Below are 72,089 nucleotides of genomic sequence, written 5' to 3'. Positions count from 1 at the left end.
CGGAAATAAGATATCAATTATTCATTTCAATATCAGAAGTCTGTATGCCAATTTCCATAAAATGAAGGAATATCTCAGTCAGTTCAATACTCCATTCAATATAATAGCCATATCAGAAACTTGGATCAACGATGAGATGGGAGTAGATTTTGAGCTGAACGGGTATGAATTAAATTATATCAATAGAAAGAACAAAAGAGGAGGGGGAGTGGCAATATATGTTGATAATAGTTTGGAATATAAAATTAATAATAAAATGACGGTAGCTGTTGATGATTGGATGGAGTGTATTACAATAGAAATATGCTGTGAAAAAATGAAAAATATAATGGTGAGCTGTATATACAGATCTCCTGGATCAAGCATAGAAGTTTTTATAGATTGGATGGAAAGTATGTTTATAAAATCAACTCAGAAGGTCATGTACATCTGTGGTGATTTTAACATCGACCTCTTAAATCATAAGAAACATAAAATGACAGAAGAGTTCATTAATTCAATGTTAAGTATGGGACTGTACCCAACTATTACCAGACCAAGCAGGATCACTTCTCACAGCACCACTTTAATAGATAATATATTTACTAATATCCTGGAAAATAATATAGAGAGCGGTCTACTATTAACAGACATCAGTGACCATCTACCTATTTTTAATGTATATTACTGTAATTATAGCAAGAAAAAGGATAATAAAAATTATAAATATATAAGAATGAAAACTGAAGAAACCATGATTGCACTAAAAAATGACTTAATAATACAGGACTGGAATGTAGTTTATAAAGAAAAAGATGTTGATGAAGCATATGAGGAATTTTTAATAATATTCAATGAACTATATAATAAAAATTGTCCTATAAAGAAATACAGTAATATACATAAATATACAAATAGTCCGTGGGTCACCAAGGGGCTACAAAATGCCTGCAAAAAGAAAAATATATTATACAGACAATTCTTAAAGCATCGAACTATAGAGGCAGAGGAAAAATATAAAAAATATAAAAATAAATTAACTAATATTATGAGGATATGTAAGAAAGACTATTATAATAAATTAGTGGAGAAAAATAAAAACAATATTAAAGGTATATGGACTGTATTGAATGGTATTGTGAGAAATGGATCCAAAACTACAAATTACCCAGAGTACTACACTGTAAATGATAAGACCATAAATAATATGGAGGATGTGGTGAATGGTTTTAATCAATTCTTTGTAAATGTGGGACCAGATTTAGCGGCAAAAATAAAGGAACCCGAAACAACACAATGTGGGGACATAGAAGATATGGGGGACAGAAATCCAAGTACAATTTTTCTAACTGCAACTGATGAGGAAGAAATTATCCAAATTGTAAGAAAATGTAAAAACAAAACTTCTGCAGACTGGAATGATATAGACATGTCAACAGTAAAGACAGTTATTGAGGGAATTGTGAAACCACTCACCCACATCTGCAATTTATCTTTTCAATCAGGTACATTTCCAGACAAAATGAAAATTGCAAAAGTGATACCATTGTTTAAAACCGGAGATAGACACCATTTCACAAACTACAGGCCTGTTTCTTTACTCCCCCAATTCTCCAAAATACTCGAAAAACTTTTTTCAGATAGACTGGACAAATTCATTGAAAAACACAACCTCCTTACAGACAGTCAATATGGATTCAGAACGGACAGATCAACATCGATGGCACTAATGGAACTAATAGAGGAAATCACAAAATGTATAGACAATAAAAAAATAGCAATTGGAGTATTTGTGGACCTAAAAAAAGCATTCGATACTATTGATCATAGTATATTATTAAGTAAACTAGAAAAGTGTGGTGTTAGGGGAGTTGGGTGGAGCTGGCTGTCGAGCTATCTAAGAAACAGGCAACAGTTTGTGCAGATAGGTGACCATAAATCTGATTTCATGAACATTACATGCGGGGTACCACAGGGGTCAATATTAGGTCCGAAATTATTCATAATATACATCAATGACATATGTACAATTTCGCAAGAATTGAAATTTGTTTTGTTTGCAGATGACACCAATATTTTTTGTTCCGGTGAGAATTTGCAGCAGACTTTAGAGATAATCACAACTGAAATAAATAAACTAAAACTATGGTTTGACAAAAATAAATTATCATTAAATCTAAGCAAAACAAAGATTATGTTGTTTGGGAGACATAAAATAGATTGTAATGTAGAATTGATAATAGACAATACTAAGATAGAAATGGTACAGGAAATTAAATTTCTTGGTGTGATTTTGGATCCTAAAGTCTGCTGGAAACCTCATGTAGGATACGTACGAGCAAAACTGGCAAAGTGCTCGGCAATTCTGTGGAAAACAAAATATATTCTTGATTGTAAATCTTTGCATACTATATATTACTCATTATTTTTGCCATATCTGACTTATTGTGTCGAAGTCTGGGGAAACACCTACAAAACCACTCTGCAGCCGATATGTACAATACAGAAAAGAGCAATAAGGACAATAAACAAAACAGGATACAGAGATCACACAAACCCACTATTCATAAAATCACACATGTTGAAATTTATGGATCTGGTCAAATTCAGAACAGCACAAATAATGTACAAAGCAAGAAATAATCTATTGCCAAAAAATATACAAGGAATGTTTAGTGAGAGAGAGGGGGGATATAATCTAAGGGGAGACCTAAATTTTAAAAAACCAAAGGTTCGAACAAATATGAAAAGCATGTGCGTATCGAGCTGTGGGGTGACTTTATGGAACAGACTGGAGACAGAAATAAAACAAAGTGCAAATATAATTCTGTTTAAAAAAAGGTACAAAAAAATATTTTTAAACAAGTATATTGCAGAGGAAATATGTTAATGGAGGATGATGAGGGATAAATAGAATAGGGTTGATTGTTATATTAGAACTAGCTTAGTATATGGTATATATTTATTTATGGGGATAGATATCTTCATATTTACAGGGATAAGTATGTAATAGATATTTTTTTTTTTTGTAATTATATATTTATATAGATAGTTATGTGTATATGTATATATATGTATATGGATATGATATGTAGTATATATTTATTTTTGTAATTATATATTTATATGGATAATCATGAAGTGTATATGTGGTATATATTTTTATAAGTGTATTAATGTAGTTTGGATTTCGGGGTAGTTAAAAAGGGGTGGGAAATTAAAAAAAGTATTGTACTTCTTCCCACTCCTTTTTCGAACAATGTGCGGTGTATTGTAATGTATTAGCTCTTTATATTATTTTATTTATTCTTTTTTTGTCACTTTTTTCATTTTCTTTCTTTTGTATGTATAAATAGTTACATACATTTTTATACATGTTCGAAATAAATAAATTCATTCATTCATTCATTCATTCATTCATTCAAGGTTCCGAAGAAGGAAGTCTACTTGATAACCTCATGGGTAAGTGGCATTAAGACGTTTATCATAAAGAGACTATGCAGGACGTTTTATCTTAAGAATGTTCAAAATCTAAACTCAGTTCCAGATAATGACAGGGTTGTAAATATGTATGTTTTTGTCTGAAAAACAGCCGCGCACGCCTGCGTGGAAGCTGCGCAAATGTGCGCAGCTTTCTAACCAACTGCCTTCTTCTCATACTAATACTTCCTATGTTTCATGGACTGTAACAGCATTTGCTCATTTAGTAATTTTAATACATAATTTACTTTGATGAAATTATTCAGACACTCCAACTTATTCATAGACTAGGCCAGGGTAGTAGGGCTAGGCATAGCCATTTTAAACGTTAGAGACTGTCTAGTTTCTAAGTATGCAGCTATCATTCAATCCGAAAATCAACTTAACAGATGTACTAGGAGTATTGAATTAGAAGATTACACCTACCTGATATGAAGTGTTCACTACAAATTCAGCTGGTAGAACTGAGGTACCAGTTTTCTCTTCACACAGTGGACACCCATTTTGCGCGTCTCTTCTCGTCTGCAGGGAATCTATAAAATGACAGGCCCTCCTTTTGGCCCTGTCTATTGGTACAACCAAATGCTGAACAAGATATAACCATTCTCAAAAGATCTACTCCCACACACTTGATAATTAGAACGGGTTCGTCTAAGTTCTATGCGCGACCTTGCCATCCAAAATGGTGGATAAACAAATATCACGTGACCTCGTGACGTCACATGCACGCTCTCTATAGGGGATGGTGCTCATTGTCCATAATTAGCAGGAGTTTGCTGAGGGTCCTTTTCTCAACTATTGATGCTATGGGCTCTAGCTCAGCACCAACCACAGAGCCAGCTTTTCTCACCAGTCTGTCTATACATCCAGTGTCCCTTCTCTTAGCACTGCCACCCCAGCATACCACAGCATAGAAGAGAACACTGGCGATGACAGACTGGTAAAACATCAGCAGGAGTTTACTGCAGATGTTAAAAGACCCCAGCCTTCTCAGAAAATAGAGTCGACTCTGCCCCTTCTTCTAAAGTGCATCTATGTTAGCTGTCCGGTCCAGTTTATTATCCAGGTGCAGCCTCAGGTACTTGTAGGACTTAACTACTTCCACATTGACCCCCTCAATGGAGACTGGGAGTGGAGGGGAGCTGGACCTCCTATAATCCACCACCATCTCCTTGGTCTTGGAGGTATTCAGCAGCAGATGGTTTGCCCTGTACCATTCCACAAAGTCCTTCACCAGGTTCCTGTACTCCCTTTCTTGTCCATCCCTGATACATGCCACAATAGCTGTGTCATCAGAGAACTTCTGCATATGGCATAGCTCAGAGTTGTAACTAAAATCTGACGTGTAGAGGGTGAACAAAAGAGGAGAGAGGACAGTACCTTGTGGGGCACCCGTACTACTGATCACAGTCCCAGAGACACAGTCCTTCAGCCTCACAAACTGTGGTCTCATGGTAAAATAGTCTATTATCCAGGAGACTATGTGTGGGTCTACCCTCATCTGCAGTAGCTTATCTCTCAACAGGGGGGGCTGAATGGTGTTAAAGGCACTGGAGAAGTCAAAGAACATGATTCTCACAGCACCATTTCCTCTGTCTAGGTGAGAGTAAGCTCTGTGCAGCAGGTAGATGATGGCATCATCCACTCCTACTTTATCCTTGTATGTGAACTGTAGCTGATCAAGTGCATGACTGACTTGGGGTCTGAGGAGTTGCAGTAGTAGCCGCTCCATTGTCTTCATTACATGGGAGGTTAAGGCAACAGGCCTAAAATCATTCAGTTCACTGGGATGTGGCTTCTTAGGAACTGGGCTGAGGCATGATGTCTTCCACAATGTTGACACCCTCCCAAAATGTAGACTAAGGTTGAAGACATGTTGTAAAGGCTCACCTAGTTCAGCCGCACATACTTTCAGGAGTCTGGGACACACTCTATCAGGTCCAGCGGCCTTCCTAGGCTGCAGTCTCCTGAGCTCACGAGTCACCATCTCTGATGTTATGGAGACAGCAGGGGGAGGAAGCTTCCAGTGAACAGGCTGGAGGTTTTGATTGGTGTGCGTGGAACACTGAGTGAGGTAGCTGCCAGGGAGGGGGGGCATCAATGGTAGAGGAAAGCAGTGAGGGGTGAGTGTGGGGTGATGTACGGGTAGCCCCAGCCGATGGAGGAGGTTGGGGGGTGGTGCTGGGGCAAACAGCTGCATCAAAATGATTATAAAAATGATTGAGCTGATTTGCCCTCTCCACATTACCCTCCACTACACTGCTGGTCTTTTTGCAGCCTGTGATGGTTCTCAACTCATTCCAAACCTCCCTCATGCTGTTATTCTGCAACTTTTCCTCCACCTTTCTGCTATACTTCTCCTTTGCCTCTCTCAGCCTGACCTTGAGCTCCCTTTGTATGCACCTCAGCTCTATCTGGTCACCATCCTTGAATGCTCTCTTATTATTATTAAGGAGGTCCTTGACGTCACTGGTTATCTAAGGCTTATTGTTGGGAAAGCAGCGTACAGTTCTGATGGGAACAACAATGTCCATACAAAAGTTCAGATAATCAGTTATACAGTGAGTAGCCCCCTCAATATCCTTCCCATGTGATTCCTGCAGCACCCTCCAGTCAGTGCACTCAAAACAGTCCTTCAGAGCATCCTCTACCTCAGGGGACCATACCCTGAATGAACCTGTCGTGATTGGCTGTCTGCGTGCACATGGAATGTACTGTGGCTGCAGAAAAAACAAGTTATGGTCTGATTTACCCAGCGGAGGCAGTGAAATATCCTTGTAAGCTTCCCTCACATTGGCATATGTGAGGTCAATTGTATGATTTTTCCTTGTGGGGCAGTTAACAAACTGATGGAATGCAGGCAGAGTTAACTCCAATGTAACATGATTAAAGTCCCCAGAAATAAAAATGAAGGCATTAAGATGTTGAGTCTGGAGCTTAGCAACAGTGGAGTGGATGACGTCACATGCCTTATCCGGAAGTGCACGCGATGAGATGTATACACAGACAGCAATCGCATGGCTGAACTCTCTAGGCAAGTAATATGGTCTGAGGCTGACAGCTAAAAGCTCAATGTCTGGACAGCAAACCATTTCTTTCACAGTGACATGTCCTGGATTACACCACTTGATGTTGATAAAAAGTGCAAGCCCCCCACCTTTACATTTTCCACTTAACTCCGGACTTCTATCCAATCTCACTGTGGAAAAGCTGGGTAGCTCCATGTTAGTGTCAGGGATGTTGCTGTTTGGCCACGTCTCTGTGAAGCACAGTAAGCTGCACTCCCGGTATAGCTTGACATTCCTCACCAGAGCTGCCAGCTCATCAGTCTTATTGGCAAGTGAGTTGACATTCCCCATCACAACTGAAGGAACAGAGGGTTTATACCGCCATCGTTTCTCCAGTCGTCTGGCCTTCAGCTTCTTGCCCGCTCTGCAACCGTGGTAAGTTTTCCTTAACTCCCTGGGTATGACATAGATATCTGTAACATTACATCCAATTGAGCATAGTGCCAGCAGCCACTCCCATGTGTAAACAAATTTGTTGCAGCCCTTACGAGCTGTGTGAAGACTGGTATCCATAGGATAGAATAAATATCCACGGAAGTTTGACGTTCAACAGTACAAACTTTAGATGAAAAAGCGATAAAAACACTAAAAACAAACTAGACAGACAGAGCTCGAGAAAGGCAGCCACACTTGTCGGTGCCAAATTACCTGGATGCTGATAATGTGCAAACAAATGTAAACAGATGTAAACAGTCAAGGACAGTTTACAGGGAGGTAGTCCATGGTTATAGACTCCTGTCAGCTGTTCAGGAGTCTGATGGTGGTGGGAAAGAAAGAGTTCTTTAGTCTGACAGTCTTACATTTCACACTTCTGTACCTCCGGCCTGAGGGTAGAAGTGTGAACAGTCCGTGCTGGGGGTGGGTGGAGTCTTTGAGGATGGAGGCAGCTCTCCTGTGGACTCTGCAGTGGTAGATGCTCTGCAGAGAGGGCAGTGGAGGTTTGGTGATTCTCTTAGCAGTCTTCACCACCCTCTGCAGGCGTTTGTGGTCCATAGCTGTAACACTGCCACACCACACAGTGAAGCAGTTGGTCAGGATGCTCTCAATCACGCAGCTGCAGAAGTCCAGAGGATCTTGGGTGACATACCAAACTTCCTCAGCCTCCTCAGAAAGTACAGTCGCTGTTGAGCCTTCCTAACCAGCTGTGTGGTGTTAAGTGTCCATGTGAGGTCATCACTGATGTGAACACCCAGGTATTTGAAGCTGCTCACCCTCTCCACCTCAAGCTCCCGGATGAACAGTGGCCGATGAAGTCTCCTCTCCTTCCTCATGTTCACTATCATCTCCTTCGTCTTGTCCATGTTGAGGGTGAGGTTGTTGTCCTCACACCATGACACCAGACTGGCCACTTCCCTCCTGTAACCCATTTCATCACTGCCAGTGATGCATCCTATCACTGCGATGTCGTCCGCGAACTTCAGGATGATGTTGTCCTTATGGGAGGCAACACAGTCATGGGTGAACAGAGTGTAGAGGATGGGGCTGAGGAAGCATCCCCGTGGGGTGCCAATGTTTGTGATGATGCTGGATGAAGTCCTATTACCAATCCTGACAGTCTGGGGCCTGCCAGTCAGGAAGTCAAGGAGCCAGTCACAGAGGGTGGGGTGCAAACCAAGTGTGGACAGTTCATGGATGAGTTTGTGGGGAATGACCGTGTTGAAGGCAGAGCTGTAGTCAACAAAGAACATCCTGATGTAAGAGTCTTTGTTTTCCAGGTGGGAGAGGGCATAATGGAGGGCAGCAGCGATGGCATCTGAGGTGGACCTGCTGGGCCTGTAGGCATACTGCAGGGGGTCCAGGGTTTCTGGTATGCTGTTCTGAATGTGGGCCAGTACCACTCTCTCAAAGCACTTTGAGATTATTGGAGTGAGTGCTATCAGCCTGTAATCATTCAGGCAGGTGGTTGGGTTCTTCTTGGGAAGAGGGACGATGGTTGTGGTCTTGAAGCAGGAGGGAATGGTGCTCTGGCTGAGGGAAAGGTTGAAGATGGTGGTGAAAACATCAGCCAGCTCATTGGCACATACTCTGAGGGCCCGTCCAGGGATGTTGTCTGGTCCTGCTGCTTTCCTGGGGTTGATCCTCCTCAGAGCTTTGTGTAACTGGCCTGATGAGATTGTTGGTGGGGGGAGGGGGGTTGGGTGGTCCAGGTGTGTGTGCCTCCTCTCTGTGCTGTGGCTGGAGGTCTCAAAGCGGGTGTAGAAAGTGTTGAGGTCATCCGGCAGGCTGTCTGTGGAGCTGATGGTGCTGGTGGTGGTCCTGTAGTCTGTGATGTGCTGCAGGCCTTGCCACATCCTCCCAGGGTCAGAAGTAGAATAGAAGCCATCCATCTTCTCTCTGTACTGCCTCTTGGCCACTGTAATGGCTTTCCTCAGTCCCTACTTCACCGCTTTGTACTCTGTCTCATTGCCTGATCTAAATGCAAGAGAACGAGAATGCAGCATGTGTCAAACCTGACTGTTTACCCAGGGCTTTTGGTTGGGGAACTTCCTGATCTATATGGTGGGCACGATGTTGCAGACACATGTGCTGATGTGCCCAGTCACATACTCAGCATAGTCCTGTATACTGACAGAAGAGTCCTCCAAAGTGGCTGCAGCTTTAAACACATCCCAGTCTGTCTGAGCAAAACAGTCCTGAAGGGTGCTCTCAGTCTCTGGGCTCCAGAGTTTGACTTGTTTGGTGATAGGATATGTTTGTTTTAGTCTTTGTCTGTAGGCTGGATACAGGAACAAAGAGAGGTGGTCTGAGTGTCCAAAGTGGGTGCGGGGTGCGGCCCCGTATGCACCACATATGTTGCTGTAAACATGGTCCAGTGTGTTCTTATCACAGTTGGGGATGTCCACATGTTGATAATATTTAGGGAATACAGTCCATAAATTGCACTGATTAAAGTCACCGGCGATGATAAAAACAGCGTTGGGATTAGCCGTCTCTAACACGCTGATGTCACCGTGGAGTTTGCTGAGTGCTGCTGTGGAGTTAGCTCACAGGAGGATGTAAACAGTGGCCAAAAACACAGCAGTGAATTCTCTTGGTAGATAATAGGGGCGGCATTTCAGCAATAACAGCTCCACATCTGGCGAACAGTGCTTATAAACAGTCTGGATATCTCCACACCAAGAGTTGTTAATAAAAACACACACACACCTCCCCCTTTAGCCTTACCGGAGGCTGCGGTCCAGTCTCCTTGGTGTACAGAGTGAGTCTGTAGCTGAATGGCACATTCTGGGATTTTGTCTGAGAGCCAGGTCTCGGTGAAAATTAGAGCGCATCACTCTCATTTCCTGCTGAGCTGTGATTCTGGCTCTTAATTCATCGTTTGTTTTCCAGAGACTGCACGTTGGCTAGAAGGAGGCTGGGTAGCGGTGGTCGGCTAGTGCAAGCTTTTAGCCTAGCATGGAGCCCCCCCCGCCTCACTTGCATCGCCGTCTCTGGAGCACTCTCCTGGGGTCAGCATGCTCATTCGGGCCCGGTGCTTCAGGTCCTTCCTGGGGCTGGTGGTGGTGGTTGCAGGAGCAAACAATGAGTTGTTGCTCCAGTGGTATAAAGCCAGTAAATTCCAAAAGGCTCTGTGTGTTAGCGATGTCCAGCAGTGCCTGTCTCTTATATGTTAGCAGTGCATGGCATTTGTGCACTGCAAAAAGAACAGAAAATACACAAAAAAGAAGAAAAAGCCAGCATTCAAGAGCGGAGCGAGCAAACATGTTTGCCTCGAAGGGTGCCATGACGTCACACCCCTCGAGGCAGATTTGTTTGTGGTTGGATATTTAGTGGTTGAATATCAGCTTTAACATTCCTACAATATCATTCATGATTACTAAAGTATTTTGTGTTAATTTTTCCTCTCCACCAGCAGGACAAAGGAGAGACGAAGGAATCGGAAATTCAAAATAATCGACTTCCTTTGAGATCAGGAATTGTGTTGATGAAGATAGAGACAGCGTGTGGATGTGTAGTAACATGGAGGAATGGAGGAATGTTATGGAACAGATTCAGGAAATTATTGTTGCAGTATTAGGATTATGATTTCATTCACCACAATCTGGATAAAATATAAAATTCTTTATTTCTGCCTGCTCGTCATTTCTAAACTTGTTGCCATTAAGCTGAACCGAACACAGCCTACCATTTTTTTTTTTTGTCATTTCTGTCTCTACTTCTTTTAATATCAGATCTATTTGTTGACTCTCTCCCGGTCTGGGTCACCGGATCCAATTACATCGCGACCCTTTAAGCCCTTTAGTTCTTGCCGACCGAAGTCTCGCAGCCTCCCGGAGCTGTAAGCCGTCTATCAGATAATGGAACACTGCCTCCACCTTTCCGCCTCCTCGGGGGAAATCTGCAAAAAGCAGCTGCCCTTTATCACACAGGTTTTCCACAGCTTCTCCCACCTCCCACCTCCGGAGTCGACCCACCCTGAAGACAGAGAGAGCTTCGAGCACGTCATGCACCTGGACTCCAACAAAAAAACACCACACACACACACACAGAGGGCTGGCAGGACCGCTCTGCTCATGGGGCATTTACAGGAGTATCACTGACGTAAAGACGTCAGGGACAAAGTGCTGTGTGTGTATGTGTGTGTGGGTGTGTGTGTGTGTGTGTGGGGGGGGGGGGGGGGGGGGGAGTTCAGACATGCTCATTATTAGCAATATGACATAACTGTGGAAAAAAAATAATAAACTCTAACATCAGCTTAATCACAGCAGAAGAACAGAGTGGAGTTTATTCAAATAAAACAGGTTTTTGTTTGTGAAGAATTAAAGCACAGATAAACAGTGGGACGGCAAACAGACGTCTCCGAGATCTCATGAGAGAGAGAGAGAGAGAGAGAGAGAAAGAAAGAAAGAAAGAAAGAAAGAAAGAAAGAAAGAAAGATGTTGGAATCTCAACTGCCCCGATGATGTCACTGGGTCTTCAGAATTCACTGGGAATTCACTGATGATGTCACTGGGTCTTCAGCATTCCATTGATCACCTTAACGGGCAATCCATTGATCACCCTAACGACTCTCGAGGCCGTTCACATCCAGCCCCCATTGACCCACACCAACAGGATGACTCAACAACACCTTAGATGAGCTTTTCATCCATGAGAGGATAAATACCTGATACTCCCTACTAGTCAGACAGAACTGAAGAAGCCTTTCGGATGAGAGGTGAAACGTCTTCAAGAATCTTTAAGCACGTCCAGTTGCTCTCTTTTACCACCCACAGTTACTATGACCTGGATGACTGAGAATCTTCCCAGACATGTTGGAATGTCAGAGAGAAAAAAAGCAGAAAAAAACGGAAGGAGTATGAAAGAAAATCATGAGGAAAAAGAGAAAGAACAACAAAAGAAGCAATAAAAAGTAAAAATAGGAGAGAGAACAGGAATAACTAGAAAAAATGGAGAGAGAGAGGGAGGGAGGGAGAGAGAGAAAATAAAGAGAAGGAGAGTGAAGGTGAAGCAGAGCTGCTGACTGGACGATTCTGAAGACCCAGTGACATCATCAGGGGCAGCTGAGATTCAAACTGACTTTCAGTCAAATCTCAGTAGAGTGGAGATCTCTCTCTTCTTCTTCTTCTTCTTCTTCTTCTTCCTCTTCTTCTTAACAGAAAGATGAACTTACTGCACTTTAAATTACTTTTTAGTGAGATTTGAAGAATCTGAAAATATTTATTTCACCGCAGATTCTCTCTTCACTTCCTGCTGAGCAACTCAAATTCATTTAAAACAATATCAGAACTTTCTTTGGATAGTTTTAGTCTTGTGTCAGCACTGTCTCAGTGTCTCTCTGAACTGGGAACTGTCTCGATGTCTCACTCTGAGCCGGGAAATCTCTCGGTGTCTCACTCTTACCAGGAACTGTCTCAGTGTCTCTCTGAGCCGGGAACTGTCTCAGTGTCTCTCTGAGCCGGGAACTGTCTCAGTGTCTCTCTGAGCCGGGAACTGTCTCAGTGTCTCTCTGAGCCGGGAACTGTCTCAGTGTCTCTCTGAGCCGGGAACTGTCTCAGTGTCTCTCTGAGCCGGGAACTGTCTCAGTGTCTCTCTGAGCCGGGAACTGTCTTGGTGTCTTTCTCTAAGCTGGGAACTGTCTCAGCATAGCTCTCCGAGTTGGGAATTGTCTCAGTGTCTCTCACTGAGCTGGGAACTGTCTCATTGTCTCTTCATGAGCCAGGAACTGTTTCAATGCCTGTCCATGAGCCAGAAACTGTCTCAGCATCTCTCTGTCTGAGCCGGGAACTGTTTCAGTGTCTCTCTGTCTGAGCCGGGAACTGTTTCAGTGTCTCTCTGTCTGAGCGATGAACTGTCTCAGCATCTCTCTCTCTGAGCCAGGAACTGTCTCAGCATCTCTCTCTCTGAGCCAAGAACTGTTTCGGCGTCTCTCTCTGAGCCGGAAACTGTTTCGGTGTCTCTCTTTCTGAGTCGGGAACTGTTTCGGTGTCGCTCTCTCCAAACTGGGAACTGTCTCAGCATCTCTCTCTGAGCCAGGAATTGTCTCGGCATCTCTCTCTTTCTGAGTCAGGAACTGTTTTGGTGTCTCTCTCTGAGCTGGGAACTGTCTTAGCATGTCTCTCTGAGTCAGGAAATGTCTCAGTGTCTCTTGCTGAGCTGGGAACTGTCTTGGCATCTCTTCATGAGCTAGGAACTGTCTCAGTGTCTGTCCATGAGCCAGGAACTGTCTCCACGTCTCTCTCTCTCTCTCTCTCTCTCTGAGCTGGGAACTGTTTCAGTGTCTCTCCCTCCGAGCTGGGAACTGTATCAGCATCTCTCTCTGAGCCGGGAAATGTTTTAGTGTCTGTCTCTGAGCTGGGAACTGTCTCAGCATCTCTCTCTCTGAGCCAGGAACTGTCTTGGCATCTCTCTCTCTCTCTCTGAGCTGGGAACTGTTTCAGTGTCTCTCTCTGAGCCGGGAACTGTCTCAGCATCTCTCTCTGAGCTGGGAACTGTTTCAGCACCTGTCCATGAGCCGGGAACTGTCTCAGCGTCTCTCCATGAGCTGGGAACTGTCTCAGCACCTGTCCATGAGCCGGGAACTGTCTCAGCGTCTCTCCATGAGCTGGGAACTGTCTCAGTGTCCAGCATCCTGAGCTTGGGTAGCATCCTGAGCTCTCTCAGCTTGGCCTAATTCTCTGAGATAAACATATCTGACATCAAAACAATACACATCAGTTCCACACGTTCCATTATGGCTGTTTACAAAGAACCCTCTGAGAATACGGATGTCACATGTTGGTTTAAAGATGCACCTTTTCATCCTTCATCCATCATTGATCTCATCGTTCTTCTTCAGAAAAAACAATTAGTGCTCCTGGTTCAAAAGTGAGACATTGTGAAAGTAGAGGGTGTAAAAATTAAAAAGGTGTCACAGGATTATGATTATTCGCAGTGAGGAGTTACAAGTCTTAGTTTCTCACCACCTTCTCAGGATAGCAGGTCTGGAGTTAAAAAGAAAGAAAGAAAGAAAAAAAACACATTTTAATTTATTGCTCGTTGCCATGGTTAAACTGGGAGAGCTTGGGTAGTTTAATGACTGTCGACGCAAAATAAAGCGTATAACATCAGAACCAGATTACAGGATTTTTTTTTTTCATCATTAAGAGACACTGGAATTCACACAGGGATTTAAACTAACTATCAGTTAAACAAGTTAAACACTGGTTAATAATCACCTGGATAATTTTATAAATATTGATCAAATAAATCAGTCCCCCCAGGATTTTGTGGGCCTTTTTTGTGATTGTTGCGGGCTAAAATGTCTGATGTTGCGGGGGGGTTTCCAAAAAAATTGCGATGAAAGTTGCAGTGTTTCTTAGGTTTTTGTTGCGATTACATTGCGGGAGGAAGTGAAAGTTGTGAGAAATTGTTGCGATTTTCTCTTTTTGTGATTAAAATTGAGTGATATGTTAAATATTAAGTTATTACTGAAAAACTATTGATTAAAAAAACAAAAGGCACTGAGAAATGGTCCTATAAACAACTTTACCAATATAAAAGATTACCAGGACTACAAAAATGCAGAAAAATAGGCTTTACTTATCCAAATGCACTTGTTGGTTCAAAAGTTAAAGTGCAGAGAACCTCACAGCACAACATGAAGTTACCTTAAAGTATAATATAAATGCCTCAGCTTTCATGTAAGAAAAAACACTATTAATATAATACTAGTACTGTGTGCAGGCAGTCTCTCCTGAAGACTAAATTAAACAATAATTATAAACTAATAAAATAAATGGCTCAGGCTTCATAGAAGAAAAAAAAACAATTTGAACAGAATCTCACAGTATGATGCTGAAGCTGCCTAAACAATGGAAAATAAAATACCATTTTGGCAAAAATGTTGGCATCCATTAATTTCTTGTATTAAGTAAAAAAAATAAAGTGCGCACAGTCCTTCACTGTAAACATAACACACTTTCAGTAACAGAATTTAAGCCTATATAAACACTGACTCGCACATGCTGCTTCTCTTGAACGTATACACGGAAGTAAGGCGGAAGGTAGTTTGTCGACGTCACCTCAAGACGACGGCAACGATTGGTCAAATTTGTGGGAAAGTTGCGGTGATTGGATATAATTGCAACACCGCCCTGAATTCGCGGGGATTGGTTGAATTTGCATTGAAGTTGCAAATCGCAACATCGCGAAATCCTGGAGGGACTGATAAATAATCAAATGATTCTGTTGCTAAAGTAATTTCTTAGCAGTAATCCAACACTTTCTTAATAATTGTCTCCTAAAAAGAGATGTACACACAGAACGTACTGCATGTACTGAAATAGCGCCATACAAATACACACTTCAGCTCATAAAGCACTGCATAATGAAGGGGCGGAGCTTAGTTTTGCAATATAATGTTAGGTTACTTTGATATTTTTCATACCGTTTTAGTTTAGTATATACTATAATGTTTATTCTGTAAGGAATAACACAGTCTGTGTCATGCTGTTATAGGAAAATAATCCACAACAGGGCAGAGTTTCTGCTATAAACCTGAAGTTGATTGTTATTTTCCTGAAATAGCAGGAAAGCGAGCCCTGTGATGACCTGGTGACTTGTCCAGGGTGTACCCCGCCTTTCGCCCGTAGTCAGCTGGGATAGGCTCCAGCTTGCCTGCGACCCTGTAGAACAGGATCAAGCGGCAAGAGATAATGATAATGAGATGAGCAGGAAAGCGTCCCCGCGTTTTATTCCTTTTACACCACAGCAATGTCAATGATTCAAATTTTCATAAATCTTTTAATAAAGGATTGAAACCTCTGATCTGCAGCTGCACGACTGTCAGAGCTGCTCTTAGAGAAAATTAATCGGCACCCTCAATACCCTCTGACCAATCAGAATCCAGAACTCAGCAGCGCAGTGTGTAATTGGGTTAGATGTAGGCATGTTTATTGTATGCGGCTGTGGATAAAGGCGTCTGACTCACAGCTAACGCCTCCGTGTGCTGTGTTATTATTTCTCCTGTTTGCAGCCAATTAGGCGCTGTTTTGCTCTGATGTTAGCGACTAATGATGTGTTTGCTAACTGATTAATTTAAAACAGCTCAGTTAGATACTGTAATAAGTCATGAGTCATCACCCTGAATGTGTTAAACTGGTGGCCTGATTCAGAAACATCTCCTCGCTCAGCTTGAGCTTATTTCAATACTACTTCAGGACTTTGTGATTGATGAATCCGATGACTAAAGATAAACATTTAAAAATTAACCCCCTCCCCATCCTCTTTTCCTTGCTGTCTATCCTGTGTGTGATGTCATACAGTATCATATCGTATCGTACTGCATCATACTGACGTCTGCACTGGCCCTGGAAATAGAATAAAACTATTGGAAATGCCTGAGCAAGCCATCCACGGTGTATGATCACAACTGTGAGTAATATAAATTAATAACTGGTAATATGAATAGCCCCAACCCCCGTCCCTCCCTGCACCCAGTCTTGGGAAAGAGGAGCCATGGAGTCTGGACAAGAAGAGTGCAGGATGCTGATGTGTTCACTCAAATAATGCACTCGGTCCGGCTCGATCAGCTTCATTGCAAGCTTCAAACTACAAAAGTCGGCCATTAACTGAACTGAAATCAGATATAAAGGCAAAAAAAGACCAGTATCTGAGCAATTTGACCTGGTAATTGACACAACATTGGAATAAGTAACAATTCAGAAGAGTAGCAAAGGATATTATAAATTAACAAGACCATCAATGATGGCGTAGCTCACTCCGGCCCCGTCAAGTCCAGAAGGAACGATCTAAAGTGGGCCATCTTGCACAATAAATGTTGTAAGCTATATACACTATATACAAGCTATACAGTGTCTTGCAAAAGTATTCATCCCCCTTGGTGTTTGTCCTGTTTTGTTGTATTACAAGCTGGAATTAAAATGGATTTTTGGAGGGTTAGCACCATTTGATTTACACAACATGCCTACAGCTTTAAAGGTGCACATTGTTTTTTATTGTGACGCAAACAGTAATGAAGATGAAAAAAAAACAGAAATCTGGAGTGTGCATAAGTATTCACCCCCTTTCATATGAAACCCCTAAATAAGAGCTGGTCCAACCAATTCACTTCATAAGTCACATAATTAGTTGATTAAGATCCACCTGGGTGCAATCAAAGTGCCACATGATCTGTCACATGATGTCTGTATAAATCACCCTGTTCTGGAAGGATCCTGACTCTGCAACACTACTAAGCAAGCAACATGAAAACCAAGGAGCCTCCAAACAGGTCAGAGACAAAATTGTGGAGAAGTATAGCTCAGGGTTGGGTTATAAAAAATATCCCAAACTTTGAATATCCCATAGAGCACCATTAAATCCATTATAGCAAAATGGAAAGAATATGGCACCACTACAAACCTGACAAGAGAAGGCCCCGCCCACCAAAACTCACAGACCGGGCAAGGAGGGCATTAATCAGAGATGCAACAAATACACCAAAGATAACACTGAAGGACCTGCAAAGGTCCACAGCGGAGATGGGAGTATCTGTCCATAGGGCCACTTTAAGCCGTACACTCCACAGAGCAGGGCTTTATGGAAGAGTGGCCAGAAAAAAGTCATTGCTTAAAAAATCACATTTGGAGTTTGCCCAACAGCATGTGGCAGACTCCCCAAACACATGGAAGATGATTTTCTGGTCAAATGAGACTAAAATTGATCTTTTTGGCCATCATGGGAAATTCCATGTATGGTGCAAACCCGTCACTCTGAGAACACCATTCCTACAGTGAAGCATGGTGGTGGCAGCATCATGCTGTGGGGATATTCTTCATCTGCAGGGACAGAAAAACTGATCAGGACTGAAGGAAAGATGGATGGCACTAAATACAGGGCAATTCTGGAGGAAAACCTGTTTGAGTCAGCCAGAGGTTTGAGACTGGGATGAAGGTTCACAGTCTAGCAGGACAATGGCCCTAAACATACTGCTAAAGCTCCACTGGAGTGGTTTAAAGGGAAACATTTAAATGTCTTGGAATGGCCTAGTCAATGCCCAGACCTCAATCCAGTTGAGAATCTGTGGCATAACTTGAAGATTGCTGTACACCAACGCAACCCATCTAACTTGAAGGAGTTGGAGCAGTTTTGCCTTGAGGAATGGGCAAAAATCCCAGTAGCTAGATGTGCTAAGCTAATAGAGACATACCCCAAGAGACTTGCAGCTGTAATTGTAGCAAAAGGTGACTATAAAAGTATTGACTTTTTTTTTGGGGGGGGGGGGGGGGACTTGAATACTTATGCACACTCCAGATGTCTGTTTTTTTCATTTTAATTATTGTTTGCGTCACAATAAAATAAAAATTTTCACCTTTACAGTGGTAGGCATGTTGTGTAAATCAAATGGTGCTAACCCCCCAAAATCAATTTTAATTCCAGCTTGTAATGCAACAAAACAGGACAAACACCAAGGGGGATGAATACTTTTGCAAGGCACTGTATATAGAAGTGATATCCACCCTAGGAATACCAACCTATTTGCCAGAAAGAATTCAAAATGGCAAAGAATTGACCAAGAAGAAGTGATTTTTGTTGAACTGCTCATTAAGGCTTAATTAGTCCATAACTTCATTAATAATTGTAATGAAGCAAATCTGGGTAGAAGTTATATGCACCCTAGGTACCTCTACCTTCATGCCACAAAGAATCAAAATCATTGAAGAATTGAGGGAGAAGAAGCGATTTGTGTGGAAACTGCATATGGATTAACTACTCCATATCTTCATTATTAAATGGAATTATGGAAATTTGGGTAGAATCCATATGCACCCCAGGTAGACCTACCTTCCTGCCAAAAAGAATAAAAATCGGTGAAGAATTGAGAGAGAAGAAGCAACTTTTGTGAAATGTGGACGATGCCAGACCGATGATGGACAACACATGATGGCATAAACTCATCACCTGTCGGCTGGATGAGCTAACAATTACAATTCCTGAGATTTTGAAATTAGGACTCTTAGAAAATAAATAATATTTATACTTTATGTTGTTACCTCCGCCAACTGTGTTGGAGGAGGTTATGTTTGTGCCTCCATTTGTTTGTTTGTTCCCAGTGTAACTCAAAATCTAGTGAACAGATTTGGATGAAATTTGGTGGAAAGGTGAGCCATGGGCGAAGGAACAATTTTTAGATTTTGATGCAAATCCAGATATGGATGTGTCTCCAGGATCCAGATATGTATGTGAATCCAGGATTTTTCTGTCTCTTTCCAACATCACTCAAAAAGTAGTGAACGGATTTGGATGAAATTTGGTGTCCAGTTTTAATATTACCTGAGGTTCAAGTGATTCAACTGTGAGGTTGATCCAAATCAGGATCCAGATTTTGGATCTGAATATTTTTTTTGTTATTAAGATAACTCAAAATGTAGTGGATGGATTTGGATGAAATTTGGCACGTAGCTTTGTTCTAACCCAGCTTTGAATTGGCTAACTTTTCTAAGTGAGCTGTATCTTCTTCTGGATCCTGGGTTCAGAAAGCTGTAATTGGGTAAATATCGGTCAGATTTTACTGGAAGTTGGTGAGAGGCTTTCTACTGATACTCGAAGGAAAAATGCAAAGGTTGATGATGATCCTAAGAAATTGATAATACATGTAAATATTGGTCCATGTATCATCGAACCCCTGTATAATCAGTATAAAACTGTATATTCAGTAGGTATACACACTCACCGGCCACTTTAATAGGAACTTGTTCATGACGCTAAAATCAATGTTCTTGGCTGCAGGAGTGGAACCCAATGTGTTCTTCTGCTGTTGCCTTTCTGCTGAGATGCTTTTCTGCTCACCACGGTTGTAAAGAGTGATTATATGAGTTACTATATCCTTCCTGGCAACAAAGCTCGAACCATTCTGTCCATGTTCCTCCGACCTCTCTTATCAACAAGGCATTTGTTTCCACCCACAGAACTGTCACTCACTCACTCGCTGTTAGATTTAAAGCCATGATTTAAGTTAGTTTTATAGCTACACGTGATTTAGGATTGTTAGACTTTATGATTTAATATTTTAGAGCTTTTAAGATCCTTTATTATTTTAGACTAACCTGACCTTCCTCTTTGCTAGACATAAACATGGTGTCTTGTTTAAAATTGTTGTGAAAATATCTCGCATGCTTTGACGTGCATAAATGCTGAAATTGCTGAATCGCTGATATGAATATTATTTTGCTTATGACTGAAGGTTTCATTCACACACACATATTGTAAGGTTTTATTCCTTTGTAAGGATAAATAATTGTAAATATTTATTCTTGACCAAGAAGGCAGTAATTCTTAATACTTAATACTTATTCTTAATATTGTAGTTAGAATGCCAGCTAGAAGGCATTGAATTCTGTGTAACTTGTAAGTTACTGTGTGACCTTCTGTCTAAGCTAGACACATTGCTCGAGACGTGTTTTGGAACATTCTATCAGAACATGAGGTAAATGTTGATATCTGTTAGAACATCTGAAATGTATACAGGATATATTTTCACTTACACACATACATATTAATGGAATTAAGGAATTGGAATTAAGATGTGATTTGCTGACTTAGCACAAGATATCCACGCACACACATAACACACACACACACACACACACACACACACACACACACACACACATCTTACACCCACCCCTCTCTGAGGTCACACAAACACACACATATTCAACAGACACAATATGCCATTTAGAGAGATTATAATTTGTTATAAAAGGTTGTTTGTAAAATTTCATCTTTGGCGAGAAAACTGTGAATAAACAGTGGTGAAGCCAATCTCTGGTTTTCTGGTCTGTTTTTTCGTGGTGTTTTTTCGCCCCAGAATTCTGCAGGTGGCACGAGGGCATTGGTCTTGAGAAGTTGACCGTTCCAGCTGGGGGAACACTAACACTCGCTGTTTTTTTGTTTTTTTGTTTTTTCCCCACACCATTCTGTGTATGGAAATTGTTGTGTATGAAAACCCCAGGAGATCATCAGTTTCTGAAATATTCAATCCAACACCCACGCCACAGTGAAAGAAAGTCACACTTTGAGATCACAATTTTTCCCGTTCTGATGTTTGAATATTGTGAACATTAACTGAAGCTCTTGATTTGTATCTGCATGATTTGATGCATCAAGGGATCAGCTGATTAGAGAACGGCATCAAACAGCAGGTGGGTGGATGGATGGATGGTGTTCCTAATAAAGTGGCCAGTGAGTGTACATATATGGATCCACATCTCAGATTATTCTAATATGTGGCTTGGTGGAGGTATGGACTCTACTGTGTGCTCTTCTCATTATTATGTTTTCAGTCATCTCTGTATCTGTGTTAAACATCCTTTTTTTTCAATTTTTTCTAGCCAAGCTAGCAGCGCAAATCTGCCCAACTTTTCTCCAGACCCAAGCATTTATTCTTCATTATCCCATGACCATTTTAATTCTCAAGTACTTTAATGCAGTGCAAAATGTACAGCTGAGCAAGTGAAGATATATTCAATATAATCAGACTGATCTAATATTTCGTTATCGTCTTGTTCATTTACATAATTTTAATCATTTATTTCTAGACAGAAGTGAAATGATTTGCCAATAGGATAAGAACATTTAAAGCTGCTTGATAAATAGATTTAAGAAGCAGATATTTGGTTTATCCTAATCTTATAACCGGAACACCCAGATCCATAAGTATTTAGACAGTGACACAGTTTTTGTAATTTTGCCGCTGTACACCACCACAATGGATTTGAAATCAAGACATCGAGATGTCATTGAAGTGTAGACGTTCAGCTTGAAGTCAAAGGGTTCAAAATATTGCCTTAACTATTTTTACATCGTTCCTCCATTTCACAGTCTTAAAAGTAATTGGACAAACTAACAATTATAAATACCAGAATGTCAGGAGCGTAGTAGCTTATCTGGCCTGCCATCAAAACCACCATGACAACCAAAACATCGAACAGAACTGAAATGTTACGATGTGAGAGAGGCCCAACCTCCACAACAAACTGTTTACAACAGGAAACTCAACAAAGGACTAAATTTTGCTCCTTGAAGGAGATCGACCCAAAACATTGATCAGAATTGGAATCGGATGAGAAATGAGAGAGGTGATATGATTCTAGTGAAAAATCTGAAAACTCATTAAGTTGACCTATGGTAATTACCAGTTTGTTAGCAAAAATTTGACAAAACAACAATCAAGTTTTGTGCAGAAGGTCGAGTTCTTTCAAATAAAACAATCAGAATGGAAATCCATGGAGAATAGATGGAGGAGATATGATTTAACTGAAAATAAAATAAGTTGTAAACAAATTGTTTACAACATAAAAATCAACAAACAAACAAATGACCAAGTTTTGTTCCTCGAGGGAAGATTGACCCAAAACATCGATCAGAAAATCGGATCAGAAATCAGAGAGGAGATACAATTCTAGTGAGAGGCCTGGAAAATGTGTTAATTTGGCCTAATTAGTAACTCATTAGCAAGAAATTTGACAAAACAACGACCGAAACAATCAGAGCAAAAATCTGTGGAGAATCAGAGGAGATATGATTTAACTGAATTGTGGACGATGGATGACGGATGCTTCACCATGGCAACCGGCCTTCTGACCGGATGAGCTAATAAGCATTATTTTTTAATACTTGACTGCAGATCCCTTCTGCATAACATCTGGAACCCATGGACATCACCATTTCAAAAGTCCACTTTGGTGGAAACAGTCGGAACGTTCTGTGCGTCAGACTGTTCTCATGAATCATGAATCTAGAACCATACTTATCACTCTTATTAAAAAAAAGCACCTTGTTTTAATATTTCTTTAAAACTCTACCTGGTAAGATCATAATAAATAAATGACGACCATCTTGCCATCTTGATCCACTTCGCCGTTTTATACGAGGACGCTGCATTACGGGTAACCCGAGTCTGAAACTGTGATGACTGGTCACACATGAGACGTCTCACTCTCAGAAAACTCAAAAGTACAAAAGTCTGGTGATCATAAGGAAGGACGTGAAGGTCAAGGGCATGTCTCACTGAGCTTCCACAAGGATGATTGCTAATGTCTGTTTTATTTTAATGTCTGCTGTTCTTCAGGTTTAAGCTTGGATGTGGATTGGTTTCCACCATTGCTGCCTGTAACACACTTTTCCTGTCCCTTTGAGCTTCTCTATTTATGACCTGTACAAGCCTTGTTCAAACCATGAGGAGCAGCGTGGTGGATTTCTGGTGCATTACGAATGAGTTCTCGTTGACCAGCAACTGCACATGAAATTGGCATTGGGTGGATGATTTGAGCTAATGCAAACAATGGCCAAGGTCTCCAAGTTGTGTTACTTGACTACTGCCAGGACCGTACGCATGGCATCCGCAGCTCCTTTTCTTTGCCATCGAAAGATGTACCATGTCTCAGCCTCAAATCTGTTGTTTCAACTGCGGGACAACACAGGCTGCCTAGTAGAAGAACTGCCTGCGGCAATGCAGGATAAAGTCAGTTGGAGAGGCAGGGTCATGGGGGTCCGAGCTTGCTCAACATGACTGATTGACAAGCAGCTTCAGTAGGAACAGTATACTTTTTTAGAAGGAGTCTCCAGTTTCAGTGCTCTGTACTTGTACCCCAAAGTTAGGATTAAAAAATTAAAAAAAAGTATCTTCTGCTGTTGTAGCGAATTGCTGTCAAGATTTGAGATGCTTTTCTGCTCACCACAGTTGTACAGAGTAGTTAATTGAGTGGTATTGGCACCTTCCTGTCAGCTCAGATCAGTCTGTTGCGTCTATCTTCTCATCATCCAGCCATCCATTATTTGTAGCCACTTATCCTGTGCAGGGTCGCGGGCGAGCTGGAGCCTATCCCAGCTGACTATGGGCGAGAGGCGGGGTACACCCTGGACAAGTCACCAGATCATCGCAGGGGTGACACAAAACAAGCATTCACACCTACGGTCAATTTAGAGCCACCAATTAGCCTAACCGCATATCCTTGGACTGTGAGGGAAACCCATGCAGACACAAGGAGAACATACAAACTCCACACAGAAAGGCCCCCGTCGGCCACTGGGCTCAAACCCAGAACCTTCTTGCTGTGAGGCAACAGTGCTAACCACTATACCACCATGCCACCTTATCTTCAAATCTTTCTTGTCAAAAAGTAAAGTGAATCAAAAAGCATCCTTGAGATTGTTTAGCAGAATGTTAAAAACCGTATTTAAACTAGCAGTTATTGCCTGGGAATCTGATTTCCTCTGACTGGTGCTCTTCACAGGGGCTAAATCGCTCTCTGCGTCTGCTCAGTAATGTATACTCGCCCCTAACGGAAATCTCCGGCGAGGAGTGCTGATTGTGAGGTCCTGTACAATCGAAACTGTGAGGCGAGTGGGGGAGGGGATTCCCCGCCAAGGCTGCACATAGTGTATTAGCATGAGCATGTAGCCTATGGGAAATGAATACTGTGTTGGATTAGGACTAATCCCATGTTTTGGAAAATTGAAAATGATGTCTTGGGTGTCACCAATCTGGACACACAAATTAGTTCCTTTATTTAGAGACAGCGATGATTGTTGCTTCTTAACGACTAAAACTTGATACGGAGTTAAAATCCATTTTCAATCTGATCTGCTGAAGAATCTAATCGTTACCATCGAGTGCTTTGTTTACACTGTTTACTTAAATTCCCACGAAATTCCCGTGGGATTCCTTTGGTGCACTCCGCTGTCTATTCCCGCACTCTTTAACCTTGCGTGGGGCAAAAAAATTGTTGTTATTCATTCATCATAATGTGTGAAAGCCCTGGCAGCCACCCCAAGCTCATTACAGAAAGCAAGAGTATAACAGTTAACATATTAGCAGTGCACTCGCTCACTGAAATCAGCGCTCAGGGGGATTCGGATTCATCATTCCACGCATTCAACTGTCAAAACAACGCTATCTGGAGACAGCTTGCAGTCGAAGAAACAGGACAATGAATTCCTCTGAAAGGCCCTGATGATCAGAAATATTCCTTCAGAGGCCCTGTGTTTTCATCTTTGACCCATGATTGAGTCGTTTATCATATCTGGTTTTGCAGTCGAACCCTCTTTTCCGGTTCCCATCCGAGACTTCCTGACCTTAAAGCTCTCACAGGAATGTGGCTGATTTCTAAAGTCCTGTCAGGCCTGAAGGAATCTGGAACTCGGACGAGTCTTTGTAGCGCTTCGGTCATTTCCCAGGAGCTTATGCTTCTTTTTTTTTTGTCTCAAGTTGTCACAAAAAAAAACCCCTGATACACACCACAACACCACACGAAGCACAAACAGCCCCTTAAGAGCTGCCTGTGCACGAACCTCAGCCTCACGCTCGCATGAAATTGGCAAGCTAAGTTATTAAATCTGATAGTGAGAAAAAACAAGGAAAAAGCAGTGTTATCGTTTATTATTATTATTATTATTATTCCACATTATCACACTGAGTTATTAAGAGCTTGCAGGAGACGGCTTCATTGAGCTTCATCCACGCTGCAGGTTCTATCCGACCCTGGGAACGGTGAAATACATCTCTGCTGAAGGTGACACGTCCCATCTTGGTCTCGCCATGACAGATTTATTGCCTGCTTCGCTATTTACAGGCATTCACGCCGCTGATCAGGCCATGATATCCCGCTCCAGGGCAGTGCAGCTCATTGATAACCTGAGGAAGTCTGAATGCAGAGCTGTAATGGCAGCCAGGGAACGTGAAAAGGAATCATTCTGTTTCTTTTCATTCACCCAACAGGGAGCATTTATTAATCCTGGTGAATCATAAACACGATTTCAGAGGCGAGATGAGATTCAGTGACATTATCGTCTGAAGATCTAAATGACTATGAATCCGAAATTACTAATAGAACATTGAGAAGGAATCGAACTCACCTCCTTGAACTCTCTCATGAGGGAATGGCGCTGCAACTGAGAGGCCGCGCAAATCATTTCAGAGCTTCTCGACCGAGATTTTATCATCCGTTAGTGACATAAAGACTCCGTTTCTGTTGACTGAAAGTAGGAGAGGTGATGACAAAGTCAGAAAAATGGATTCATCTGCATCGTCAGTGGATCCTTGCGCAGTGAAGGTCAACTACAGAAGTTCTGGTCAGATGGTGTTGATTAGTTTCCAGAACATCAGGTTTTTATAAATGCACTATATACAGTACTGTGCAAAAGTCTTAAGGCCAATTTATGCTGACAACCCAGTCCTCGCAGATGGCGTCGCAGATGGCGTCTGCGAAGCCCCCCCCTTCGCAGACGCTCTGCGCGCACCTCCCAAAAATTGTGACCACCGCAGACAGCGTCGCAGACAAGAGGGCTCTGATTGGTCCACTCTACATCCGCTGTACACGCACTTCCGCTTCCCTACTTTCCCGGTTTGTTTTGTTTTCACGACCGCCATTTTTAAAAACACGAGCGAAGATGGAGCAGCACGAAGAGCGGTTGATCGAGGAAGTGAGGAAGTACGTACATCGATACGACTCCAGTTCTAGTCATTATAAGGACAGCGAGGATAAACACTCCACTAACCACACCCACCAACTACTTGTGGCGGTGAATAACATCACGCACACCTATTACTCCCCGCTCAATGATAAATTACAACTGTCTGCGAAAAGCTATCTGCGAAAGCCTTGTCGCAAGAGCATGCAGAGCCCTTTAGCCTCCCCCCTTCTTTTTTCCATACGAACTTTGTTATAGATTTCTGTTTTATAACTTCTACATTGAGTCAAAATATTCCGGAAACATTTTAGAGTTCCAAACATTCGTTTTTATTTCCAACATAATATTAAATGTTACAGAAAAAAAAAAGTTTGTATCTGTGCAGCATATTACCACTTTTAAGAGAGCACTTTTCAGATGAAAAAAGAAAACATAATGAAGGCTGCTGGGTTTTGGTGCAAAATGAAGAAGTGAGTGTGACAGTTAAAGTGTCCAGAAAAACTGTGGCTGGTTCTGTAAGATGCTCAGTAAAACCTACAGATCATTTCGCATAAAACTGCACTGACTGGACCTCAGACTATATATATATTTTTAAAGCGAAGGGAATTTCATCTCACACCAAATATTGACTTGGTTTCATTTATTATGGTTTACTGATTACTGTTTATAGTGTTTTTTTATAATATTAATGTTGAAACATTTAATTTCTTTATTTTTAAGCCATTATTGGTCAACAGGGGGCGGCACGGTGGTGTAGTGGTTAGCGCTGTCGCCTCACAGCAAGAAGGTCCTGGGTTCGAGCCCCGGGGCCGGCGAGGGCCTTTCTGTGTGGAGTTTGCATGTTCTCCCCGTGTCCGCGTGGGTTTCCTCCGGGTGCTCCGGTTTCCCCCACAGTCCAAAGGCATGCAGGTTAGGTTAACTGGTGACTCTAAATTGAGCGTAGGTGTGAATGTGAGTGTGAATGGTTGTCTGTGTCTATGTGTCAGCCCTGTGATGACCTGGCGACTTGTCCAGGGTGTACCCCGCCTTTCGCCCGTAGTCAGCTGGGATAGGCTCCAGCTTGCCTGCGACCCTGTAGAAGGATAAAGCGGCTAGAGATAATGAGATGAGATGAGATTGGTCAACAGCATTCTTTACATGCGCCTTAGACTTTTACAGTATACACTTACAGTGCCCTTCACAATTATTGGCACCCATTGTAATAATTAGTAAAAAGGGTTTGAAAAAATCCACCTTTTGTTGAAGTCGCTTCATCTCTCACTGAAAAAAGGAGAAAAATACAACCTTTAATTTAAATAATGTTATTCAGAGAAAAACATATCTCTCTTCAAGAAATAATTATTTTAAAGAAAAACAGAATAAGAAAAACACATATGCCATAATTATTGGTACCCCTGCACTCTCAGAAAATAAAGTGCATTATTGTCCCTTTAGGGGGACGATGGCTTGTCACTGGGGCAGTACCCTCTAGGGTATTTATTTGTACACTTTAAATACTGCTAAGGAACATATTTGCACCTTTTGGCTCTTAAAAGGTACACAGTTACCTTGAGGTCCATTAATGATCCCTAGGGGGTCCACTAATGTAGACTGTACCTTGGGGGACAGAAATAGACTTGTACAGTACTGTACCCCTATTTCTGACTCTGTGTGTGTGTGTGTGTGTGTGTGTGTGTGTGTGTGTGTGTGTGTGTGTGTGTGTGAGAGTGAGTGAGAGAGAGAGAGAGAGGGAAAAAGAGGCTTGTGAAGGAACATAATTAGAAATGTAACTAGAAACAGATAAAGTATCATTGGTAAACTGCTGTGATATAAGAGGAATAAAACACTTCAGGACATGTTGTTGTAGGAAAATAATCAACTATGGGGTGGTAACAGTAACTCTGCTTCATCACGACAAAGTGCTATTACTAAAAAAAAAGAAAAAAGTTTCCCTATTCAGAAATGTTGATGCTCTTATTTTACCTACTGTGTCATGCTGTTAAAGGAAAATAATCAATGATCACATTGATTATTTTCCTTTAACAGCATGACACAGCAGGTAAAATAAGAGCATCAACATTTCTGAATAGGGAAACTTTTTTCTTTTTTTTTAGTAATAGCTTTATTTCTACTGTGTGTTCAAAATAGAGGAAAAACTCAAAACAGCAAGCAGAAGGCAGAAAAACCCATAAATTGACTTTTTAATGATCATATTCTTGAGTAATAAGTCATGAAATCTGCTGAAATGAAAGCACATCTTGGTCGAGAACTCACTGAGATTTCTGACATGTGCTCCTTTACATTGCAGGAAAATAAATTGGACCGAATTTGACTCTGAATCCAGCTTTATAACACAATTTCCTTTATTCCATTTATTTTCCCACATTCTAAGTGTGCATGTCACTGCGTTCTTTTATTTTTCTGCTCTTTCTTGTGATAATTCAGCCCCGCCGAGCAGCAGCACATGAGTAACAACTTGGTTGGGAATAAAGGTGTCAGGAGCGATTACTGTTTAGCGAGCTCTGCAGAAATACTATTCACCTGCAAAACTTGTCACCACAGTACCATTACTCTCCAAAGTGCACTTTGCTTTAGGCAATAAGGTGATATTCCTCTTTTCTCTCAGGAGCGGGATTACATGGTGTTACTGTGATGCTGAATCTCTCCCACGGATCCTGAGGCTCCTGCACTGAAAGCACAGTCCCTTGATTAAGAGTATATATATATATATATATATATATATATATATATATATATATATATATATATATATATATATAATCTTAATGAAGGAATAAGGTTTAGGGCTTCAGGTGCAGTTTATGATAGAAACTACTCTTAGAAAATCATTTAAAATGAAATAAAACACTGTTTTCCAAATCTGAACAATTCTAGTTATGGTTAATATTGTTCTTGCAACCTGCATAGTGAAATATTGTGTTTTTTTTTTTTTTTAATATGGGCTCAGAGTCTAGGACTCAAAGTCCAGTGGTTGCACCAACACCACCATGACATCTACACTGGATTTGTCATTAATATCATATTGAACATCACTGAAAATGATGAACAATGTCCCAACAACCCAACATCCCATCATTCCAATGTCCCAACGTCTCAATGTCCTAAATGTCCCAACATCACAACATCCCAATGCTTCAACGTCCCATTGTCTCAATGTCCCAATTTCCCAATTTCCCTACATCCCAATGTCCCAGCGTCCCAACATCCCAATGTTCCAACATCCCAATGTCCCAACATCCAAATGTCCCAATGTTCTAATGTCCCAATGTCACAACATCCCAATGTCCCATCGTCTCAATGTCCCAATCTTCCAAAGTTCCAATGTTCCTACATCCCAATGTCACAATGTCTCAACATCCTAATGTTCCAATGTCCCAACATCTCAATGTCCCAATGCCCTAACATCCCAACATCCAAATGTCCCAATGTTCCAACATCCCAATGTCCCAACATCACAACCCTGGTGCAAATCCTACACAGGATCCTGTAGGATCCTGTAAGATCCTATAGGATCTTATTTAGGAATGGGATCCTGAATAGGATCCTACATAGGAACAGGATCCTATTTAAGATCCTGAATAGGATCCTATGTAGAAATAGGATCCTGCACAGGATTACATTCCTATTTAAGATCCTAAGTAGAAATAGGATCCTATATAAGATCCTGTGCAGGATCCTAAATAGGATCCTAGAAGGAGCCAAAATCTTGTAAGTGATAGGATCTTGAACAGGATCCTGTATAAGATCTTGAAAAAGTATCAGGATCCTGTAAAAGATCCTAAGTAGGATCCTGAATAAGATCCTAGCTCATATGCTTCAGGATCCTAAGTAGGATCTTGTAGGATCTTAAACAAGATCTTGAACAGAATCCTGAATAAGATCCTAACTCAATTGCAGCAGGATCCTGTGTAGGATCTTGTAGGATCTTAAACAAGATCTTGAACAGGATCCTAACTGGATACCAACAGGATCCTGGGTATGTTCTTGTAGGATCTTAACAAGATCCTAAGTAGGATCCTGAATAAGATCCTAACTGGATACCAACAGGATCCTGAGTAGGTTCTTGCCGAATGAATTCCCAATACTCTGATTCAGCAAATTCAGGGTAGCATGGAAACAAGGCTTGCTAGCCCTAAATTCTTGAATAGGTAGTGCATTTAAAGTTTTTTGCAAGGTTTTTTTAAACTTAAATAAATATCCTTCTGTACAAGAGCAGAAGAGGGCTCACACATACTATATGTGATTTAGGGTTTAAATATAGCTAAATATGATGACCTTTATTTCAACAAACCATAATAATGTGAATATGAAAGACAATTTTAACTATTCCATGATAATATTTCAGAGTTACAGTTTTCATTAGTTTGCTTGGGTAAAGTTATAAAGAGCAGTGTTCCACATTTATTCAACTATGAAACCTAGTACAATCAACAGCATGTTTGGTTGAAAAATAACTTTCATAATAATGTGATTCATCTAAAAGTATGCATATACCTGGGTCACAGCTGATTCTTTATGAAAATGAATGCAAGCACCCTCTTAAATGTTGATTAAAACAATAATGGCTATTCAGAACACCATTTGAATAGGCTTTACTTGTTTAACCTTTTCTACCAAAAAAGAAGTCAGGTCTTACAATATGGTTAATTAATCATGTTGATAACTCTTCAAGATGGAAGAAACATAGCCATCAATACCATCAACATCATCCTGGTGCACGCATACAAGTTTGGCTTCTATAGCAGAACATTTGATGAGTTTCAGCCTTCTGGTGAAGCATACACTGATAAAGTCCTGACCCAGAATACCAGATGCCCAAAACTCATGTATTATGGTATCTCTTGGGGGACAAAGGCCAGTTGAACAAATGTTTGGGCCCAACCCTGGTGCAAATCCTGGCCAGGATCCTACCAGGATCCTAGCAGGATCCTAACCAGGATCTTGTACAGGATCTGAAATATAATCCTAAAGGATCTTGTCCAAGATCCTACAGGATCCTGGACAAGATCCTGTAGGATCCTGTAGGATATTGTAGGATCCTGTAGGATGTTGTAGGATCCTGTACAGGATCCTGTAGGATATTGTAGGATCCTGTACAAGATCCTGTAGAATATTGTAGGATCCTTCTCAAAATCCTGTAGGATATTGTCCAAGATCTTACAGGATCCTGTACAAGATCCTAGTTAGGATCCTACAGGATCTTGTCCAAGATCCTACAGGATCCTACAGGATCTTGTACAGGATCCTGTAGGATCTTGGACAAGATCCTTTAGGATTATATTTCAGATCCTGTACAAGATCCTGGTTAGGATCCTGGTAAGATCCTGCTAGGATCCTGGTAGGATCCTGGCCAGGATTTGCACCAGAGAACATCCCAATGTCCCAATATTCCTACATCCCAATGTCCCAACATCCCAATGCTCCAATATCCCAATGTCCCAACATCCCAATATTCCTATATCCCAATGTCCCTTCATCTCAATGCCCCAATGTTCCAATGTCCCAACGTCCTAATGTCCCAATCTTCCAAAGTTCCAATGTCCCAATGTTCCTACATCCCAATGTCCCAACATCCCAATGTTCCAACATTCAAATGTTCCAATGTTCCAACATCTCAATGTCCCAACATCCTAATGTTCCAATGTTCCAACATCTTAATGTCCCAATGTTCCAACATCCCAATGTCCCAACATCCTAATGTCCCAGTGTTCCAAAGTTCCAACATCCCAATTTCCCAACATCCCAATGTCCCTACCTCCTAATGTCCCAATGTTCCAAAGTTCCAACATCCCAATGTCCCTACCTCCTAATGTCCCAATGTTCCAAAGTTCCAACATCCCAACCTCCCATCATCTCAATTTCCCAATGTCCTAATGTCCCAACGCCACAATGTTCCAACATCCCAATGAGCCAATGTCCTAATGTCCCAATATTCCAAAGTTCCAACATCCCAATGTCCCAACATCTCAATGTCCCAATGTTCCAACATCCCAATGTTCCAACATCCCAATGTTCCAACATCCCAATGCCCCATCATCTCAATGTCCCAATGTCCTAATGTCCCAATGTCCTAATGTTCCAACATCCCAATATCCTAATGTCCCAATATTCCAAAGTTCCTATGTCCCAACATCCCAGCATTCCAATGTCCCAACATTTCTATGTCCCAACTTCCCAATGTCCCAACATCCTAATATTCCAACATTCCAATGACCCAACATTCCAATGTTCCAACGTCCTAATGTCCCAGTGTTCCAAAGTTCCAACATCCCCATGTCCTAACATCCTAATGTTCCAGTGTCCCAACATCCCAATGGGTCATCAGACCGAAATACATCTACTAACCAACAAATTAGCACCAGAATCACAAGACTTCACAAATATTTCCATATAAACATCATACTGTATCTTTCAGAATAGCTTTCCCCCAAAGTTATTGTCCCTCTTCAGTTCAATAGTATCCCACTGATACAATTAAATCATTACAATTTCAGCCAGAATAACAGGGTGCAGTCGGTTAGTTGGTTCAGCTGCATCCTCCACAGCTGTCACTCAACAAGCAGTTTTTTCCAGATATGAATGGCTTGTAAAAACTGAACTGACCCCAGAGACAGATAGACGTCTACTCCGTTTCTTCCACAGCTGACAAGAGCTTGAGCACATCCTTCAGCCTTTTAGTTCTAATTGCTAGTCGCATTTCAAATGTCAAACCGTCAGGCTGACTATTTAGCAATGTCTTCATCAGTGTGTCAGGTTGAATGGTTGTACTGATCCTGGTCACAGCATTAACCTCGGGTATCACAGGGAGATAACGGCGCCCTCTGGATTTCAGCTGTTTGAAAGTATCTTTAGTGAAAAGTTTCTGCCAGAAGAAAAATAGATGATTACTGATGCAGCTCTACCATCAGGACTGTCAAAGAAAGAGGAACAAACTGTACCTGTGCGTGCGCACACACACACACACACACACACACACACACACAAACATGTGGACACCGGATACACAGGCCGACACACTCCTAAGGGCACCATCATGCATATATACTTACATACGGTACACCCACACATCCACCTGCTGTTTTATATACAGTTCTCTAATCAGCCAATCCCTTGACAGCAGCACAATGCATCAAATCACACAGATACAAATCAAGGGCGTCAGTTAATGTTCACAATGTTCAAACATCAGAATGGGAAAAAAAAATTTGTGATCTCAAAGTGTGATTTTCTTTCACTGTGGCATGGGTGTTGGTTTGAGTATTTCAGATGGACTGGTTTGAGTATTTCAGAACCTGCTGATCTTCTGGGGTTTTCACACACAACAGTCTCTAGAGTTTATGCAGAATGGTACAAAAAAAAAAAAAACACTGAGTGAGTGAGTGAGTGAGCGACAGTTCTGTGGGTGGAAACAAACACCTTATTGATAAGAAAGGTCAGAGGAAAATGGACAGATTGGAGGTGGTTGCCAGGAAGGATATAGTAACTCATATAATCACTCTTTACAACCGTGGTGAGCAGAAAAGCATCTCAGCATGCAACAGCAGAAAAACACATTGGGTTCCACTCCTATAGCCAAAACAGGGATCTTAGAATCAACAACAAGTTCCTATTAAAGTGGCCACTGATTGTATATGGACATAAATGGAGACACACAGACATGCCCATGAACATGACACATATGGGCATAGAGCTGATACTGATGCAGATATGGACATGACATGCAGACGCATGGACATAAAAAGTACTTAAACTTATACACGAACACATACAGACAAACCCATGGACATGGACATATACCATGGACACAACAAACTCAAAGGTATCACTTTGCTCCTTTTCCTCATGTCTGGAACAGAACTCTAATAAAATCAAGAAGCCCAGCTGCTGAAGGACACATTCCAGCTCTCTCAGAAGAGCATGAGACATCTCCTGTCTCTGGGGACAGCTTGGTTTTTACAGATTTGGAAGAAGCCAGATCGAAGTACAAAACACTTTGGGACATAATGCTTCATCACACCACCCTGTCATTGACTTAGTTATTTATTTTTCCTCATAACAGCATGACACAGTGTGTTTTATTTCTTACTTTACACTTTTAGTTCAACTCAAATAAAACTAGACTGCATTTCCGCTGAGAAAATGCAAAGTGTGTTTGCTGAGCTGTAGCAGAACAACTATCATGCTAACATGCTAAGGCTAACATGCTAACACAATAACAGATAGCATGCTAATATCTAGCATGCTAAGATGCTAACAGCTGGCATGCTAACAGGTAGTATAGACCCTTTTCACTCACGTGACCTTCGTAAACGCGACCGCCATTTTGGACATGAAGAAATAACGGTTTATGGCACAGACCCTTTCGGTTCTCGCTCATCTAGCTGCTACAATGACTGCTTAGACTGCAACAATAATACCTAACACACATTTAAGTATCCGTCGTAAAGACGTGAAACTCATCGAGTGACGAGTGTGTTCATTGATAAGCTAACACAATCTAAAAGTAGACATACCATCACACTGCCCTGGCGCTGTGTACAGTTTACCTTCTATGGTTTGTGCACTCACTATTTGCCATTACTTTCTCCAACCCAGTGTTCGAACTATGCCGATATTTTCGGGGGGTCCCTTTTTTCCCTTGGGGGGGGGTGCTTGCGCTTGTCTCAGAGCGCGGATCTCCAAACACATGAGAAGCCTATCTTACGCACATATCACGCGGACTCCACACCTCCACACACGCATCGCGTCTGAAGTCATAACTCATCAGGGGAAATCGTGTCCACATTGGCATGTTCAAAAAACAACCTCGCGTCAACAATGATACCACATGCAAGAAAAAAAAAACAGTCAGGCTACTCAACACATCTGATCCACAGCAGCACCAAAGCATCACTGGAAATCATGTCAACAACCAATCTTCCATTTCAACACGCGTCAACAAACAAATGGCACCACAAACATGAACGAATCGGTCAGGCTACCGATTCCAAACCCACAGCAGACAAATAATTAAATGCATCTTACCTTAAAGCAGAATCGACCACAAAGGAAGTCTGTTGGCACTGTTGGCACACTTCCTTTCTACTAGTTTGTGTCCCCAACCTGGCAGCAGCAGTCGTTGTCATATCAGTTTATTTTATCTTTGATGTAAACACAACACTTCGGATATGCAAATGCTTCCCGTTACACACGATTGCTATGTCAGTAAACATCATTTTGCCAATATTTTAGAGACCATCCATCTTCTCCGTCGGTCAGCATCTGTCGGGATCCGATAAAATGATAAATCTTGCCTTGTGTGTTGATGGTTACTACTGTACATCCAGGTGCACAACAATATAATGGCCTGATGGAAGTCTTGCTGAAAGTAAAAACTTTCTTTGATGGCTATATTCCTTTCGATGCTTCGCCGTCGTTCCTCGTTGTTGGCTGTGGTAGACTACTGGTAATTCATGTCCAAAATGGCGGCCGCGTTTGTCGTGACGTCATGTGAAAAGGGTCTATATCATGCTAACAGTTAGCATTCTAACATGCTAAGCCTAACATGCTAACAGCTAGCATATTTATTGCCTGCTTGATGTCCTTGAGTCTTGAGCATTGAAGAAAATTCAAGCAATATATGTAGTTACTTTCTGTTTGTTTGTTCCCCCCCAGCTATAAAAAAAATCAGAAGCCCTGAAGTTATGGATGGAAAAAAAAATCAAGGGATTTGTTATTTTTGACTGAATAATTTGAACTGTGACTTATAACAAGCACACCATATTCAAGTGAAAGCTAGTGAGAAAGGATCTTGATTTGAGTTTAAATTGACTAAACGACAGGAAGTGACCCAAAACAAATGCACTGTTTTGGGTTGCAGTATTTATTTTTTTGGAGATGTTAGCTGCGGGCGGCACGGTGGTGTAGTGGTTAGCGCTGTCACCTCACAGCAAGAAGGTCCTGGGTTCGAGCCCCATGGCCGGCAAGGGCCTTTCTGTGTGGAGTTTGCATGTTCTCCCCGTGTCCGCGTGGGTTTCCTCCAGGTGCTCTAGTTTCCCCCACAGTCCAAAGACATGCAGGTTAGGTTAACTGGTGACTCTAAATTGAGCGTAGGTGTGAATGTGAGTGTGAATGGTTGTCTGTGTCTATGTGTCAGCCCTGCGATGACCTGGCGACTTGTCCAGGGTGTACCCCGCCTTTCGCCCGTAGTCAGCTGGGATAGGCTCCAGCTTGCCTGCGACCCTGTAGAACAGGATAAAGCGGCTACAGATAACGAGATGAGATGAGATGTTAGCTGCGAAATTGAGCTGAAGAACAGAGCTGTAGCTTGACAGAAACACCACATGCTCTGGAGATTTGGATGAACAAAAAGAGAAAATAAATGCTGGAAATGACATAAATAGCCCCAATGAGGCTGGAGCTCATATCGGCCACTGTTGTCGTGTGTGAGTTTGAAATCCAATCAATCCTGTGGGAGGAGTAGCAATTTTCATGAAATTGAACATGACCCCTCTGTAGCCTCATCCATGGTAGGTGGTGCCACCTGGTGAACAATTCTTGCTGGAATATGTCTTTAGGAGACTTCTGGGTGAGTTTCAGTGAAAACATCCCAGCAGTTTACAAAGAGTCGCATTTGGTGTGACGAGTCACCCAAAAAGTTCAAACGACCATAACAGGTGGCACCACCATCTGAACAATTTTTATATGTACCAACTTGCGGAACATTCCATATGAGTTTCATCGGAATCTGATCACTCCTGTAAGAGGAGTAGCAATTTTCATGAAATTGTACATGACCCCTGTGTAGCCTCATCCATGTTAGGTGGTGCCACCTGGTGAACAATTCTTGTTGGGATATGTCTTTAGAGTCTTCGGGGGGGGCTTCACTGAAAACATCCCAGCAGTTTATGAAGAGTAGCATTAAATGTGACGAGTCACCCAAAAATTTCAAAAGCCCATAACTGGTGGCACCACCATCTTGACAATTTTTATACATACCAACCTGGGGAACATTCTATACGAGTCTGATCAATCCTGTAGGAGGAGAAGTGAATTTTGTGAAATTGCACATGACCCCTGTGTAGCCTCATCCATGGTAGGTGGTGCCACCTGGTGAACAATTTTTGTTGGAATATGTCTTTAGAGTCTTCTGGGTGAGTTTCAGTGAAAATGTTCCAGCAGTTTACGAAAAGTAGCGTTTAATGTGACGAGTCACATAAAATTTCAGATGCCCATAAAATTGTAAATATGACAGGTGGCGCCATTGTCTTAGCAGCATTTATGCACACCAACCTGGGGAACATTGTATGTGAGTTTGATTGAAATCTGATCAATCCTGTAGGAGGAGGAGCAATTTTTATAAATTGTGGATGGATGACGACAGACAGACGACGCGTGATTGCATAAGCTAACGAGTTATTATTTATTGAATTGTATAGCTCTGTGTTCTCTGTGATTGGCTGATGTTTGTGATTTTTATGCTTTCCTCAGACAACATGGTTTTGATTAGTTTCATGATGTGCAGCGTGAAACCAAGCCAAACAGCAAACAAACCACAGGAACCAATTTCATTCTGATTCTGATAAATAGGTGTGAATTTGCCCTGAGGTCAAATCCCAGCACTGGTCCAGAGCCACTGGTGACCATTAACCCTCAATTACCCAGCTCTGTGCATGGACTGAACGCTGCCTGACACGAACCTCCATTTCCTTCCACGGTAAAAATTCAATATGAATATGACGTCCTGTTCGAGAATTAGTTTCATTCCCCAAGAGGCCTGGAAATTAAAATGGGATTGCATGCAGAACTAACAGGCTGACCCTAAAGCTCAGAGCTCAACAAGGAGAAAATGTTAAGTTTTGGTACCCTGGTAATCACCCCACCCCTGTCCACCCTCTCCATCCAATCCTCCTACTCACACAATCAGCCACCCGGCGCTGTGTTTGGTGATATAGGTTTGTTTTTTTCTCACTTCTCTCTCACGGTCAGCTAATGAGATCTACAGGCAGAAGGGAATGCAGAGGGAAATTGCATTTTCCAGCAGTGATGTACTAGCTGTCACAACAATCAGCATGACGTCTCTTGTTTTCCTTTTTCTTTTTTTCACCCTTTTTATTTCTTCATCTCTTTCCCCTCACACACTCACATGTGGACACCCAGGAAGCAGAAAGGGCATCGCATTCACTCACTTCCTGAGAGGTATTGTGTTTTCTCCAAAGGCATAGTGAAGATTTTGACCTGTGATGGCTGCTGATGATTTTGAATGATAGAAGCAAGAGACTAGAGAGTACAATATATTCTCTTTAGTCCTGTTTATTGGAAAGATAAAAAAACACACACACAAAGATGAGCACTATTTATTTTTCACACTTTCTATCTGGGTGTATTGCCTTCTCCTCGAATGAGGTTATCCACACCGTGTGTATTGCTTATGTCAAATGGCTTGCACATTTCATTTACGACATAATTATCCAAAATAAACCAAATTCCCGATCTGAACGTTTCAAGGCCTCAGAAGATTATATCATGGAAGATTATTTAATAACTACAACTATCATATCTTCTTGTATTTTCCAGTTTCCTCAACAATCTACTAAACATCATCCAAGCCTCATCATTTATTTTACCTGTCTCATTGCCTGCAACATTTGAACACTCATCTCTAAGTTTGCTTGAATTACCAAGTCCTTCTACAGTAGGACTTTATTTCCCCACCACTTTACTAAAAAAGAAAAAAGAAAAAAAGAACTCGATTCCCATGATTCAGTTTCTATCATTTATTTGTCCTGTATATTGTCCATTTATTCTATCCACATTCATGGGATATGAGCAATCACACGCTCTGATTGGCTACTCTACTACTAGGATATCAGCTCATATACAGTTGTGGTCAGAAGTTTACATACAGTGACATGAATGTCATCTTGGATATGAATGCCATGGCAATATTTGGGCTTTCAGTCATTTCTTTGAACTGTTCTTTTTCTGTAGCAGAATAATTGTACAGCATACAGCTTTAATAAAAAATAAAAACACACACTAGAATTTCCTGCACAAGTTTTAATTTTCTTTGGGTTTTTTGAAATCAACACAGGGTCAAAATTATACATACAGGGTCAAAAATTTACATACACTCACTTAGATTATTAATTCAGAGGTGCTGAAACTTCCAAAAATGTCTCTTATCTTGCCAAGGCCGAGGTCTCTTAACTTCCTGTTAGTGATCATGATTGACTACAGCTGGTAGCTTCTCTGTGCCTTCATAAACAGGATTTGTTTACAGCACTCATTGGATTGACCAACACACAGTAAAATGGGAAAGTCCAAGAAGCTCAGTGCAGATCTGAGAAAGAGGATCACAGATATACACAACTCAGGAATGTCTCTTGAAGCCATTTCTAAACAACTGCAAATTCCAAGATCAGGTCAAACAATTGTATCCAAGTTATTGTGAAGTGTAATCACTTTGCCAAGACACTTTGCTTCACTAATACCCAAACTGTCACCCTCAGCTGAAAGAAAATTGGTTTGGATAGTCAGAAACAACCTGGGAACCACCATGGCACAGCCCTGCCATGAACTGGAAGCTGATGGATCACTGTCTACAGTTCAGATCACCATGGACTAAGAAGCTGCTATCCAAGAAATAACCCCCTGCTCCAAAATTCACACCTCCAAGCTTAACTAAAGTTTGAAGCTGACCACATGGACAAAGAAAAAACCTTCTGGAGGAAAGCTGCATGGTCAGATGAGACAACGATTGAGTTGCTTGGCCACAATGACCACCATGTACAGAGGGACACTGTACCAGCTTGTGGTGGTGGTAGGATCATCATGCTCTGGGGCTGTTTTGCTGCCAGTGGAACTGGTTCATTGTACAAAGTGGATGGAGTAATGAAGGAGGACTACCTCAGAATTCTTCAGCATAAACCATCAGAAACTTGAACATGACTTGGGATTGAGAGTTACAACAGGACAGTGAACCCAAACACGCATCAGAGCTGGTTGTGGAGGATAAAGCAGGCTAACCTTAAGCTTAAAACAAGTCCTGACTTCAACCCTATTGAAAATATATGGACCGTGTTTATAAACCGAGTCCATGCCAAGAAAAAAAAAATTTGAACTCTACCAATTCTACCATGAAGAGTCATGAAATAGCCAACCAGAATTCTGTCAGAAGCTTGTTCATGGTAAACAAAAATGTTTGTTCAAGGTGAATCTTGTGAAGAGACATTTTACCCAAATATTAGGTGTGCTGTATGTATATTTTTGACCCTGTATGTATAATTTTGACCCTTTATTCTCATCTCATCTCATTATCTCTAACCGCTTTATCCTTCTACAGGGTCACAGGCAAGCTGGAGCCTATCCCAGCTGACTACGGGCGAAAGGCGGGGTACACCCTGGACAAGTCGCCAGGTCATCACAGGGCTGACACATAGACACAGACAACCATTCACACTCACATTCACACCTACGGTCAATTTAGAGTCACCAGTTAACCTAACCTGCATGTCTTTGGACTGTGGGGGAAACCGGAGCACCCGGAGGAAACCCACGCGGACACGGGGAGAACATGCAAACTCCACACAGAAAGGCCCTCGCCGGCCACGGGGCTCGAACCCAGGACCTTCTTGTTGTGAGGTGACAGCGCTAACCACTACACCACTGTGCCGCCCCTGACCCTTTATTGATTTCAGAAAACCCAAAGAAAATTAAAACTTGTGCACCGAATTCTAGTGTTTTTTTTAAAGATGTATGCTGTACCGTACAATCATTCTGCCACAGGAAAAGAACAGTTGAAAGAAATTACTGAAAGCCCAAATATTGCCATGACATTCATATCCAAGATGACATTCATTCTGCCACTGTATGTAAACTTCTGACCACAACTGTAGATAACTTGCAACCACATGATCAAAATGTGCTACGTCATGAGCGTCTGCCATGATGGTGGATATAAAAAAGCAACTAGGATGGCAGCCGCTGAAAGCGCGTCTGTAAACAGTGCTGAATTTCCTCAGTATTACCACGATTTGAACGTTCGAGCAAAGATTTGATACAAAGAGAAGATAGATATGTGTGGTTTTGACCCATATTATTTTTAAAAAGTCAGACTTTTCTGAAGATAAGACGCTTCTACTGACCATCGAGTCCCCAGATATCGCATTCTATCTGGTTCGGCTGCCGCAGAATCAAGTCCGACCTTGGACGAAACATAGCCCATGCTCTGAGTGGGTGCCCAATCTAGATTGTTTCTATCATATAATTTTGCTGGTGATCCTAGAAGCGAAATGGTAATACACGTGTTAAAATTATAACAACGACCGAGTGAACCACGACAAGAGAACTCATTTTATAGCAAAATTCTAGCAACACAAAATAAAATTCTTCCATGATCTTATCAAGAAAGCTTTTGAATCTCACCTGAGATAAAATGATCACTGCAAGCACGAGCAGTTTTGGTTTTAGTCTCTGTTAGATCAGCCCTTGTTCAGCCGTGCTCGTCTCTTCTCTGGACTAAACCTCAGAGTTTCCTCGCCCTCTTTCCGAATCACGAACAGAATTCTAAAAAAATCGGAACGTGCCACGGTCACGAGTCCTGTTGTGACCACAACCATATACAGCACAAAGATATGGCATAGCTAAAAGAACGCTTAAAGCAGTGGAAAAACAAAGAGAGTCGCTCAAGCGTGATTATGTTATGTATGGAATGTTGCTTGACCCCACATTAGTATATCCACCATCATTGCCGACATCCGGGTTTCTATTTTGCTTTGATGTCACTTGCAAGTCAAGGATACCGTAAGTAGAGAAAAACAAAATGGCGGTGCGTGTTACTGAACCAACCGAGGAAGAAATAAAAACTCTACTCAAAATCAAAACCGCAAAAACACAAAAGAGCAACAAAATATGGAATAAAAGTATTTGATGGTAAGAACGTATCTTTTTGTATTTTTATTTTTTCAAGCATTTTCACATTATTATAGCATGTTTCACAAATTGCTCCTGTCATTTTACTGGTTTGTTTACATTCTAAGCGGAAATGATTTTGTCGGACATTTTGTATAAAGTTTTTTATTTATCAAATTTGCAAAAAATAAAAAATGCTCTGTTTCTCAAAATCCAGTGAATGTGGATACAATAAAACATTTATTCCACTCAATTTCATCATACATGGATTATAGACAACTCAGTGCTACGCGCCTCATCGGCTATCAGCTCATGTACGACTCCGTTTCGTGGAATAACTGTTAATTAGCCAGTGTTTGTTATGCCTTTGGATTACGAACTGTCAATTTTTGAAAACATAATCTTTGCATTTGTATCCTCAGTCCCAGCATTTTGAGGAAGGGTGAGGCAAAAGCATAAAACAAACCAGTATGTTAAACTAACATGTAATAATTTTAAATTAATGCTTGGATCCCTAATAATTGCTAAACTGATTAGATCAGGGTTTTCCCCAAGTGTGGATATGTGGTGCTCCACCGCGCTGTGTGACGTCTAGTGCTGCACTGTCACTTGCACACCAAAAACAAAATCAATACCATAAATTGAACAATGCAGAGTACTTTCTGCACCGAAATATCTCCTGTTCCCCTCTGAAAATGAATAATAACTATAGAAATAGGAAGATAGTGTAATATATACAGTGGTGCTTGAAAGTTTGTGAACCCTTTAGAATTTTCTATATTTCTGCATAAATGTGACATAAAACATCATCAGATTTTCACACAAATCCTAAAAGTAGATAAAGAGAACCCAGTTAAACAAATGAGACAAAAATATTATACTTGGTCATTTATTTATTGAGGAAAATGATCTGATATTACATATGTGAGTGGCAAAAGTATGTGAACCTTTGCTTTCAGTATCTGGTGTGACCCCCTTGTGCAGCAATAACTGCAACTAAATGTTTGTGGTAACTGTTGACCAGTCCTGCACACCGGCTTGGAGGAATTTTAGCCCATTCCTCCGTACAGAACAGATTCAACTCTGGGATGTTGGTGGGTTTCCTCACATGAACTGCTCGCTTCAGGTCCTTCCACAACATTTCCATTGGATTAAGGTCAGGACTTTGACTTGGCCATTCCAAAACATTAACTTTATTCTTCTTTAACCATTCTTTGGTAGAACGACTTGTGTGCTTAGGGTCGTTGTCTTGCTGCATGACCCACCTTCTCTTGAGATTCAGCTCATAAACAGATTTCCTGAGATTTTCCTTTAGAATTTGCTGGTATAATTCAGAATTCATTATTCCATCAGTGGTGGCAAGCTGTCCTGGCCCAGATGCAGCAAAACAGGCCCAAACCATGATACTACCACCACCATGTTTCACAGATGGGATAAGGTTCTTATGCTGGAATGCAGTGTTTTCCTTTCTCCAAACATAACGCTTCTCATTTAAACCAAAAAGTTCTATTTTGGTCTCATCCTTCCACAAAACATTTTTCCAATAGCCTTCTGGCTTGTCCACATGATCTTTAGCAAACTGCAGACCAGCAACAATGTTCTTTTTGGAGAGCAGTGGCTTTCTCCTTGCAACCCTGCCATGCACACCATTGTTGTTCAGTGTTCTCCTGATGGTGAACTCATGAACATTAACATTAGCCAATGTGAGAGAGGCCTTCAGTTGCTTAGAAGTTACCCTGGGGTCCTTTGTGACCTCGCAGACTATTACACGCCTTGCTCTTGGAGTGATCTTTTTTGGTCGACCGCTCCTGGGGAGGGTAACAATGGTCTTGAATTTCCTCCATTTGTACACAATCTGTCTGACTGTGGATTGGTGGAGTCCAAAATCTTTAGAGATGGTTTTGTAACCTTTTCCAGCCTGATGAGCATCAACAATGCTTTTTCTGAGGTCCTCAGAAATCTCCTTTGTTTGTGCCATGATGCACTTCCACAAACATGTGTTGTGAAGATCAGACTTTGATAGATCCCTGTTCTTTAAATAAAACAGGGTGCCCACTCACACCTGATTGTCATCTCATTGATTGAAATAATTTAATTCACCTTCAAATGAACTGCTAATCCTAGAGGTTCACATACTTTTGCCACTCACAGATATGTAATATTGGATCATTTTCCTCAATAAAAAAATGATCAAAGTATAATATTTTTGTCTCATTTGTTTAACTGGGTTCTCTTTATCTACAACCCCGATTCCAAAAAATTTGGGACAAAGTATAAATTGTAAATAAAAACAGAATGCAATGATGTGGAAGTTTCAAAATTCCATATTTTATTCAGAATAGAACATAGATGACATATCAAATGTTTAAACTGAGAAAATGTATCATTTAAAGAGAAAAATTAGGTGATTTTAAATTTCATGACAACAACACATCTCAAAAAAGTTGGGACAAGGCCATGTTTACCACTGTGAGCCATCCCCTTTTCTCTTTACAACAGTCTGTAAACGTCTGGGGACTGAGGAGACAAGTTGCTCAAGTTTAGGGATAGGAATGTTAACCCGTTCTTGTCTAATGTAGGATTCTAGTTGCTCAACTGTCTTAGGTCTTTTTTGTCATATCTTCCGTTTTATGATGCGCCAAATGTTTTCTATGGGTGAAAGATCTGGACTGCAGGCTGGCCAGTTCAGTACCCGGACCCTTCTTCTACGCAGCCATGATGCTGTAATTGACGCAGTATGTGGTTTGGCATTGTCATGTTGGAAAATGCAAGGTCTTCCCTGAAAGAGACGCCGTCTGGAGGGGAGCATATGTTGCTCTAGAACCTGGATATACCTTTCAGCATTGATGGTGTCTTTCCAGATGTGTAAGCTGCCCATGCCACACGCACTAATGCAACCTCATACCATCAGAGATGCAGGCTTCTGAACTGAGCGCTGATAACAACTTGGGTCGTCCTTCTCCTCTTTAGTCCGAATGACACGGCGTCCCTGATTTCCATAAAGAACTTCAAATTTTGATTCATCTGACCACAGAACAGTTTTCCACTTTGCCACAGTCCATTTTAAATGAGCCTTGGCCCAGAGAAGACATCTGCGCTTCTGGATCATGTTTAGATACGGCTTCTTCTTTGAACTATAGAGTTTTAGCTGGCAACAGCGGATGGCACGGTGAATTGTGTTCACAGATAATGTTCTCTGGAAATATTCCTGAGCCCATTTTGTGATTTCCAATACAGAAGCATGCCTGTATGTGATGCAGTGCCGTCTAAGGGCTCGAAGATCACGGGCACCCAGTATGGTTTTCCGGCCTTGACCCTTACGCACAGAGATTCTTCCAGATTCTCTGAATCTTTTGATGATATTATGCACTGTAGATGATGATATGTTCAAACTCTTTGCAATTTTACACTGTCAAACTCCTTTCTGATATTGCTCCACTATTTGTCGGTGCAGAATTAAGGGGATTGGTGATCCTCTTCCCATCTTTACTTCTGAGAGCCGCTGCCACTCCAAGATGCTCTTTTTATACCCAGTCATGTTAATGACCTATTGCCAATTGACCTAATGAGTTGCAATTTGGTCCTCCAGCTGTTCCTTTTTTGTACCTTTAACTTTTCCAGCCTCTTATTGCCCCTGTCCCAACTTTTTTGAGATGTGTTGCTGTCATGAAATTTCAAATGAGCCAATATTTGGCATGAAATTTCAAAATGTCTCACTTTCGACATTTGATATGTTGTCTATGTTCTATTGTGAATACAATATCAGTTCTTGAGATTTGTCAATTATTGCATTCCGTTTTTATTTACAATTTGTACTTTGTCCCAACTTTTTTGGAATCGGGGTTGTACTTTTAGGACTTGTGTGAAAATCTGATGATGTTTTAGGTCATATTTATGCAGAAATATAGAAAATTCTAAAGGGTCAACAAACTTTCAAGCACCACTGTAGGTCTAGACTATCCTGGTACTCAAACCAGAAGTGAAAATAAAGGGTTTCGCTGCATGCACTGACTGTCATTCATAACTGTACATAAAACCACGTTCTAGGCACTGGTCGCTAGATGGCTCTGTTTCATGGTTTTACCTCAATTCTGTTCCTGGTACCCTGAGACTGGAAAACGAAGATGTGTGCTATATTTAAATAATATTAGCTGGTGTTGAGTGGTATATCAGATGTATTCCATGCAGCTAGCATGATACTGAATGAGTCGAAGATGAGTAGCTGAATGGAATATATCTGATATAACACAGAAAAAAAACAGCCAGTATTATTATTATTATTATTATTATTATACATACTCTCTTCATATCAGCATTCTCGAAGGCAAACACGAGCTTATACACAACTCGGTGCTGTTAGCGCAGCAGTCTAGTTACGTTCTAGACGGAGTACTGTTAGCAAAGGCCAATGCTAGCGTAGGCCAATGCTGGTGCAGTCAAGTTGAATACTATTATTATTATTTATTTATTTATTTCCCTGTGTAATTTACTTAGTTACTTTTAAAATCAACATCAACAGCTACACACAACAGAGCAACCTGGCAGCCAAAATTCTCCAAAAATCTTCCGCTTTTAACAAAGCAAACCTGGTAGCCATGTTTGTTTACCAACTGTCACAGTCACTCACTAGCGCGGAAGTTTTACATCTCCGACGTGTTTCTTTTCCAGTTTTTCGATGTCCATTGGTATGTTTTTCTCTTGTAAATATATGTAAAGAATATATAATGAAGTTTTGGCCACCTTTTGGGTGTTCAATGCAACTTCAGTTTCAGTTTTTAGTTCATTTATTTCATGCATAGCTAATCCTAGCAGTTGCACTGGATTAGCTTATTCTTCTCTCTTTCCTGGCTGACAAAGAAATGATTATGCACATGCACAGCAGAAAAGTTTTGTCATTGGATATTTGCATGAGCTCCAATGTGTAAAGTCATGTTGTCTTGACGACGTGCAATATTATAACAATATTGTATGCTCATTCTCTGTTGGGGAGAGTGGCGTAATATATGTTGGATAAGTGATATGCTAACAATATTTCATGCTATTAATAAACCCACTAGAAGGGAATAGAACACGTTTTTATTCCATGGAAAAAGTGTCCTGTGTATATTATACATTTATATATATATATATATATATATATACATACACTAGTGCATATATATATATATATATATATATATATATATATATATATATATATATATATATATATATAGTGTGTGTGTGTGTGTGTGTGTGTTCAATATTATGCATTTTTTTTGTTGTGCAATAAAATAAAATATTTCTCTGAATTGACTGTTTCCAGTGTTTTCATTTCAAATCTAATTTTGTGCTTTAAATTTTGCCTCTTGCATATTTGACAAGGTAAAAACAGCAAATATAATAATATAGAATTGTACCTAAATCAGCCCTAGATGCCACCAAAATGCACCATTTGAAGTCTCTTATTTTTAAAAATTTTCTGGGAAAGCATGCCCCCAGACCCCCCATGAGCTGGCCTCTGCATCAGTAGCATCGCTCTGATATATACAGTGCCTTGCAAAAGTATTCATACCCCTTGAACTTTTTCACATTTTTCCACCTTACAACCACGAACTTAAAAGTTTTTTATTGAGATTTTATGTGATAGACCAACACAGAGTAGCACATAATTGTGAAGTGAAATGAAAATGATAAATGGTCTTCAAAATTTTAAACAAATAAAAATCTGAAAAATGTGATGTGCATTAGTATTCAGCCCCCCTGCATCAATACTTTGTAGAGCCACCTTTTGCTGCAATTACAGCTGCAAGTCTTTTGTGGTATGTCTCTACCAGCTTTGCACATCTAGACACTGAAATTTTTGCCCATTTTTCTTTGCAAAATAGCTCAAGCTCAGCCAGATTGGATAGAGAGCGTCTGTGAACGGCAATTTTCAAGTCTTGCCACAGATGCTCAATGGGATTTAGGTCTGGACTTTGACTGGGCCATTCTAACACATGAATATTCTTTGATCTAAACCATTCCATTGTAGCTCTGGCTGTATGTTTAGGGTCATTGTCTTGCTGGAAGGTGAATCTCCTTCCCAGTCTCAAGTCTTTTGCAGCCTCCAACAGGTTTTCTTCCAGGTTTGCCCTGTATTTAGCTCCATCCATCTTCCCATCAACTCTGACCAGCTTCCCTGTCCCTGCTGAAGAAAAGCATTCCCATAGCATGATGCTGCCACCACCATGTTTCACAGTGGGGATGGTGTGTGCAGGGTTATGAGCAGTGTTAGTTTTCCGCCACACATAGCGCTTTGCATCTAGGCCAAAAAGTTCAACTTTGGTCTCATCTGACCAAAGCACCTTCTTCCACATGTTTGCTGTGTCCCCTACATGGCTTCTTATGCCTGTCTTTCAACAATGGCTTTCTTCTTGCCACTCTTCCAAAAAGGTCAGATTTGTGGAGTGTACAACTTACAGTTGTCCTGTGCACAGATTCTCCCACCTGAGCTGTGGTTTTCTGCAGCTCCTCCAGAGTGATCATGGGCCTCTTGGCTGCTTCTTTGACCAGTGCTCTCCTTGCTCGCTCTGTCAGTTTAGGTGGATGGCCATGTCTTGGTAGGTTTGCAGTTGTGCCATACTTTTTCCATTTTTGAATGATGGATTGAACAGTGCTTCTTGAGATGTTCAGAGCTTGGGATATTTTTTTTATAACCTAACCCTGCTTTAAACTTCTCCAGAACTTTATCCCTGACCTGTCTGGTGAGTTCTTTGGTCTTCATGATGCTGTTTGTTCTTCAGTGTTCTCTAATAAACCACTGAGGCCTTCACAGAACAAGTGTATTTATGCTGAGAGTAAATTACACACAGTAGGACTCTATTAACTAATTAGATGATTTCTGAAGGCAATTGATTGCACTGGATTGTATTTAGAGGTATCAGAGTACAGGGGGCAAACTGCAACTCATTAGGTCAATTGGCAATAGGTCATTAACATGACTGGGTATAAAAAGAGCATCTTGGAGTGGCAGCGGCTCTCAGAAGTAAAGATGGGAAGAGGATCACCAATCCCCCTAATTCTGCGCCGACAAATAGTGGAGCAATATCAGAAAGGAGTTCGACAGTGTAAAATTGCAAAGAGTTTGAACATATCATCATCTACAGTGCATAACATCATCAAAAGATTCAGAGAATCTGGAAGAATTTCTGTGCGTAAGGGTCAAGGCCGGAAAACCATACTGGGTGCCCGTGATCTTCAGGCCCTTAGACGGCACTGCATCACATACAGGCATGCTTCTGTATTGGAAATCACAAAATGGGCTCAGGAATATTTCCAAAGAACATTATCTGTGAACACAATTCACTGTGCCATCCGCCGTTGCCAGCTAAAACTCTATAGTTCAAAGAAGAAGCCGTATCTAAACATGATCCAGAAGTGCAGACGTCTTCTCTGGGTCAAGGCTCATTTAAAATTGACTGTGGCAAAGTGGAAAACTGTTCTGTGGTCATACGAATCAAAATTTGAAGTTCTTTATGGAAATCAGGGACACCGTGTCATTCGGACTAAAGAGGAGAGGGACGACCCAAGTTGTTATCAGTGCTCAGTTCAGAAGCCTGCATCTCTGATGGTATGGGGTTGCATTAGTGCGTGTGGCATGGGCAGCTTACACATCTGGAAAGACACCATCAATGCTGAAAGGTATATTCAGGTTCTAGAGCAACATATGCTCCCATCCAGACGACGTCTCTTTCAGGGAAGACCTTGCATTTTCCAACATGACAATGCCAAACCACATACTGCATCAATTATAGCATCATGGCTGCATAGAAGAAGGGTCCGGGTACTGAACTGGCCAGCCTGCAGTCCAGATCTTTCACCCATAGAAAACATTTGGCACATCATAAAACGGAAGATATGACAAAAAAGACCTAAGACAGTTGAGCAACTAGAATCCTACATTAGACAAGAACGGGTTAACATTCTGTGGCAGCGGGGGCGTGGTCAAGCGCCGGTCTGTGACAGGAGGGCGGAGTCAGGGAAGGTAAGTGGCAGAATCACTTCACCTGAGAGCAATTAACCTGTGTTTATGTGTCTTCCCAGTGACCGTGCCCTATATGAGGAGGGAGAGTGAGAGCAGAGGTAGCTCATCCCTGAACCAGACACCGGTTGTGTGTGTGTGTGTCTGTTTGAATGAATTATTGTTTAAACTGAAAAGTCTAGCAATAAACGCTATTTTGGAACCTGGTCCCTGTCCTGCCGTCCTCTGTGCTCCACCCACACATAGGGAGTCCTACAGTGGTGCCGAAACCCAGGAAAAGTGGAGCACCAACCCAGCAGCCCCATGGAATCCTCCCCGTTCACCGACCTGGTCCATGCCCTCGCCACGGCTCAGCAAAGCCAGCACCAGGCGCTCGTCACACTCTGAAAGGAACAAGAACGGCGCTTCGAAGCCCTGGTACTGGCCCAGCAGGAAGATCGCAAGGCGTTCCGGCATCTCCTCGCGTCGGCGGGGCCCACCAGCGCTCCGGCCGTGGGCCCGTCTCCCCTCACTGTCACCAAGATGGGCCCCCGCAGGACGACCCCGAGGCGTTCCTCACGTTGTTCGAACAGGTCGCCGATGCCTCGGGGTGGCCGATGGAGCAGCGCGCGGTGCGCCTCCTCCCCCTGCTCATGGGAGAGGCACAGCTGGCCGCGCTACAGCTCCCTGCCGACTGCCGGCTGGCCTACGTGGACCTCCGCCGGGCTGTCCTCCAGCGCGTGGGGCGCACACAGGAACAACAGCGCCAGCGCTTCCGCGCGCTGCAATTGGAGGAAGTCGGCCGGCCGTTCGCGTTCAGCCAGCAGCTCCGGGATGCCTGCTGGCGGTGGCTGAGGGCCAACGATCGCGACGCCGAGGGAATCATCGACCAGGTGGTACTGGAACAGTTCATCGCCCGCTTACCAGCAGGAACCGCAGAGTGGGTCCAGTGCCACCGCCCGGCGTCGCTGGATCAGGCAGTCGAGCTGGCGGAGGATCATCTGGCGGCTGTCCCAGTGGCAGGACAGCAGATGACATCATCTCTTCTCTCTTCTCTCTCTCTCTCTCTCTCTCCCTCCTCCTGTGTCCCGTCCTCGCCCCATTCCCCCACCGCGGAGGCAGGGGCCGGCACCACCCCAGCCGGCCCGCTGCACCCGCGGTGCCCTCCCGTTTCTCCCTTCTGTGTCTGTCTCTCCCCCACCTCAGGTGAGTGAGCCCCAGATCACCAGTGCAGAGGGAAAGCCCGGGCCGGTTTGCTGGCGCTGCGGGGAACCGGGCCACCTTCAACAGCAGTGCACAGCAATGGAAGTGGGCGCGGTGGTTCGGATCCCCGACACGCCAGAGGCCGCCCTCAATCGGGCCGGAGCGTATCGCATACCGGTGAGTATCCAAGGGGCTACATATCAGGCGTTGGTGGATTCTGGTTGTAATCAGACCTCAATTCGCCAAAGCCTGTTTCAAAACGAGGCATTGGGGGGAGCACAAGGGGTGAAGGTTTTGTGTGTGCACGGGGATGTTCACCGCTACCCTTTGGTGTCGGTCCACATTATTTTCAGAGGGGAAAAATTTATAGTGAGGGCGGCGGTTAATCCTCGCCTTACCCACTCTTTAATTTTGGGGACGGATTGGCCGGGATTTCGGGGGTTAATGACGCACCTAGTAGAGAGTGGGTCCTGCCAATTGACAGGGGGAGGTCCCAGTGTTACTTTGGCAGGAGCAGCTGTCACAGAGCTGTCTACGTCATCTCCGCGTCAGAGTGAGGAGCCGCCGGCTCCTCCTCTCTCTCTTGGGGAATCCCTCACGGATTTCCCATTAGAGCAGTCACGAGACGAGACTCTGCGGCATGCGTTTGACCAAGTGAGAGTAATCGATGGTCAAACGCTCCAGCCGAACGCCACCCCGTCCTTCCCCTACTTTGCGATTTTGAAGGATAGATTATACCGAGTGACGCAGGACACTCAAACTAAAGAGCGAGTCACGCAGCTTTTGATTCCAAAGAGCCGCCGGGAATTGGTATTCCAGGCGGCTCACTTTAATCCCATGGCTGGACACTTGGGGCAGGATAAAACACTAGCCCGAATAATGACCCGATTCTATTGGCCGGGGATTCGCGGCGATGTCCGTAGGTGGTGTACAGCATGCCGCGAATGCCAGTTAGTAAATCCAGTGGCCATTCCAAAAGCGCCTTTGCGCCCTCGACCGTTAATCGAGACCCCGTTTGAGAGAATTGGGATGGATCTTGTCGGGCCATTAGATCGGTCAGCACGAGGGTACTGCTTTATATTAGTTCTGGTGGACTATGCAACGCGATACCCGGAAGCAGTGCCTCTGCGCAATATTTCAGCATGCAGTATTGCAGAGGCACTCTTCCGCGTCATCTCCCGAGTTGGAATCCCGAAAGAGATTCTGACTGACCAAGGCACTACGTTTATGTCACGAACACTGCGCGAACTGTATGGGTTATTGGGGATTAAGCCGATCCGCACCAGCGTATATCACCCACAAACGGACGGTTTAGTGGAACGGTTCAACCGCACCCTCAAAAATATTATTAAGAAATTCGTAAGTGAGGACGCACGTAATTGGGATAAGTGGCTCGAATCCTTGCTGTTCTCCGTGCGAGAGGTCCCCCAAGCCTCCACGGGGTTCTCCCCGTTCGAATTATTATATGGGCGTAAGCCAGGCGGCATCCTGGACGTGCTGCGGGAAAATTGGGAGGAGGGACCTTCACAAAGTAAGAATGAAATTCAGTACGTTATGGACCTGCGCGCAAAACTCCACACGCTCACCCACCTAACTCAGGAGAATTTGCGGCAGGCCCAGGAACGGCAAGCCCGCCTGTACAACAAGGGTACGCGCCTTAGAGAGTTCACACCGGTAGATAAAGTACTCGTACTGTTGCCCATGTCGAGCTCCAAATTGATCGCCAAGTGGCAAGGGCCCTTTGAGGTCACACGGCGAGTTGGGGACGTCGACTATGAGGTGAGGTGAACAGACAGGGGTGGGGCGCTACAGATCTACCACCTCAATCTGCTTAAACTCTGGAACGAGGAGGTCCCCGTGGCGTTGGTGTCGGTAGTTCCGGAGAAGGTGGAGCTGGGGCCGGAGGTTCAAAAAGGGACATTGGCATCACATACCTCTCCGGTCCCCTGTGGAGACCACCTCTCCCCGACCCAACTCACGGAGGTCGCCCAGTTGCAGGCCGAGTTTTCGGATGTGTTCTCGCCCCTGCCCGGTCGCACTAACCTCATAGAACACCACATAGAGACGCCCCTGGGGGTGGTAGTGCGTAGCCGCCCTTACAGGCTACCCAAACACAAAAAAAAAGTGGTTCGGGAAGAACTTCAGGCCATGCTCGAAATGGGCATCGTCGAGGAGTCCCACAGTGACTGGAGCAGCCCGGTGGTCTTGGTTCCCAAGGCCGACGGCTCGGTCCGGTTCTGTGTGGACTATAGAAAAGTCAACGCAGTGTCTAAATTCGACGCGTACCCAATGCCTTGTATTGATGAGCTGCTCGATCGACTAGGCACGGCTCGCTTTTACTCGACACTGGATTTGACGAAGGTATATTGGCAAATCCCCTTGACTCCATTATCCCGGGAGAAAACGGCCTTTTCCACACCGTTCGGCTTACACCAGTTCGTCACACTTCCGTTTGGGCTGTTTGGGGCACCCGCTACGTTTCAGTGGCTGATGGACAGGGTCCTCCGGCCCCACGCCGCCTAAGCGGCCGCGTATTTGGACAATATTATCATTTATAGTAATGACTGGCAGCGGCACCTGCAACACCTGAGGGCCGTCCTTAGGTCGCTGAGGCGGGCGGGACTCACTGCCAACCCAAAGAAGTCTGCGATTGGGCGGATGGAAGTACGGTATCTGGGCTTCCACTTGGGCAACGGGCAGGTGCGTCCCCAAATTAATAAGACAGCAGCGATTGCGGCCTGCCCGAGGCCCAAGACCAAAAAGGGGGTGAGACAATTCCTGGGGCTGGCTGGCTACTATCGTAGGTTTATACCTAATTATTCGGACGTCACCAGCCCGCTGACTGACCTCACTAAAAAGGGAGCGCCAGATCCGGTCCAGTGGACAGAGCAGTGTCAGCGGGCTTTCTCTAAGGTAAAGGCTGCACTGTGCGGGGGGCCACTTTTACACTCCCCTGACTTCTCTCTCCCTTTTATGTTACAGACGGATGCGTCGGACAGAGGGCTGGGGGCCGTTTTGTCCCAGCAGGTGGAGGGGGAGGACCGCCCGGTCCTTTACATCAGTCGGAAGCTGTCAGTGCGTGAGGGGCGCTACAGCACGATTGAGAAGGAGTGCCTGGCGATCAAGTGGGCGGTCCTTGCCCTCCATTACTACCTGCTGGGGCGCCCTTTCACCCTCTGTTCGGACCACGCGCCCCTCCAGTGGCTCCACCGCATGAAGGATGCCAACGCGCGGATCACCCGTTGGTATCTGGCACTCCAACCCTTCAACTTCAAGGTGGTCCACAGGCCGGGGGCACAGATGGTCGTGGCGGACTTCCTCTCCCATCAAGGGGGGGGGGGGGGGGGGGGGGGGGAGGTCGGCTGCAGGCCGGACGGGCACCCGGCCTGAGTCGGGCGGTGGGGCTATGTGGCAGCGGGGGCTATGTGGCAGCGGGGGCGTGGTCAAGCGCCGGTCTGTGACAGGAGGGCGGAGTCAGGGAAGGTAAGTGGCAGAATCACTTCACCTGAGAGCAATTAACCTGTGTTTGTGTGTCTTCCCAGTGACTGCACCCTATATGAGGAGGGAGAGTGAGAGCAGAGGTAGCTCATCCCTGAACCAGACGCCGGTTGTGTGTGTGTGTGTGTGTGTGTGTGTGTGTGTCTGTTTGAATGAATTATTGTTTAAACTGAAAAGTCTAGCAATAAATGCTATTTTGGAACCTGGTCCCTGTCCTGCCATCCTCTGTGCTCCACCCACACATAGGGAGTCCTACACATTCCTATCCCTAAACTTGAGCAACTTGTCTCCTCAGTCCCCAGACGTTTACAGACTCTTGTAAAGAGAAAAGGGGATGTCTCACAGTGGTAAACATGGCCTTGTCCCAACTTTTTTGAGATGTGGTGTTATCATGAAATTTAAAATCACCTAATTTTTCTCTTTAAATGATACATTTTCTCAGTTTAAACATTTGATATGTCATCTATGTTCTATTCTGAATAAATTATGGAATTTTGAAACTTCCACATCATTGCATTACGTTTTTATTTACAATTTGTACTTTGTCCCAACTTTTTTGGAATTGGGTTTGTACTAGCTGTGAATGAGTCTGTGTATGAACTGCATTCTAGAGCTGTGAGGGTGTGATGTTACCCACTGTACCACGTGAAAAAAATAATTCAAATAAATGAATAATCAAGGACTAACACATTCTGTTGGTGATCAGATCATGGTCAGAAAGTTAAACTGTTATCCCAAAAACAGTGTGAAGAGGAAGGGCATTTGATGTCTGTGAAATAAATAAAGGAGAGAGTTGATGGAAGCTCTTTTTACCACGGAGGAGCCAGAACACTGGAGCAGCAGAATCTTGTATTATGGGCATGTTTTAACATTAGACAGCGAAGGCCTGAGGTTGATGACCTGAGGAGGCATTGAGATGTTTAACTCTGAACCATGCTGCATAGACAATGTAGTGTTGAGCCCTTTGATGCTTGGGATGCAAAGAGTATTGTATTTGATTCTTGTTGCTACCAGAGGCAGAGGAATGACCTTAGTAGAAAGATAACATGAGAGAACATTGGAAGGTTATGAACCAGTCAAGCAGCTGCTTTTTGAATGCTGTTTGGTGAAATATTTCATGTGGTGAAATATCTCAGACTAGCATGAAAAGAGTTGCAGTAGTCAAGTTAATAAATAACAAGCTGCTTTAGAAGAAGGTAAGCAGATCCTGTCAGAAATTCTTTGTATTCTTATGACGTTATGAAGAATATATGTGCGGGATCTGGTGGTTGACGTGATTGGGAAGGTTGAGTCCATCATCTCAAGATTTTTAGCTATGTGTGCTGGAAGGGCTATGTTGATGATGATTGACAGGTCCAGCAGGAAGGCGTTGTTTGCTGTTAGGTATGGTATACTGGTTGAGTTTCATCCTCGATGAGATGTCAGAAAGGCAGTAAGATATCTTCTGAAACATTGAGGAGATAAATATCAGAAAGATCAGTTTAACAATGAAAGGACATGGCTGCTCCTGGGATTTCTATACCAATGGCACATAAGTTCTCCTTACCTTCATTTACCCCTTAAGTGTCTCAGAAAATATCTTACTGCATTTTTGATATTGCTCAACATTGACGCTGACTGGTGATTTTGTACCATATCACTGAGCCCAGTGTATACAGAGAGAACAAGTGTTGACCGAGTATTGACCCCTGAGGAACTCCAATAGTAAGACTGTGAGGAGACAAACTTAAATTTACATTTAGATTTTAATTTTATCCAACACTTTTATCCAATTGAGAAGATGAGGGTCTTAATCAACCATAGTAGCTTGGCAGTGCAGAGATTTAAACTGGACTGGCTGATCTGTGGGTATCACGGTGGTGTGATGGTTAGCACTCTCACCTTACAGCAAGAAGATTCTGGGTTTGAACCTTGTGGCCAACTGGAGCTTTTGCATGTTCTTATCACACCCTGCACTGCACCTCAATCTCTCCAATCCTCTCGCACTGCTTGACTGGTCCCATCATCTTTCAAGGCACCAGAAAGGCATGCATCAAGACTCTTGTCTGTTCTGGCACCTTGGTGGTGGAAAGAAATTCCCCTAGATGTCTGAGTCATGGCCTAATGTTTAGAGAAGCAGCTTTGGGACCAAAAGGCCAATGGTTTGATTACCTGGAACAGCAGGAATAGCTGAAGTGCCCTTGAACAAGGCACCTAACCCCCAGCTACTCCCCAGGTTGCTCTGGATTTGTTGGATGTTGCTCTGGGTAAGAGTGTCTGCTAAATGCCTATAATGTAATGAGTCATTGGCTGTCTGTCTTCACCAACTCCACTGGTGTAGCTGCTCATGGTCCCACACAGCCACAATGCCTGAGCAAAAAGATGGTGTACCCAGGAATATGTGAGAAGCAAACCTGCCTCACTACCCTCACTAGAAATCCCAGGGGTATGGGAGAAAGAGAAAGTGTAGAGAGTGCACTGAGTTGATTCAAACAGATCAGGGTATGGTGGAATGAACTTCCCCTTGATGTCTGAGTCACTGGCTGTCTTCAAACAAAGTCTAAAGATATACCTCTTCAGGCAAAAGGTGACCGCAGAAGGTAACACAGGTCAACCTGGGACATACAGCATTCCGCCATCCCACCATCAACAAACCTGTGTGATCACATGAGAGCATTTGTATTGTTTTCTGAAGTACTGGTTTCCAAAGACCTATACATGGACGTTACAAATGTGGTTTGTTCTTTTTCCCAAAATCTTCCCAAGTCGGATACGAAAATACAGTATACTGACAAAGTATTGCTGTCTCTAGGAATGCTTTGCACCATCTTTCCGATATTTAAGAAAAAAATATAAATATGGAATATACATAATGGATACTTGGAATATCTGAAAAAAGCGTTATTTCGTCTGTTGCTTTTTCTCTCCAATGACTGCAGATCCTTTCTTCCTCTTCCTGCAACAGAATATATCATTGTTTGGCGACAGACATAGCAAACCTCCAAGGTTGTGTTTGGATGTTGCAGGTCCTTGAGCACAGTTCTTGGTGCTTCTGAGGTGAAATTTTACCCTTAAAGCAGATTTTACAATGTGGTGAGGGGAAAATCTTTATCCAGAGGAACATGAGCCAGTGACAGGATCGGGGGCTGAGCTGTAATCCAACCACAGCTCAGCCTCTGAGACTAATGTATTTCCTGCATAGATAAACACAGATAAAGATCGGCCCTTTCTCAGCTAATCGTTAGCATTATGGAACGCGATACAATGATACAAAGATATGCAAGATCACTCTGAATGATACACCACAGTGTTTGATCGGCCCTTAACCATAGAATTACTGGCTTCAATTAGGATGTGCTGAAGTTCGCACACACTCCAGGCAGCATTTGTGTGTGTGTATGTGTGTGTGTATAATGTGTGTGTTGGATATCCAGAGTGTCTGTGTAAAGGTGATATCGCTGACATTTCCATCATGAATATTTGCACACGGATTAATTTGATGAGCACCTCTTCATATTTGCCCATGTGTCGGTTTATGGAAAATAAAAACAGCTGTTCATACAAATCTATTCAGAAAACAATATCGTCAGGTCTGCTGGATCAAATGCTGCACGATGTGGGATTATTTCTGTGCCAATGAAATGTTTCTGCCAAATAACTGCAGGTGATTACGGATTAGAGTGATTGGAATACCTGGGCGCCAGATTTTAAGCACGCTGACGAAAACATTGCAATACTTAAATACACATGAAGGATAAAGGATAAGGATAAAGCACTTACAGAAGGGTATTCCAGACGTCTGTCTATCTGGAACGTGGGTCTATGAATAATTTTATCTGTTTTTTTTTTAAGAAAATGTCAATTTTCCCAAAGGATTATCAAAGATAGACATTTTGAGAAGAGACTTGGTTTAATTTATAAATAAGGCACATTTTCAAAACAACAGTAATGAATACCATATACCATATATGCCAGCTGAACGAATTCTTATCACAATTTAGTTATGAGAGTAAAAAAGTAAAAAAAAAGTAATCATGAAAAGAGGAAGAAAAAGAGAACGCCAATAATAATAATAATAATAATAATAAACAGTCAAATTTGAGTACCATCAGTTTGTACCTGAAATAACAACAGCAATAATAATAATAAGATAAACTAGGGCAGCACAGTGTGTAGTGGTTAGCGCTGTCGCCTCACAGCAAGAAGGTCCTGGGTTTGGAGCCCCGTGGCCGGCAAGGGCCTTTCTGTGCGGAGTTTTGCATGTTCTCCCCGTGTCCGCGTGGGTTTCCTCCGGGTGTTACGGTTTCCCCCACAGTCCAAAGACATGCAGGTTAGGTTAACTGGTGACTCTAAATTGACTGTAGGTGTGAGTGTGAATGGTTGTCTGTGGTCTACTGTATGTGTCAGCCCTATGATGACCTGGCGACTTGTCCAGGGTGTACCCCGCCTTTCGCCCGTAGTCAGCTGGGATAGGCTCCAGCTTGCCTGCGACCCTGTAGAACAGGATAAAGCGGCTACAGATAATGAGATGAGATAAACTACATAAACTCACAATCACTATATATTGGTTGTTGTTTTTTTACTTTTCTTTATGAGATGCAATATTTATATGTTATTTGTGATGATTTATAATAAATACGTTAGTTTTAATTTAGATTTTGATGCTTTTAGATTGCAAAGTTGATCTAGTCCCATCAAGCACAATGAACACTGCCAAGACTTTTAAAATCGTGTCATTATCTAGTCAGTAAGATGGTGTTGAGATAAACATGAACTCATAGTACACAGGGAGGCAAAGATATTGTTTTTCTTTCTTTTCTTTTTGAGATGCAATATTTAGATTTCTTTCTTCATGAATTATTATAAATAGGTTAGGGTTTTTTGTTTGTCTGTTTGTTTGTTTGCTTGTTTTTTTTTTTTTGGTTTTGGTTTTTTTTTTTTGGATTTTGAAGCATTTTAGATCGTAAGTTGATACAGTCCTGAAGGTTATGCTGGTCGCCCTATGGGGCAGTATTTGTATGCATTCTGAAGCTGAATAAATTGCAAATAATAATAATAATATAATAATAATAATAATAATAGAAGAAGAAGAAGAAGAAAGAGAAAAGTTAAGTACATCAAACAAATAGCCCATTTCCTTTATTAACTACCACAGTAATAATGTGAGTCTTGATGATTTCAAAAATAGAGACATTTATTCTGATTGAAACCTTCAGTACCTCTCAGTGGCCCAAATTAATTGAAAGAAAAAGAAATAAAAGCACAAAAGCAGCTCAGAGAAAACCAGAAAAGACTGTTAACACACACACACCTCTAAAGCAATCAATATCCATCTTGGGGTAAAACACAGGGCTCCGCCTTTTTTGCCCACAGAAATGCACAGATAGGTCGATTGTGGTGTGGATGTCAATCCCATTCCCTTCTGCACTTCTGAATCTCCATAAACACCCCCCCCCAACACACACACACACACACACACACACAACTTGTCCCCCATCCTCTTGCGTCCCTTCTTTCCTCCTCAGCCCGAGGCTCTGAGATTGCACTGACAGCTTTTACAATGTGTCACTGAGAATCTCCTTCACTGTTAATTTTTTACTAAGGCTCCGAGATGGGCACTCATCAGACCCACTACACACACACACACCCACAACACACACCAATCATCCAAACCCAGAGGGCAAGGCCACACAGAAGGGTAAACACGGTGTTTCAGTTTTAATTTAAGACCCAGATTATCTTCAGTTCATTCTCACTTTTCATCATCGGCTATCAATGATGGATTTTCCGACATGCTGTTGTGGCAGTGGGGGCGTGGTCAAGCGTCGGTCCTGTGACCGGAGGGCGGAGTCAGGGAGGTAAGTGGCAGAATCACTGCACCTGATGTCAGTTAACCTGTGTTTGTGTGTCTTCCCCAGTGACCGCGCCCTATATAACGAGAGAGAGAGCAGAGGAAGGGAGCTCTCTCCCCAACCAGATGACTGATGTGTGTGTGCGTGTCTGTGTGACTGGGAGATTGAAAAAGCTGAAAAGCTGAAAATAAAGAGCTTTTTGAAACTCAGTTCTGGCCTGCCGTACTTCTGTGCTTCACCCACCTGCTCAAAGTCCTACAGTGGTGCTGAAACCCGGGAGAACACAGAGGAGAACAGCCCCATGGAGTCCTCCCCCTTCGCAAACCTGATCCACTCCCCTCGCCATGGCCCAACAGAGCCAGCACCAGGCGCTGGTCACCCTCCAAAAGGAGCAAGCGCAAAGGTTTGAGGCCCTGGTGTTGGCACAACAGGAAGATCGTCAGGCATTCTGGCACCTCCTCATGTCGGCGGGGTCCACCACCTCCACCGCCGCGGGCCTCCCCAATCTCACCCTAACGAAGATGGGCCCGCATGATGACCCCGAGGCCTTCCTAGTGCTCTTCGAGCAAGCAGCAGAGGCCTGGGGCTGGCCGGTGGAACAGCGTGTGGCACGCCTCCTCCCCCTGCTAATCGGGCGAGGTGCAGCTGGCTGCGCTACAGCTCCCTGACGACAGCTGGCTGGTCTACGCAGACCTTGCGCCAGGCCGTCCTCCAGCATGTGGGGCACACCCCTGAACAACAACGCCAGTGCTTTCCGCGCTCTACGCCTAGAGGAGGTCGGCCAGCTGTTCCCATTTGGCCAGCAACTCCGGGACACCTGCCAGCAGTGGCTGAGGGATGACAACCACGATACCAAGGGAATCATCGATCTGGTGGTACTGGAGCAGTTTGTCGCCCTACTTCCCGAAGGGACCTCGGAGTGGGTCCAGTGCCATCGCCCGGCGTCGCTGGATCAGGCCATCGAGTCAGCGGAGGATCATTTGGCGGCTGTTCCAATGGCAGGATCGCAGATCTCCTCTTCTCCTCTCTCTCCCCACCCCTTCTGTGTCTTGTCCTCACCCCATTCCCCCACCGCGGAGGCGGGGGCCGGCTCCACCCCAGCCAGCCCGCCGCACCCACAGTGCCCTCCCATTTCCCGCTTCCATGTCTGTCTCCCCCCCCTCAGGTGAGTGAGCCCCAGAGCGCCGGTGCAGAGAGAGAGCCCAGGCCAGTTTGCTGGCGTTGCGGGGAGCCGGGGCACCTCCAGCATCAGTGCTCGGCAATGGAGGTGGGCGCAGTGGTCCGGATCCCCGACGCCCCAGGAACCACCCCTCAGATCGGGCCGGAGCGTATTGCATACCGGTGAGTGTCCAAGGGGATACGTATCAGGCTTTGGTGGACTCCGGCTGTAATCAGACCTCAATCACCAAAGCCTGGTGCAAGACGAGGCATTGGAGGGAGCACAATTGGTGAAGGTGTTGTGTGTGCATGGGGATGTTCACAACTACCCTTTAGTGTCGGTCCACATTCTATTTCGAGGGAAAAATTTTAGTGTAAAGGCGGCGGTTAATCCTCACCTTACCCACTCAAAATTTTGGGGACTGATTGGCCAAGATTTCGGGAGTTAATGACTCATTTAGTGAAGAGTGGGGTCCTGCCGTAGTTCAGCAGGGGGAGGACCCGGTGTGGCATTGGCAGGAGCAGCTGTCACAGAGCTGTCTACGTCATCTCGGTGTCAGAGTGAGGAGCAGCAGGCTCCTCCTCCTCTCTCGGGGAATCCCTCGCAGATTTCCCATTAGAGCAGTCGCGAGATGAGACTCTGCGGCATGCGTTTGACCAAGTGAGAGTAATCAATGGTCAAATGCTCCAGCCAAATGCCACCCTATCCTTCCCCTAGCTCTCCATTATGAAGGATAGATTATACCGAGTGACGCAGGACACTCAGACTAGGAGCCGGTCACACAACTTTTGACCCCAAAATGCCGCCGGGAATTGATAATTCCAGCAGCTCACTTTAATCCCATGGCTGGACACTTGGGGCAGGATAAGATACTAGCCCGAATAATGGCCCGGTTCTATTGGCCAGGGATTCGTGGCGATGTCCATAGGTGGTGTACGGCATGCCCGAATGCCAGTTAGTAATCCAGCGGCCATTTCAAAAGCGCCTTTGCACACTCTACCATTAATCGAGACCCCATTTGAAAGAATTAGGATGGATCTCATCAGGCCATTAGATCGGTAAACACGAGGGTATCACTTTATTTAGTTCTGGTGGACTATGCAACGAGATACCCGGAAGCAGTGCCTCTTCGCAATATCTCAGCATGCAGTATTGCAGAAGCACTTTTCCATGTCATCTCCCGAGTCAGAATCCCCAAAGAGATTTTGACTGATCAAGGCACTTTGTTAATGTCATGCACACTGCGCAAACTGTATGGTTACTGGAATTAAGCCGATCCGCACCAACGTTTATCACCCACAAACAGACGGTTTAGTCGAACGGTTCCAATCGCACCCTCAGGAATATAATTAAAAAGTTTCTATGCCAGGACGCACACAATTGGGATAAATGGCTCGAACCCCTGTTATTCGCAGTGCGAGAGGTCCCACAGCCTCCACAGGGTTCTCCCCATTCGAATTATTATATGGGCATAAGCCGCATGGCATCCTAGATGTACTGTGGGAAAATTGGGGGGAGGGACCTTCACTGAGCAAAAATGAAATTCAATATGTTATCGACCTGTGTGCAAAACTCCACACACTCACACACCTAACCCAGGAGAATTTGCGGCAGGCCCAAGAACGGCAAATCCGCCTGTACGACAAGGGTATGCGCCTTAGGGAGTTTGCACCAGGAGATAAAGTAGTCATACTTTTGCCCACGTCGAACTCCAAATTGATCGCCAAGTGGCAAGGACCCTTTGAGGTCACACGGCGAGTCGGGGCATTGACTATGAGGTGAGGCGAATGGACAGGGGTGGGGCGCTACAGATTTACCACCTCAATCTGCTCAAACTCTGGAACGAGGAGGTCCCCGTGGCATTGGTGTTGTTGGTTCCGGAGAAGGTGGAGCTGGGGCCAGAGGTTCAAAAGGGAACATTGACATCGCTTACCTCTCCGGTCCCCTGTGGAGACCACCTCTCCCCGACCCAACTCACGGAGGTTGCGCAGTTGCAGACCGAATTTTCGGACATGTTCTCGCCCCTGCCCGGCTGCACCTGCCTCATAGAACACCACATTGAGACGCCCCGGGGGTGGTAGTGCGCAGCCGCCCTTACAGGCTACCTGAACACAAGAAAAAGGTGGTTCAGGAAGAACTCGAGGCCATGTTCGACATGGGCATCATCGAGGATTCCCACAGTGACTGGAGTAGCCCGGTGGTCTTGGTTCCCAAGGCCGACGGGTCGGTCCGGTTCTGTGTGGACTATAGAAAAGTCAACGCAGTGTCGAAATTCGATGCGTACCCAATGCCTCGTATCGATGAGTTGCTGGATCGACTAGGCACGGCTCACTTTTATTTGACACTGGATTTGACGAAGGGTTATTGGCAGATCCCCTTGACTCCACTATCCCGAGAAAAAAACAGCCTTTTCCAAACCGTTTGGCTTACACCAATTTGTTGCACTTCCTTTTGGGCTGTTTGGGGCACCCACCACGTTCCAGCGACTTATGGACAGGGTCCTCCACCCCCATGCCACCTATGCGGCAGCATACTTAGACGACATTATAATCTATAGTAATGACTGGCTGCGGCATCTGCAACACCTGAGGGCCATCCTTAGGTTGCTGAGGCGACCGGGTCTCACGGCCAACCTGAAGAAGTGTGTAATTGGGCTGGTGGAAGTACGCTATCTGGGCTTCCACTTGAGCAATGGGCAGGTGCGTCCCCAAATTAATAAGACAGCAGCGATTGCAGCCTGCCCAAGGCCCAAGACCAAAAAGGGGATGAGACAGTTCCTGGGGCTGGCTGGCTACTATCGTAGGTTTATACCTAATTATTTGGACGTCACCAGCCCGCTGACTGATCTCACTAAAAAGGGGGCACCAGATCCGGTCCAGTGGATGAAGCAATGCCAGCGGGCTTTCTCTGAGGTGAAGGCTGCACTGTGTGGGGGGCCACTGTTACACTCCCCTGACTTTTCTCTCCCCTTTATGTTGCAGACGGACACATCGGACAGAGGGCTGGGGGCTGTTCTGTCCCAGGAGGTGGAGGATCGCCACATGCTGTACATCAGCAGAAAGCTGTCGGTGCGTGAGGGACGCTACAGCACGATAGAGAAGGAATGCCTCACCATCAAGTGGGTGGTCCTCGCCCTCTGCTACGACCTGCTGGGACGCCCTTTCATCCTCTTTTCGGACCACGTGCCCCTCCAGTGGCTCCACCGCATGAAGGATGCCAACGCGCGGATCACTCATTGGTATCTGGCACTCCAGCCCTTTAACTTCAAGGTAATCCACAGGCCGGGGGCACAGATGGTTGTGGCGGACTCCTGTCGGGGGGGGAGTCGGCTGCAGGCCGGACGGCTGCCCGGCCTGAGTCGGGCGGTGGGGGTATGTGGCAGCGGGGGCATGGTCAAGCGTTGGTCTGTGACTGGAGGGCGGAGTCAGGGAAGGTAAGTGGAAGAATCACTGCACCTGATGTCAGTTAACCTGTGTTTGTGTGTCTTCCCCAGTGACCGCACCCTATATAACGAGAGAGAGAGCAGAGGAAGGGAGCTCTCTCCCCAACCAGACGACTGGTGTGTGTGTGTGTGTGTGTGTGTGTGTGTGTGTGTGTGTGTGTGTGTGTGTGAGAGAGACTGGGAGGTTGAAAAAGCTGAAAAGCTGAAAATAAAGAGCTTTTTGAAACTCAGTTCTGGCCTGCCGTACTTCTGTGCTCCACCCACCTGCTCAAAGTCCTACAGCTGTATTTTGTATTGATCTCATATGTAAGATTCCCATGTTGTACAAAACCAATTCGTGTAGATAATATGGTACTTTAGTAACCTTTACACCTTGCTCATATTAGATTAAGAAAAACTTTGCCACGCCCACAAAACTCCATACAAGGCCAAACTCACACAGAGCTGAAAACAACAAAATGATAATGAAACAGTGAAAAAGCACATCCCAATCATAGCATGTGCTAAATCACTGAACTCAGTGATTACACAAACTCACTGTTCTCCAAACACCCAAACCCTCAGCTAATTCCAGTGTGAGCATGTAGTAGTGGAGAGCCATATGCTACTGGAATGTCATGGTTAAGAACACAGTTACTGTTTGAGATATTAAAGTCTGTCCATGTCAGTACTAGGACCCTTCTGATGTAAACAGAACGCTTCACAGGATGATTAATTTGGTTGAAACTCCCACAATGCAGGAGTTATTCAAATATTTTATGATATATCTTATTTTTGTAGAAGAGTGTTTAATGATCTTCAGTTGTGCCATTGATGTACATCTGAGTAAGTGGGAGGCGGGGCTAAAGGCCTCAAAATGAAATGTGTATAATGATGAAGGAATTGTGAGTGACCATTAAAAAAAATAAATAAATAAATCCAGGATGGAGTTCCATCTCCTTTGCTGATCATAACACCAGATCATTAGGCACTAAGCTTGAAACAGGGAGGAACATAAGTGTGAGTGCACACCCCACCACACTACATCACGCCATGCCAAGCCACACCATGCAACATCATGCCACGCCACATCATTTGATGCCACACCACACTATGAGACACCATGCCACACCACATCACTCCACGCCACACCATACCATGAGACACCATGCAGTGCTACCGGTACATCACACCATGCCACACCACGCTGCATCACACCATGCCCTGCCATGTAATGCCATGCTACATCACACTATGCTACACCACACCATGAGACACCATGCCACACCCTGGCATATCACACCATGCCATGGCATGCAACATCACGCCACGCCACATCACTCTACACTACTCCACACCATACCACATCATGAGATGCCATGCCATGCTACATTATGCCACACCATACCATGCCACATCACACCACATCATGCCATGCCCTGCCACGCCATGCTATGTCATGCCATGCATCATCACACTATGCCACATCATGCCATGCCACATCTTGCCACGACCCACCATGTCATACCATGCCATGCTGCATCATGCCACACCCTGTCATGCCACACCATGCAATGCCATGACACACAACATCATGCCATGGCCCGCCATGCCACAGCACATCATGCCACACCATACCATACCACATCACACCACACCATGCCACACCCCACCAAGCCACCCCATGCCACGCCATGCAACATCACATTACTGAACAGACCGAACTCTTATGGTAAATCGAATAAATGCCAAATCTAAAAACAATGCAACTGTGAAACTGACTTAGGTGTCCACTCAGATTCTTTAAATAAAATAAGCTCACTTATGAAATACAGCAACATTCAGAACAATCACTTATAAAATTATCTTGTATTTCCTTTTAGTATTTAAATATTATCATATAATTATTCATTATGCTGTTTATTATATGTATATACACACTCCATCATAAACATTACCATGAGCATAATCACTAATCACTAACTTGTGAAAATACAAGTGATTTAATTTAAAGTCGAGGAAATAAGGAGAGGTTTCTGCTCTGGTCAGCTTTCTGAGAGGTTTCTAATGTTAGTATGCCGCTCAGGGCGACGGCTTACGCTGAGGTCGCTGAATTCTTCACTCGCAGAAAAAGGGGGTCAGGAAATAATGACTAGAAAGATCTATCTTAGCGACAGGGTAAGTAATGTTTAATTTGCATTAAAACGCACTGGGGCCCGAACACACAAGGTTAAAGCACGTCCCGCTGCCCCATTTCCTAAAGACATTTAGGAGTTATTTACCGCGCCGAGGCAGCATTAAAGGCGGAATAGAGGCATTATTTTAGACCTCCATCTCTGGGTGGCTGCCTTAATGGAAATATCCATGTGGGGGAAAGTGGAAATAGAAGAAAAGCTCATTTAGCCCACTGAATACCCACCCATACACACGCACCCCCCACACACACACACACACACAAAACATGGTCTCAAGAATATGCAACGACTGAAGCAACCAGAAACTGAAATACACCCTTTTTTTTTTCCCCTTGGATGGTGGTAAAATTAATTAACATCCAACTTTATTTATACAGTGCCAGTCAAATGTTTGTACACCCCTACTTTACTCACGTATTGTCACGTATGCAATTCTCTACATTGTAGAAGAAAACTGAAGACATCAAAACTATTAAATAACAACTGGAGCATGTATGGAGTTATGTGGTAAACAAAAAGTGTTAAAAAACAAAATATGTTTGATATTTTAGATTCTTCAGCATATCCAGCATTTACCTTGATGATGCTTTACACACTATTAGCGTTCTCTTAACCAGCTTCATGAGGTAGTCACCTGGAATGCTTTTCAATTAACAGGCATGCCTTGTTAATTTAAAAAAAAAAGTTAATTAGTGGACGAGTTTCTTGCCTTCTTGATGTTTTTTAGATCAAACAGAAAATAATAAAAAAATACTCTTTAATAAATAGCCCTATAACACAACTGTAGTAATCCATATTATATCAAGAACCGAACAACTAAGTGAAGAGGAACGACATCCATCATTACTTTAAGACATGAAGTGACTTTTAATTCATAAAAATAAAGAAAAAAAAAACACTGAATTAGAAGGGGTGTCCAAACTTTTGACTGGTACTGTAGATGTAAATGTGCCAGTGTTAGCCAGCTGGCTAATTTTCAACTGCAGCCCTCTAGTTTTGATATCATCAGTGTCCCTGGACATAATGGCCCCAAAGCATCCACTGTAGTGTTAATTATAATTCCACAGACTTTTGAAAGCTTTTTGCTTTGGTCCTGGTTATTTTTAACTCTTGGCTTGTACAGTACTTTAGGCTACTATCATACTGTCTCATATCTTGCCACATAAGTGCCGTGTGGGTCAGACACCAAGAAATGAGATGTATTTTGTCCAAAATTAAAGTTCTGTGATGTACACGGCATATGTGTGATGTTCCTGTGGTGTATCTGGGGTTTGTATGGGGTTCAAGGGACGTAAACTTATGGTGTACTGAGGCGTATGCATGGTGTATGATGCATTGCCATGGCGTAGCCATTTCATTGCTTTCGTTGGTGTGGCATTTCATTTTTGCATGTGACGTTACTGCTGCGTACCTGCGGCATATCTGCGCTGTTCACAGGTGGGTATAAAAGGGGGCTCCATGCTGCCTTCATTGTCATTCGTCACAGTCAAGAAAGCATCATGCCAGTGAAGAAGTCAGGACCCAAGAAGGGCAAGGGAATAAGGAAGACATCAGCCACATCCACCCAGCCAGCCCCGGAGCCACCTTAATCAGACACACATCAATTAAAGCATCAGCATGGCATAATACGTGTTTGAGCAACATTCCCGCTGTGTCACTGCTGTGTAGCTTTCGTTTTTACGGTGTACACATAATGTATGTGTGACATATCAAAGCTGCTACATATGTGCTGCGGATTTTGAAGTGCAGACTTAAAAATATGCCGCACCCTGGTGTACAAGAAGATCGTGTTAAGCATCCTAGAGTGTTAGCTACGTAAGCTGGCAATGCCGTGACGTTCCTTTCTTATTGCCATGTATCCTGATAAAGTGTACATATGCAAGGCTGAAACACCAATGTATGAACCAAGCATTAATGGTGTTTGGAATTGACCACATACTGTATATTATTATACATACAGGACACTTTTTCCATGGAATACAAATGTGTTCTATTCCCTTCTAGTGGGTTTATCAATGGCATGCAATATTGTTATCATATCACTTGTCCTCCATGAATTACGCCACTCTCCCCAATGGAGAATGAGCGTGCAATATTGTTATAATATTGCATGTTGTCAAAACAACACGACGTTACACATCAGAACTCATGTGAAGATTCAATGACAAAACTTTTCTGCTGCACATGTGCACAGTCATTTCTTTGTCAGCTGGGAAAGAGAGAAGATGAGGCTAATTTAGTGCTCAGTTTAAGCACTAAATAAATAAACTGAAAACTGAAACTGAACACCCGAAAGGCTACCAAAACTTCATTAGATATTCTTCACACATATTTACAAGAGAAAAACAAACCAACAGACATAAAAAAACTGGAAGAGACATGTCAGAGACATAAAACTTCTGCATTAGCGAGTGACTGTGACAGTTTGTAAACAAACATGGCCACTAGGTTTGCTTCATTAAAAGTGGAAGATTTTGAGAGAATTTTGGCTGCCAGGTCGCTCCATTGTGTGTAGCTGTCGATGTTGATTTTAAAAGTCAACATCCTTCTTTCTTTGAGAGACAATGGTGTAGCATCCTCACTTTCTCTTGGCAAAACATATCTGCACCTGATTTTAAAAGCAACTAAGTAAATTATGCAATAATAATAATAATAATAATAATAATAATATTCAGCTTGGCTGCACTAGCATTGGCCTGCACTAGCACAACAATGGCTGGAATGTAACTGGACTGCCGTGCTAATAGCACCAAGTCGTGCATAAGCTAGCATTGGCCTTCGCTAACACTACTGCTACACCGGCTGGAAGCTAACTGCACTGCCACACTAATAGCACCAAGTCATGGGTAAGCTAGCATCGGCCTACGAGAATGCTGATATGAAAAGTGTATGTATAATAATAATAATAGGCGGCACAGTGGTGTAGTGGTTAGCGCTGTCACCTCACAGCAAGAAGGTCTGGGTTCAAGCCCCGTGGCCAGCGAGGGCCTTTCTGTGCGGAGTTTGCATGTTCTCCCCGTGTCCACGTGGGTTTCCTCCGGGTGCTCCGGTTTCCCCCACAGTCCAAAGACATGCAGGTTAGGTTAACTGGTGACTCTAAATTGACCGTAGGTGTGAATGTGAGTGTGAATGGTTGTCTGCGTCTATGTGTCAGCCCTGTGATGACCTGGCAACTTGCCCAGGGTGTACCCCGCCTTTCGCCTGTAGTCAGCTGGGATAGGCTCCAGCTTGCCTGCGACCCCTCCCTCCCTGAGATAATAATAATAATGCCTTTTTTTTTGGTCTATCAGATATATTCCATTCAGCTACTCATCTTCAACTCATTCAGTATCATGCTAGCTGAATAGAATATATCTGATATACCAAGAAAAAAAGCCACCCAATATTATTTAATTATTCTATCCACATTAACTGAATATGAACAATCACACACTCTGATTGGTTACTCTACTACTAGGATATCATCTCATATTGTAGAGAAAAACAAAATGGCAGAGTGTGTCACTGAACCAACCGAGAATGAAATAAAAACTGTACTCGAAAACAAAACCCCCAAAAATACAAAAAAAGGAATAAAAGTATTTGATGGTAAGAACATATCCTTTTTTTTAACAGTTATTATTATTGCATTTTTCACAAATTGCTCCTGTCATTTCGCCGGTTTGTTTACATTCTAAGCAGAAATGATTTTGTCAGACGTTTAGTATAAAGATTGTATCTATTGAATTTGCAGAAAATAAAAAATGCTCTGTTTCTCAATTCAGTGAATGTGGATAGAATAAAACAGTTATTCCACTCAATCTCGTCATACATTGCTTATAGCTGACTCGGCGCTATGCACCTTGTCGACTATCAGCTCATGTATGACTCGATTTTGTGGAATAACTGTTAATTGTTGAGATGGAATATTATTTATTATTTGAAAAAATATTTTGTTAATGTCCAAGAAAATGTAAGTGGACTCTCCAACTGTTTAACTGGAAAACAGCACAGAAATTTATGCTTCTTCTTCTGACCAATAATTTTGGAGTTGACTTTATAGCTTTTAACCTTGGATGGACTCGCTGAGTTTTGAGCTTAAAGGTTCTAATTCTGCTTTTTTCTTCTTTATTTTGCTTATTTTTTACATAGTTGAATATGTTACCTAAGTTTTCTCCAAAATATGTCCCAAATGAATAATCCCTATTCCCTGCTCATGGTAAGTTGTTATTCCACATAAGAACATGCTGAAACTTGTGTGGCCCTGATCTTCACTTCAAACCAGAGGAACCAAAGCTACATGGCTGCACCTTTGAAAGGAGACACCATGAGCTGAAGTTCATTTAGAGCCATGTCGGATCAATGAAGCGGCTCTGTATGGACTGGAGTAGAGCCGTGAGGCGTCACCGCACTCACCCCTGTAAACTACTCCTTCACTCGAAAGAGAGGGAGAAAGCAGGCAGAGAAACATGGAAAGAAGGAGAGGAAAGATTTAACGAGAGAGAGAG

The sequence above is a fragment of the Neoarius graeffei genome, chromosome 5, assembly GCF_027579695.1.
Source record: "Neoarius graeffei isolate fNeoGra1 chromosome 5, fNeoGra1.pri, whole genome shotgun sequence".
Lineage (NCBI taxonomy): Eukaryota > Metazoa > Chordata > Actinopteri > Siluriformes > Ariidae > Neoarius > Neoarius graeffei.
Note: the sequence above shows the minus strand (reverse complement) of the source record.